Below are 72,089 nucleotides of genomic sequence, written 5' to 3'. Positions count from 1 at the left end.
CCGTTCAGCTTTGTTGCCCAGAGCTGGGCCTCTGTGCCCGTCCCACACAGATCCTATGATCAAACTCTTAACTTATAGTTAAGAATCGTGGCACTTTGGCCTGGCCCATTTCGATGCCAGGGTAGCTCACCGCTTGCCCTGGGTCCATTCAGTCCCTCGTCGGGATCCTGCTTTGGGGTGTTAGGAATTAAGGGCAACTGAGGCTTAAGTCGAGAAAGCAGATGCCTGGGAGTGAATAACATTCAAGGCCAATTAAATCCTAAGTTACAAAGCATAATGTTAACGGTCTTCCTGTATCTATACAAAAAGGATATTACTTTAAGATAAACTGTCCATAAGGCATAAGGAGAGGAGAAAGCCAATATTTCACTCAAACATATAAAATCATAGATTTCTGGGAAACTGACCTTACAAATTAACAGAGTCTGATTAAGGGGAAAGCTGATTAACTGGGTGGGGAGGAGAGCATAGGGAAGACTGTTTACATGTTTACATGTAAACACAATGGAAGTGGAAGTGCCTCTGGAGCACTGTGATGGGTGTAACCAGATAAACCTAAGCTCTTTGTACTCCAACACAGCTGGAGTTAAATATTTTATTGCTGAGTTTACCTGGTGACAGATGTGGTTCACTGGCATATCTTCCCAAAGTACAAGGAAGTGAGAGTAGGTATCACACCCCAATTCTGAAAAGCATGGAGCTTTCAGACACAGGGACCCATGTACTTAGGTTTCAGCAAGGTTAATTTCATTCTGAGGCCAATTAGTCCTGAGGCAATGGATTTCAGCCAGGTACATTGCGGTGATTTTGGGGTGTGCAAGGAAGTTGCTGCTGGGGCTTTGTTCAGATGGGCACTAACCTCCCCTCTTCCAAAAGTGCCCCAGGGTGTGTCACCTATCTACAGTGTCCAAGGAGTTTTTTAATTTATTTATTATTGAATCTCTATGAAATACATAGTTACAGTATTATTCTTGATCGATTTTCAGTTATACTCGGTTTTAATATCAGTCCTTTCATCAGCATACATGGTTCCCACCATGAATGTCCCCAGCTTCCCAAGAAGTTTTTGCATCTAAACGATTTCTTTTGAGATTTATTAATGAGACTTTGGAACAAGAACGACAAGAAAAGCTTACGTCATTCTGGTGGAGGTGTTTTGTGGGGGTTTTAATTTGGAGAAAGGCAGACAGAGCGGGGGAGGGAGAGAAAGTGAAAGAGAGGGGAAGGGAGGGAGGGAGAGAGAGAATCTAAAGAGACTTTCAAGAGCGCACACGGGCTTCTTCAGAGTGAATAATGAGCCCCAGCACACATCTCAGTGTTAGATATTAAAGTCTGAAATGACATATCTCAAGAGGGGGGATGCGAAAACATATTTGCTCTGACACTGCATGTGCTTGGCCGCAACACAAAGGCAGAGGCAGTACATGCTCACACTTCCTTTGTTCAAGTTGGCTTTTATATGATTTCTCCTAAGCTTTCCCACGTGGGGCTTTTAGCTAGGTAAGAGTCCATTGCTAGGACGGTTGCCAATGGGCTAAAGCCGGGAGCAGATGATGATCTTTGAAATTCCTTTCCGAGTATTTGTTCTCAGACAGGGGCCCAGTCTTCTCTGATTCTGTGCTCTCACCAGGTAAAGGTCTTATCATGCCTTCATACCTGTGTTTACAAGGTGTGCTTTCACGGCCTGGGGATGGTTTTTTTGCTTCCCAAGAATTCATTGCCATGAGGGCCCTTCACTATCTTGGACCTTCCTTGATTCCATTCTTAGAAAAGCTGGACACCTAGTTCTCTGCAGCTTCTCCATGTATTGGAATGTGTTAGGAATATAAGTTTTGCCCACCCACCTGTCATTTAATTTTTTTTTTTTTTTTTTTTTTTGCTTTTTGGGTCACACCTGGCAATGCACAGGGGTTGGTCTTGGCTCTGCACTCAGGAATTACTTCTGGCAGGGCTCGGGGAATTATATGGGATTCTGGGAATTGAACCTGAGTTAGTCGAGTGCAAGGCAAATTCCCTATCTCCTGTGCTATTGCTCCAGTCACCACCCACCTGTCATTTTTAAGTAAGAGAGGATTCTTAATGTTCTTCCCAATTCTCGACAAGTTCTTTTGTACTTATTTTAGGCATTAATCTTAGATAAAATGTGTTAAAAGAGTTTGCTTAGTAGATTTACACAAGACGGGGAGGAAGTCCAAGAAAATGAAGGAAAACTGTCATATTCACAGAAAGAATTCACCAAAGTGAGACTGGGTTGGAGGATCAAATACTGAGTTGGAATATTTAAGGAATCTCAAATAGGGGTGTTGAAGAGAAAGAAATCATGAATGCCACTTCATTTCTATCTCAAGTGGTTGATTTCCAAGTAGACTCATTTTCTCTCTCTCTGTCTCTCTCTCTGTCTATCTCTACTACTACTACTACTACTACTACTACTACTACTACTACTACTACTACTACTTCTACTACTACTTTATAGGATTCATTTCTTATTTTCTTGTCTTGTTTCAGCTCAAACAAGTGCCAATAGAATGCCCTGACAAGACTCCCTCCCGGACTGTTCCCTGGTCAGGTATGTAAATTGAGCAGAATAAGCTTGAAACATAACTGAGACTCAACGTCCCCAAATGGGAGCTCCCATAAAATAACAAGAGATTTACACAAAATCTCAAGAGTTGAGAGTTTCTAAGGACAAAATAATAGACCTGTATGGATATATGTAAATTCAAGACCATCTTTAGTATTTCTTTAATTTAATTATTATGACATCATTATTCACTCCTCATGTTATTATCCACTGACATTGATTCTGAAATCTGCTGAGTTCTGAAAAGTGTAGTGTTAGTTGAGTGAGCTGAAGTGATTTCCTTGCCAGTAAATCCCCAGGAAGTGAAATGATTCCTCAAAAAGTAAGACTACAGTACAGAGAGAAGCATCATTTACCAGCCTACATCCCCTGGACATCTTAGGATGAAATTTTAAAGTTATCAGTACTATGAACATGTTAACCTTATCTTCAACAAGAACATAATTCACACAACCAAAAAAAGCAACACACAGAACAAGAAAGCATGGAATTTTCTAAATGTGTCTTTTCAGTGCTTCTGACTATTCCAAAAAAATCAGTTGCTTAACCTTGTCTTGGGTCCTATGAACCAGAGAAGATCCTGCTTACTAACTCTCAAATCAGGAGACCCATGCTTATGGAACAGTCACCGTTTTTTTTAATTATTTTTTTTAAATCTAGGGGTGTCTCAGGAACTGAACCTCTTCCTTTCCCATCACCGCCTGTCTCATTTCCTCTCCTGAGTTTGATTGACTCAGGAAGGCCCTCCTCTCTGGCTCTAGAAATAAAAACCTCTCAGACCTCTCTATTCCTCAAGAATACCAACTCAAAGGGCTTGTAGTTTCTTCTGTCTCTCGCCAACAACCTTCAAAATAACTGTTATGTAAAAAGGGATTATTGGCTATTCATTTACATGACTACTGAAATAGAGAGCATAAAATGAGATGACCTTAGACTCTGGGCTCAATGGGACCCAGGAGCAGAGATCCTCTGCCTGCTTCCTCCGGTGACCCAGGTGTCACATTCATAAGCCACTCCCTGGAGGCACCAGATAATCTCCTCATCGGTCACCCTCCAGATCTCACAGCTGCTTCTCCCGGAAGGGAGCATAAAATGAGGCTCTCATAACCATGCCACCAGACTCTGAACCAGGCTGCTTTCACTTGGGGTTCCCCAGAGTAGAGGTCTGGGGGTGAGAGCCCTCCCTACCCCAAGAGACCCAGCCTCAGCAGCCAACCTCCACACCCAACTGTTCCCATGCTCCAGGCTATTTTTTGGATGCTCGGGCCAAGCCTCATACATGACTCAAGTTCCATATAACACAGTAAAGGCAAAATGTGGATTAAAAGTACTTAACTAAAAAATCTTCCAACCTAGAGTTTGCTACCCTGCAGAGCAATCATTTAGACTCAAGAGAGAGATAAGAACTTTTTTAGACAAACAAGAGCTGACAGCATTTGGGACACCTAAAGAAATTCGACCAGAACTACTGAAAATTCACTAGTAGGACATCATTCATCTGAGAGAGATGAGAAAGCATCAATAGCAACATGCCATTTTCAAAACTGGAGAACTGTTCCTCAGAACATGCGACAATAGAAGTACTGGTGGTGTCGATGTCCTTGTCAACACGAACTTGGCCACGAGCATTGATTCATTTGAATGCCTAACAAACCGAATCGGATGCTTACTCTTGAATAGATGTGGTTCATTGCCAGAAGTTTCTATATTCATTGTCTACGAATCAACATCCAACTATGATGAAGAAGAAATTGAGAAGTTCTACATAAAGCTTGAGAAGTTCTGTAAAGAAGACTACTCTTTCTACAATATCATTGTTGCTGATTTTAATACCAAGATAGCCTACAACTTGTAGGCTATCGAATGTATCCTGCCCACATGGCAGAGTCTGGCAAACTCCCCATGGCGTACCAAATATGCCAAATACCAGTAACAATGATGGGTCTCATTCTCCTAAAGAGCCTTGAATATAATCTCAGGGATAGGATGAAAGAGACGTTACTGGGGCCTGCTCGAGGCAATCGACAAATAACAGGATGATGAAATGAAAAAATGAAATGAAATACCAAGATAGGACCATGAAGGTTGCCCAAAGAATCCAAATCTGGACCAATGGCCTAGAATGGAACAAACAGGATGAGAGACTGCCTGAGTTCATCATGTCCACCAAGACCAACCATGGTAACTCACAGTTCCAGAAGGCTGAATCTAAACATTGGATGTGGGAGTCTCCTGGAGGATGGTACCACAAAAAAATTGACCACATCTTATTCAATCGACGGTTTTGCCTGACTGAAGTCGCTGTTGTCCCAAAATTCCAAATGGGATCAGACCACCATCTCCTCCATACAAAATTCTGCTTCACAGAGAGGGGAGAAAGGACTGCAAAGTTTAATAACAGAACCCCCAGAACAATCACCAACTGGGAGGTCTTTGGCACTATTTCAACAACATAGGAAGATGCCATCGCTGACAAAATTGACGAGGAATACAATCGACTGTTTCAGCACCTCCAGGACTGCATGAGGAATGCAGAGAGTGGGAAAGCCACAAACAGACTCCTGTCTGCAGAAACTCTTGAGCTAATTTGCCAACGTGGTTTGGCACAAGTCTCAGGCAATCACAAGCTGATGTTTGAGCTTGCAAATCTGTGGAGAGAAGCGATAAAGGAAGACCTCAAAGAAAGGAGAGTAACATTATTGACTGATGCCGCAGATCCCGGGTAAAGTATTTGCAATGCCCGCATGTTCTTCAACAACTATAAGACAAAGATGACTGCCCTCCAACGCCCTGATAACTCTATCACATCTTCCAGAAGGGCAATGGAGAAGATTATCCACAAGTTCTACTCAGATCTTTTAGATAGTCACATTCACCTGTCCACATATCAAATTATGCAGAATGGATATGTAGTTCCCAAAATTCTCCCTTCTGAAAAACTACATGCCACTCCGTTGCTAAAGACGCTTACCGCACCCGGTCCAGACAAGGTCTTTCTTCAGACCCAAACATCTGAAGAATCTGCCGCCAGTACTCGTCAATACACTGGCTTGGCTCTTCACACACTTGAACTGTCTGCACGCAAAATTCTGTCCCAATGGAAAACTAGCAGGACCATTCTATTGTACAAGAAGAGAGACATTCACAACATCGGCAACTATCGCCTGATTTGCCTGTTGTACGTTGTCTACACGTTGTTCACTCAAGTCATTCTGAATAGAATGGGCAGAACACTAGATGAAGGACAATGATGCGAGCAAGCCAGTTCTGAAAAGGATTCAGCAGGATCGACCATATCCACATGGTGAGCAACCTCATTGAGGTTTCACAAGAGTTCAAGATGCCACTCTGTCTAATGTTCGTTGATTTAAGGCTTTTGAGTCTGTTGAGACTGAAGTGGTCATCAACGCCCTAGCCACACAGCACATTCAAACTCAGTATATCAGGATCCTCCATGAGCTGCATTACATATTCACCACCTGGATCTCACCATTCTACAAGGAAGTGATCATCAGTGTAAAGAGAGATGTTCGGCAGGGTGATACCATTTCACCGAAACTCTTCAGTGTCAACTTTGAGTCATCTTGTGATGACTGGAATGGGAAGAAATGGGAGTGAAGATAGATTGTCAACAGCTACATCAGCTCTGCTTCACTGATGATATTGTTTTAATACCACCAGAAATTAGCCAAGCAGCATAAATGCTGACTGACTTCAAATGTGAGTATGGAAATGTCGGACTGCAGCTGAATCTTACCAAGACAACGTTCATGAAAAACTAGTTCCTGATGTTCCATTTGCTCTTAATGGAACAAACATCTCTGAATGCAGCAGTTATGTGTACCTGGATCAAGAACTCAACAGGAGGAACGATTTGGCACCAGAACTGCACAGGAGGAAGAGAGCTGCGTGAACGCCTTCAAGAGTGTTGAAGAAGTTGTTAAGAAGACTAAGAACCTCTGGCACTGTGCACATCTTTTCGACTCCACCATTCTTCCTGCACTAACATATGCCTCAGAGACCTGGGCCCTAGGAAAACAGGACAAGAACGCTATTCGGATCACTCAAAGTTATCAAAAGAGCTATACTTGGAGTATCACGCTTCACTTAAGTGAGAAAAGGAATCCGGAGTTTCTACCCCTGCTCACGATTGAAGAACAGGTATGCTGCCTCATTTGCCAAGGTGTCAGATGGGCTAGACACGTAATGCGATTTAGAGATGACCATTGGACTAGAGCTGCTATCAACTGGCTTCCACAGGATGTCAAAAGAACGCATGGCTGCCCACCTACGAGATGGACAGACTTCTTTGTCAAAACCTGATCAAACAGTTTGAAGTTCTTCATGTTCCTGGAGCGAGCAGACCCTATTGAGCTACACTAGCATGTGACAGGGACAAATGGAGAGATTACTGTGCCCACTCAAGCAAATCGATGATGAACGGGATCAAAAGTGACAAGTTACAAGTGACAAACCAATGGTAGAGGACATAAAAGTGTGAGAGACACACTTACACCAAATAGTATTCAATTACTGGGGCCTGCTTGAGGCAATCGACGAACAACAGGATGCCTCCTTCATCCTAGCCCCGAGATTTTTTTAAAAAGTGCCATATTCAAGGCCCTTTCAGGGTTAGGAGAATGAGACCCATCTTTGTTACTGGTATTTGGCATATTGGGTACACCACGGGGAGTTTGCCAGATTCTGCTGTGTGGGGAGGTTACATTCAGTAGCCTGCCTGTTTGTCCAAAGTAAGATTGAGATAAGAAGATGTTGCACAGCCGCGAATGCGGCCGCGTGCTACTGGGAGCTGGATTTTATAGTCTCTGGGTCTTGGCCGTTGATGGGATTATATGGCACCAGGGGGCCAGTTGGTGGGTATGACCCCTGCCTACTGGAAGGTGGAGGATCTGGGTGGAAGATGCTCAGCCCCGATCCAAGCAGGGTTGGAGATCTCAGCCCTGGGACCCGCATGCCTCTGTTCCTCTGCCGGTACCTTCATGTGTGTGGAGAATGGTCTCAGCATGGTGGTGGCTGGTTCTGGAGGTCTTTGACTGCCAGAGCCCTGGTCTGGGCGGGGAGGGAAACTCAACCCGCTCCCCTCCAAGGGGCCCCGGCGAGGACAGCCAGGCGTGGGGGCAGGAGACTCTGCACTGTTCTCTTCCGGGAGCTGTGTTTTATAGTCTCTGGGTCTTGGCCGTTGATGGGATTACCTGGCACTGGGGCCAGTTGGTGGGTGTGACCCCTGCCTACTGGAATATGGAGGATCTGGGTGGAGGATGCTCAGTTGTAATAGTGAATGTAAAAAATTATTGTGAACAACTTTATAAAAATAAAAGTAAATTTTAAAAAAGTAGATCAAAGACCTTGGATCTGATCAAAAAGTATAAATTACACTGAGGAAAATATGCATAGAATTCTCCAAGATTTGAATCTATGAGGCATCTTCAATGATATGATTCCACAAAGGCAACAGAATCAAAAGTAAAAAAATGGGACTACACCACATTAGTCTTTTACATAAAAAAGGGTCAAAACTAAAAGATTGCTAACTCAATGGAAAAATATTCTTATTTAACACATTAGACAAATGATTGATATCCAGGATATATAAAGTACTCAAAAATATGAATGACAACTAAAAACACAAAAACTATGAAAGATTAGTAAGAGTAAATGAACATATTTTTCACAGAGGAAGACATGGATATGGCATACAAAAATGTTTAGCATAACAACATTAGGGAAATTCAAATAAGGACAACAATGAGATATCATCTCATATCGGTTAGAACAGCACATATCAAAATAATGGAAACAATCCATGTTGGCAGCGATGTGGTGAAAAAGAAACTCTTAAATGCATATTTTAAAAAATATGGTGGGAATATTGTCTAATTCATCCCCTGGGGTAAACAGTATGGAGATTTCTTATTGAATTTAGAATTAAACTGCCATATGATCCAGCAATTTCACTTTTGGGCATCTATCCCAAGGACAAAAAGCATTCATTCAAAAGGAATATATGCACGACACTATTAATTGCAGAACTTTGTACCATAGCTAAAATATGGAATCTAGTTGTTCAATGACAGATGAATGGATTATGAAGATATGGTATATATACATAATGGAACACTACTGCTGCAAAGAAAGACAAACAAAATCATGAATTAGCTTCAACGGTTGGACGATATAATGTTGGAAGCGCGGTCCTCCCATTGTTCATCGATTTTCTCGAGCAGGCCCAGTAACGTCTCCATTGTGAGACTTTGTTGTTACTGTGTTTGGCATATCGAATACATCATGGGTAGCTTGCCTGGCTCTCCGTGCGAGATACTCTCAGTAGCTTGCCGGGCTCTCCGAGAGGGGTGGAGGAATCGAACTTGGGTCAGCCATGTTGGCTGCTTGTAAGGCAAACGCCCTACCACTGTGCTGTCACTCCAACCCTTGTTACTAGATAAAATGTTAAATGAAATAAATCAGTTTTTGGACAAACTGGCAGGTTACCGAATGTAGCCTGCCCACAGGGCAGAGTCTGGCAAACTCCCCTTGGCGTACCCAATATGCCATATACCAGTAACAATGATGGGTCTCATTCTCCTAAAGAGCCTTGAATATAATCTCAGGGCTAGGATGAAGGAGACGTTACTGGGGCCTGCTCGAGGCAATCAACGAATAACAGGATGATTTGTGATTTGTGATTTTTGTGAAATAAATCAGAAGAGGATGATCACAGGCTGATCTCCCTTATCTGTGGTGTACAGAATAACTAGAAGCAGAAATGTCATGATGGGGAAATTACCTAGGTCACCCTTGGCCCCAGAGTATATAGTGAAGAAGAGCATAAAAAGGAAATAAACAGAGGGTGGAAGGAAAGGAAAAAATGGGAACAGGGATCTGCGGACTCAGTTATGCTGGTAAAGCACAGGTTAAACAGTAATGAAAAGCTATGATCATTCAGGGTCCTAGAACGAAGAGACGCCATTGGGCTACACTAGCACGCGACAGGGACGAATGGAAATGTTACTGGTGCCCACTCGAGCAAATCGATGATTAACGGGAAGTCCAGTGATCAAATAAAAACTTGTGATATTAACCAAACTACAGGCACTAAACTGAAATGTGTCTGTGAAAGGGGCAAGTGCAGGGGCAGGGAGGAAACCTAGTACACTGGTAGAGGGAAGATGACGTTAGTGACAGTGCTATTTCTAAAACTATGTATCTAAAATTTTATTAAAGCACTACAAGAATTACAAATCTAAACATAATTGAGTCTTGGACATATGGTGTTCCAGCACTGAACCACCATGAGTGTCAAGTTCCCTCCACTACTGTTCCCAGGTTCTCTCCCTCCCACAACCTTTTGGTCATGCCCCCCAGCCTCCCCCCACCTGCCCCACACACACACTCCATGCATCTTGACTGGCACCTTTGAAAGTTTGGGTCTCATGATTTGATGACTCTGTAGTTTGGATATTTAGATATACCATTCCCTGCACCACCAATATACCCCAAGTACCCTTGACCCCTGATCCCTATTGTTTCCCAAATGTCTCTTCTCTGCTCACCCACGCCAAAGTTGATTTATTTCTTTATCCTCTCTATACTCTAGAGTCAAGAGTGGTTTAGGTTTCCCTTTTTTAAACTATTGTGTACCCTCATCCAGTTATTCTAAATACCACATGTAAATGAGATCATCCAGTGTTTGTCCCTCTTCTGGCTTTCTTCATTTAACATGATCACCTCCCAGTTCCACCCATGATGGTGTTAGGATATTATATGCCTAATACTCAACTATCAGTAATTTTGTAAATCATAGCTCCTTAGTGAAATCAATGTTGTTTAATGTGGTAAAAATATTATAAAATAAAAATGTGAAAAAGTTACTCCCCCCCCCCAAAATTAGTTATTGGACCAAGATAAGGAGAGTCGTGAAATATTCTAGGCAGATATCTTCCTAGGGGATCTGCCAAGATTGTGAAAGCTCTCTCTGCCCAACACGCCATCTGGGATCATGGGTATGCACATGTAACCTGAGGAAGTAAAAGGAGGGCCACCACATGACCCAGACAGCTCAGAACCTGTTGCCTCATACCTCAAGTGTTTCAGCAACAATGTATGACATTCATATTTTTGGCATTAGGGAGTGTCTCATTGGACTATTGAGATTTTTCAGTTCTTAGTTTATTTATAAATTGATGATCAACATATCCTCTGTTTTCCAAGATTAGAAATAGTATTACTGGAAAATAATAATATTATTGGAAAGTATTAAGATTGGAGATGAAACCCAGATCTCACTTTTACCCCTACTTTTATTTTTTCAGTTCACAAACTAAAGCCAGCTGACATCAAGGTAGTTGCAGCTGTGGGTGACACTCTCATGGTGAGTTACTTCAGTTATAGAGGATATGGGGCAGGTATGCTAATGATTATTTATGAGAATTGGAGAGAGAATTACCCAACCTCAACTGAAATGTTGTCATATCAGGTCCTATTCATCTACCCATCTCATGATCACACCAGAGTGCATTGCTTACCCTTCCAGTTTTTCACACCTCATTATCATCTTCCCTTTATCATCACCTCTTGTGGGTACTAGGATAAAAGGGGGCACAGGTACTGGGGGCATCTTTAGTGCAAGTGGCCTAGATAATCTGTGGTAGAATTGCTCTAATATTCCAGCCATAGTCAGGATCTTCTAAAGATCAGGACCCTGTTCATTCTTAAGAGAGGTGGCAAGGCAAAGTTTCATGCTAGGGTGGAAGATGTGTAGAATCACTAAGAGAGAATTACGTACTCAGTGGGTTGTACTGTTTGTCATTTAAGGGATGGAGGTACTAATATTAGACTGTCAATGAAGATATTCTATTTCAATAACAGAAAGTTTTCATAAATATGTTCTAAACACAATCACGACGATCACGACCACCCTGTTGTTCGTCGATTGCCTCGAGCAGGTGCCAGTAACGTCTTCTTCGTCCTAGCCCTGAGATTTTTTTTTTTAAAGTGCCATATTCAAGGCTTTTTCTAAACACAATAATATCTTTAAATGCCTGAAAATGGATGGGTCATTTTTATTAAATTGCAGCCATTAAATATAGCTGTATTGATATTCTGTGGGACAGTAGCATTATGGCCATCATTTTAACGTTTCCCAAATCTCTGAAAACACATGTCCCCTCTATTATCTAATAGTATTAACATAATATTTGATATTTTCAACCTATTGTGCAGTATTTTTTCTTTCTTTTCTTTTTTGAGTTTTGGGCCACTGCTGGATGTGCTCAGGGTTTATTCCTGGCTCTGTGCTCAGGGATCACTTCTGGCAACACCAGAGACTGAACTGTTGTCTGCAGCATAGAAGGAAAATTCCCTAGGCATTCACGGTACTAGAACTCTGGCCCCCAAGATAACTCAGTGTCAGTGTTAAAAATTAAGGAAATTAAGGCTGGCTGAGATGAACGGAGCTTTCAACCCCCCAAGCTGTATGTGGTGGACCTGCACAGAACCACTAGGTCCTGTATCTATGTCTGAGGTCCATCTGTGGGGTTGGCTGCCTGACCTATCTGCAAAGTCACTCCTGCTCATAGCCTCCCAGGAAGGAGAGCAGGCTTCTGAGCATGGCTCATCCCTTGGCTTCCTGCTTGATGAGATCCACCACCAACTTAGAAGCCCTGGTTGCCTTGAGGATGCTCTCATGATGCTACTGATTCAACAGTGCACACAGCTGTGAACACTTCCTCAGCGTGAGCTTAGGAGTACAATGTTCCAGGCATATAGTTGTAGATTTGTTACCAGAAGACAAAAATATTACCCTTGTGGCCCTTAGGCCTGGAATTCATTTTCAGAATGACCTTGGGAGTATCTTGCTCGTAAATGTCTTTCTGTAGACCAGTCATTGACTTTGAAAGAGTCTGAATGACTGCTTGAAAGAAGCAGACTCTGCCTTCATTCAGTGCTCATTTGTGACTCTGTTGTTACTTGTCAATTAGAAGGGGTGCCCTAAGTGTGGATGAGCTTTTGGGTGGATCAGGATCCTGTCCAAAGATCTTCTTCATCTCTGCAAAAACAGGGTGTATAAAATGGCCTTAATGGACCCTTGATCTTTCAGCACGTCCAGATTTTCCTAGTCAGCACTAGAAAACGTATCTTCTGCCTGGCAGGGCCACTCAGAACCTTCTCTTCCTTCTTAGGCAGCTTCTGGGACCCGACCCAGACCTCAGAACTTCAACAGTGCCTCGAATGAGTATCAAGGCTTCTCATGGAGGTGAGTTTGTGTGTGGCAAGGCCCTGATGTCCCCTAGTGCATGAGCAGTAAAGACCCTCCCTCAATCCCCACCCACACACCTGATCCCTGAAGAAAATAATTTCTGAAGCAGAGTGAGAAGCCACCTAGTTATTTCATAGGTAATAAATGTTTCCTTGAAGGGAGATCTATATCAGCTATTCCTAATATCCTAACTGGGATATCCTGTATCCTTTTCCTGTGTTTTCTAGTGAGAGTTTTCAATCACCTTGTAACACCTTCTCTATTTTCATAACACCAAGGCTACCGCAAGACACATAAATAAGCTGCACTCAAATTTCTCTGGATCCTAGAACATAACCAATCTTGATGTTCAGGTTCTTTACCTCTGTGTTCAGAACAGCTACCTTGTACCCAGCAATGAATACACAGATGTGTAAGTCCACATCCTGGTGTCTGGTATCTGGTATCTCTGCCACCACATCAACCGGAACTGATGTGGCCATCCCTGACATCCTCCCTAGGTCACTGCTCAGAGTTTGACTCCACATCTTTGTAGAACCACTCAAAATCTTCCAACATGGGGCTGGAGTGATAGCACAGCATGTAGGGTGTTTGCCTTGCACACCTCTGACCCAGGTTCGATTCCCAGCATCTCATATGGTCCCCTGAGCAGCTCTAGGAGTAATACCTGAGTGAAGAACCAGGGGTAACTCCTGTGCATCGCTGGGTGTGACCCCCCAAAATAAATCTTCCAATATGCTTGGTAGAGATGAGGAATCGTGGATTTACTTAGCTCCAAAATACTGCTTGTTTTCTTACCTAGAAATCAACCAACTTTGAGTTATTAAAATCTTAGCAGTCATCTAGATGATAGACTCCTTGCTATAAGACATTTATTTTATATCTTATTTTTCTTTTTAAGCCACACCTAATGATGCTCAGAGATTACTTATGTCTCTATGATAATGGTTACTCCTGGTAGTGCTCTGGGGGTCATATGCTGGTCCTGAAATCAAATGAAGTTTAGTCACTTGCAAGCAAGTGCCTTAACTCCTGTACTATCTCTCCAGTTAAAAGACATAGTTTTTCTTTCTTTTTTTTCTTTCATTTTTTTAAAGTTTTATTTATTGAATCACCATGAGAACAGTCACAAAGCCTTTCAGTTTAAGATTTGGTTGGTCATACAATGATCAAATACCCATCCCTTCACCAGTGCACATTTTCCACCCCCAAAAACCCCAGTATGCCCCCCCCTCCAATCACCCCCCACACACACACACACTTGTGTGGCAGATTTCCACTTTACTCTCTCTCTACGTTGATCACATTCAATATTATGACAAAAGATTCAACATTATTTTTGGAATTTTCCCCAACATTCAGACCTGCCCAAAAGATATCATTAGATAATTTGTTTTCTATTGCTGATTATGAAGAGCATATGACGTTGTGTGGCCGCAATAGTGGCCGTGCGATTTTGGATTTCTGATATTTTAGTAATAAGCCTAGAGGGATTACTGCCAAAAGTCCCTGGGTTCTGAGATAGGTTTGTATGCCTCTGGTACCATGGTCCTTCAGGAGCTGGAGGAGGCGATTGTTGGTGGCAACAGGGCCTTGTCAGGGTGGGGAGCAGCACCGGTTCCACCTCCCATCCCATGAGGTCCCACGTGCCTCATCAATGCAGTCTCATAACTGGCTGTCCATTAGGTTCCAAAAGATGGAGGCCACCATGCCGCCGCCACACAGGGGGACAGGCGGAGGGACAAACACCCTTCTCCTCCCAGGCGGCATAGCACCGTAGTTTAATGCATAGTCCAGATGCATTTCAGTTGGACATTATATTTTGCTCAAATCTTCCCACCACCAATAAAGCCCGCCTTCCAGGGACAGACACTAGATCATTTACTTTCCATTGCTCACTTTACATATCAGTAAAGGTCGTGCGGCTGCTTAGTCCTGATGCCTGCATACCGGAGCCATGCTTGTAGAAGCTATGGTAGCCAGGATTCCATCTGGAGATGCCGGAGAGACAGCACCTATCCCATCTTGAACCTCCTGGTGATATAGGCTCAGTATGAGGCCCGGAGAATTCTCCGGGAGTTGTGGAGCCCGCCTGCCAGGTTTCTTACTGTGTGCCGCAAGCTCTTTTCATTCATTTTTGGATCACACGTGGTGATGCTTAGGGGTTACTCCTGGCTCTGTACTCAGGACTTACTCTTGACAGTGCTTGGGGAACCATATGGGATGATAGGAATTGAACCCATGTCAACTATGTGCAAGGCAAATGCTCTACCTGCTGTACTATTGTTCTGGAGTTTCCCAAGTGACGCAGAGAGAAAATAAGGAGAGCAACCTTTATTACTGCATATTATCTTAACAAAATCAATAATGCATAGCCTGGTGGGATCCACTGGGGTTTTGTAAGCTAGGCAGGTACTGTGTTCTGTCTCAAAGACAGGACTCAGAAGAAGAGGGAAGGATATACACTGTGAACTTATTTGTGGTATATAAAAAAGAGTATGAGACTAACACCCAAAAACAGTAGAGACAAGGGCCGGGAGGATTGGTCTATGGTTGGAAGTCAGCCTCATGTGGTTGGGGAGAAGGCAGTTGGGATAGAGAATGGACCACTAATCAATGATGGTTTTAGGGATCGCTTAAGATAAGAGATGTATGCTGAGAGTAGACAAAGTACCAAACATTAGGACCTCTCATTATTTGTATTGCAAACCATAATGCCCCAAAGTAGGATAGAGATAGGGGTTGGGGTAGGGATGATGGGAGGGATATCGGGGATATTGGTGGTGGGAAATGTACATTGGTGGAGGGATGGGTATTTAAACACTATGTGACTGAAACTCAAGCATAAAAGTCTAACTGTATCTCTAGGTGATTGAAAAAAAAATACAGGACTCAACGTGACCCATTTAGTTCCTCTGCCTAAGTCAAAGAGCTCCAAGGATGAGGAAAACCAAAAGACTCTGGCTTGATTTTTTTCAAGTGTTCATTGGTATTTAGAATTTGGAGTTTTGTGATAGGGGACAGGAACTTGCTATCTGCTAGATCACTTTCAGTTTTCACATAGAAATAAGGGCAGAGCAAGATGTTTCACGGAAAAAAATGATCTGTCTTTCAAGGAGTTTTGGCATTGCTGATAATTCAGCCTGACCTTATTCCTTCTTTGCTCTCAGGGTTGGAGATGAGATTCTGGAAAACATCATCACCTTGCCCAGTGAGTATCTGTCTCTCCCTGTGTGTGTCAGCAACTCTCCCTGGAGGTGGCAATAGGCTCCACAGGAAACTAGGGGGCTCCAGGAATGAACCAGGAACCTCAAGGTCATTACTTCTCCCATTGCCTTAGGCATTTACACACTCTGCTTCTTGTTCCTGAAAAAGTCTTGAAATGTGTTGCTATTTTTTTAATTGTATTTGTCCAAGATGGAAGCAAGCTAGAGAGTAAACAAGAACTCATCAATCTTGGTGCAAGTATGAGACTAATATCCAAGGTCAGGTAAAACGGGGGCCAGGAGGACTGATCAATGTTTGGAAGCTTGCCACAAATGTATGGGAGGCAAAAGGCATCTGGGATATAGAAGGGACCAGTATGACAATAGCAATTAGAAATGATCCCTCTGGATAGGGCAATTAGAGGTCTCCCAAAAAGTCTCTATCACCCTCTGAGAGCCTGGCAAGCTATCCATGGCGTATTCTTTTTGCCAAAAACAGTAAATACAGTGGGTGACATTCCCCGGACCCTGCAAGAACCAAAAATACAGCAGCATTAAGAATAATGAGGAAGGAGAGGCTGATAAAATCTCAAGACCAAACTAGGCTGCCAAAACGAAGGACAAAAATGACTGTCTGTACTTTCAATACATGTACGCTGGCATTGGATGCATCCATCGAGGACCTGATCATACAAGTGTGAAAGACATCATTGGTCTGACTGAGACAAGAAAGCATCAATCACATCATGCCATTTTCGACACTGGAGAACTATTCCTTGGAACATGTGACAAAAGAGGCGTCTGTGGTGTTGGTGTCCTTGTCAACACAAACTTGGCCATTGATGCATTTGAATGCCTAACAACCCAAATCAGACGATTACACTTGAATAGATGTGGCTCACTGCCGCATCCATTTTGCAATTTTCATTTTTAGTAGTGTATATGCTTTTAGGTATCAGTGTAATGTTGGTTAAATAGAAGCTGTTAATAAGAGGACCTATTTTCTTGATATTTGAAGAGATAGAAGAGTATGACCACTCAGTGTCTTCTTTGAAGTTTTAATAGAACTCACAAATGAATCTATACGAACCTGACTTTTGGTCCTAGGGAGTTTTTTAACTACTATTTCAATTTCTTTACTTTGCATTGGTCTATGCAGGTTTTCCTTTTCCTCTGATTCAATTTTGGAAGTTCATATGATTCTACTGTTTCATTTCTGTGGCAGAGAGATTCTAGAGCAAGGAGGGCACTTAACTTGCATGTGACCAAACAGGCTTAGATCTTTAGCATAGCATACGACCCGTGGAACACTTATTGGTGTGATAAATACCTAGATGTAGAGCCAGAAGTAAGCTGTGAGCAGCCACATGTAGCTAAAAACAAGAAAAAAAAGTGTCCATTAATTTTAGGTTTTTGATCTTGGCAGTATAGAGTTGTTCAAAATTGCCTCTTAAAATTTTTGCATTTCTTAGGTGTTTGTTGCAATTTCTTCCCTGTCAACTGATACCCTACTTTTATATGAATATTTTTTTCTTAGTGAATTTAACTAATGGTTTATTTATCTGTTTATTCTTTCAAAAACCCTACACCGGGGCTGGAGTGATAACATTTGTCTTGCACGCAGCCGGCCTGGGTTTGATTCTCAGCATCCCATATGGTCCCCCGTGCACCGCCAGGAGTAATTCCTGAATGCATGAGCCAGAAGTAACCCCTATACATTGCCAGGTGTGAACCAAAAAGAAAAAAAAGAAAAGTCTTACACCTGTTTCAGTTGATTTTTTTAAATCTCTTTATATTCTTCTCTTGTTTCCTGCACCATTGCTTTTGACTCTAATTTTTATTATATCCTGCCTACTACTCCCTTTGGGACTCATATGTTGTTTAAGGTTTCTCCAGCTGGCAGGTTTGATCAGTTATCTGAGCCCTTTATTTTTTTCTATTGTGTCCTTGAATAACAATGAACTTTCCCCTTAGTCCTGCTTTTGCTATGTCCCATGGGTTATGGTAGTCAGTGTTCGTGCTCCACAGACTGGGAGAAAATATTTCCTATTACCCATATGTCAATGTAACATATTTAAAGTTATGGTAACACTTTACAAGAAACACTGCCAAGCCCATAAAAAATTAGGGAGAAGAAATAATCAGAAACTTGGAAAAGAATACACATATATGCCAAAATATTTTAAGAATTTTTTATTTAGTTTTACTTCCTATTTGATAGCACAGCGGTAGGGCATTGGCCTTGTGCGCAGCCAGCCCGGCAGGGCCAGGTTCAATTCCTCCGCCCCTCTCAGAGAGCCTGGCAAGCTACCGAGAGTATCTCTCCGGCACAGCAAAGCCTGGAAAGCTACCCATGACGTATTCAATATGCCAAAACACAGTAACAACAAGTCTCACAATGGAGACGTTACTGGGCCCGCTCGAGCAAATTGATGAACAATGGGAGGGTAGTGCTACAGTGCCTCTTTGATACATTTGTTATTAAACAGCATGTTGTTTACTTGCCAGGTGTCTAATCTTTTTGCCACTTTCTTTTCATAATTGATTCACTTTTGTGGTTTTCTTGTCTTAGTAGATGCTTGGTGTGATTTCCATTTTTGTGACATCTGAGTTATTTTCAACCATGTGCTCAATCCTATAGAAAGTCCCATGCTCACTTAAGAATAACGTATTCCCCATTTTCGAGGGCTAAACGGGTCCTGATTTGTCTACTAGAATCAGTTCTTTCAACACCTCATTTAATGCACTTGCTTCTTTACTACTGTTTTGCCTGGTTGATGAGAGTGGTCTATTGAGTCTGTGGCCATACCATCCTGAACACACTCAATCTCATCTGTTCTCTACCTGATTGGAATTTGGACCGGAGACAATGGTCTGTTGGAGTATCCATTGTTACTGTGCCACAGTTGATGTATTTCCTCGGGTCTCTCAACAGTCCCTTTTTAAAATGCCCATTCAATTGGTGCATATATGTCAAAAATGGATAAGTCCTCATTCAGTGGCTTTCCTGGGAGTAGACATGAAATCTCTGGAATCATTTATCAGAGTCTCCTGGCCCTGCACCTGGCTGTCCTCTCCAGGGCCCCTTGGAGGAGGGTGGGTTGAGTTTCCCTCCCCGCCCCGACCAGGGCTCTGGCAGCCGAAGGCCTCCAGAACCAGCCACAACCATGCTAAGACCACTCTCCACACGCATGAAGGTACCAGCAAAGGAACAAAGGCATGCGGGTCCCGGGGCTGATATCTCCAAGCCTGCTTGGATCGGGGCTGAGCATCCTCCACCCAGATCCTCCACCTTCCAGTAGGCAGGGGTCACACCCGACAACTGAACCCCTGGCGCCGTGTAATCCCATCAACGTCCAAGATCCAGAGACTATCAAACCCAGCTCCCGGAAGAGTGCGGCAGCATTTGCAGCCGCATGACATCTTATCTCATTCTTACTTTGGACAAACCGGCAGGCTACCCAATGTAACCTGCCCACACGGTAGAGTCTGGCAAACTCCCCGTGGCGCACCCTATATTCCAAATACCAGTAACAATGATGGGTCTCATTTTCCTAAGCCTGAAAGAGTCTTGAATATGGCACTTTTAAAAATGTCAGGGCTAGGACGAAGGAGACCTTACTGGGGCCTGCTCGATGTAATCGACGAACAACAGGATGGTCATCGTGATCGTGGTGCTAAAAATGGATATGTCCTCATGTTCTATTGTTCTTTTAATGAGTATTCAGTGCTATTCACTGTATTTTAGTATCTATTGTAGTTTGAATGCTATTTGGTTTGATGCCAGTGAGACTGTCCCAGCATTGTTCTATCACTATCCTCTATGTATAGATTCTCCAAACATTGACTGGGAGTCAGTGGATAAGACAGGAGTTAAAGTGTGTTCCCTCTAAACTTTTGGGTTTGTTTCCTAATTATCCTGATACACTGTGTAATTTCATGTCATAATTTTAAGTAATTTTTAAATTTTTAGAGAAATTACTGACATGAAGGAATTTATTGGCATGTCAATATGTAGTGTTTGCTTGGTTGCACTGTGTAACATTTCCTTTTCAAGTAAGTATCCTCACTAGAGCTGGATAAGATTCCAAATATGTCCTTAATTGTTGTTTGAGAAAATATTTTTAGCCATTTTCCCACTTTGAGTGAGAATCTTTCTGGTTCGAGGATTCTTGGTTGGAAGCTATTTTCATTCAATAATTTCTACATATTTTCCTTTTTTCTTAACTGCAGATTTTCACTAGAGAAATCTTTTGTAAATCTGGTGTTTGTCCCTTGTATGCATTGTTTTGCTTCTGACTGTGACCATAAGAAGTCTGTTTCTGGTTTGTGCCATTTGAATGACAAAGTACATTGGTGTAGTTCTGTTTGGTTTCTGTGGTAGGAACTCTTTGGGTTTCTGTGCTCCAATTCTGTTTTTCGTGTTTGTTCTCAATTATCCTGTTATCTCTTCAACCAATCTTTTCCTTTCCCTTATTCCTCTCTTTCTGGAACTCCTAAAACTTCCAAGAAATGTGTGCAGAGACTGGTGTGAAAATGATTTGGGTATTTGGTTGTTTGCAAAGGATACATACATACATATGACACTTGATACATAAGTGTTTGGACTGAGTTTAAATTAGACATTATCTTACAAGAGTGACTATGGCACATATCAAAATACAGGGAAATCTCACTTGGCGGGGATGTGTTGGAAAGGGAACCTCATCCATTGGTGGTGGAATTGTTGTCTGATTAAACACCAATGGAAAATAATATTGAAGGTTCTCACTAAACCAGAATTGAGCTTCCTTATGACCTAGTAATACCACATTTTGGTGTCTAAGCCTAGGACAGAAAAATATTCATTCCAAATAAGGTGTGCACAACAGTATTCATTGCGGTGCTCAATAGCAACGGTTTAGATTAGATATCCAATGACAGTGAGGATGATGAAGATGTTGTACGTATGCACTGTAGCACTGTCCTCCCGTTGTTCATCGATTTGCTCAAGCAGGAACCCGTAACATCTTCATTGTGAGATTTGTTGTTACTATTTTTGGCATATCAAATACGCCATGGGGAACTTGCCAGGCTCTGCCGTGCAGGTGGGATACTCTCCGTAGCTTGCCGGGCTCTCTGAGAGGGATGGAGGAATCGAACCTGGGTTGGACATGTGCAAAGCAAACGCCCCACCCTTTGTGCTATCTCTCCATTCCGTTGTATGTATACACAATAGAATACTACACAGCAGTAAGAAATAATGAGATCATGCCAACATAAATGAAACTGGAAGCTAACTTACTAAAGTCAAAAGAAGGATAAAATAAATAAATAAATAAAAATTTAAAACAATTTAAAAATAAAACAGTCATTGTCCTCTCGTTGTTAATTAATTTCCTTGAGCAGGCCCAATAACGTCTCCATTTTGAGACTTCTTGTTACTGTGTTTGGCATATCGAATACGTCATGGGTAGCTTGCCAGGCTTTGCCATGTGGGCGAGATACTCTCAGTAGCTTGCCAGGCTCTTCGAGAGGAGTGGAGGAATCAAACCCAGTTCAGCCAGGCTGGCTGCACGCAAGGCAAACGCCCTACCACTGTGCTATCACTCATGGATATGAAAATAAAATAAAAATAAATTTAAAAATAAATAAAAATTAATTAAAATAAGAGGTAAAGTATAATTTAAAATGAATTAATCAAAAATAAAGGTAAAGGTAAGGTAAAGGCCCTCCCGTTGATCGTCGATTTGCTCGAGCAGGCCCAGTAACGTCTCCATTGGAGACTTTGTTGTTACTGTGTCTGGCATATCCAATACTCTTGGTAGCTTGCCAGGCTCTCCGAGAGGGGCTGAGGAATCGAACTCGGGTCGGCCATGTTGGCCGCTTGTAAGGCGAACGCCCTACCCGCTGTGCTATCACTCCAAAAAAGTTTTCAATAGAATTATAAAAAATAAAATTAAAAACTAAAAACATTAAGGATAAGCAAAAAATGATGTCACTTATACGTGGCATTGCCAGTTACTGTATGAGCCATTTCAATGCTTTAAAGGCGGGATGCCCAGATAATAGAAGGCTTCAGAGTATAGGGAGAAGACGGAAAGAAATAGCGTGGAACAGATTGTAGAAACGACAGGGAAGAAACAATGGGGAAAGGGATAAAGAGGATTTAGGAACACTGGTAATGTTAATAAAAGATAGATCTAAATATCAAAACCACAGAGTCAACACTGAAATCATGAGACCCAAAACTTTAATAGCCAAACTTAGAATAACCATCTTACTGATGGCAGGCTGTTGGGTGGTTACTGGAAGTAACCACATTTGTGGAGTTGACATTGGTGATGAGACTGGTACTGTCTAAAACTCAACTATAAATAACTTTGTAACCCATGATTCTTTAATAAACTAAAAATAAAATGCAATTAAAAATTTCAGCCTAGTAAATAACTCATTTTGAGAGGCATTAAATGAGAAATTTTCATAATAAAAGTCTATACAAATTGATGAGATAATAAACTTTGTTTTAAGCAAAGCTAAAAATGTATATAAATGAACAGGGGCAAAAAAGGCGAGTTGTCTCATCATAACAAAGTAAATTATCCTCTAACAACTTCATGATATTTTGTTAGACTGTATGTTTTAAGTGGGTGGGTGAATGATTGATATTGCAGCTAAGCTACTTTTATTTGAGTCAAAAAAATGTATGAAAGATAGACCTCAATTCATATTTTCTTACCAGTAAATTAGGCACCTGTGTGTGCTGTTTATTGAGTTTAGCCACATCCATGGAGTTTTTTTTTTTTTTTTGGTTCTAAGATTTATACAGGTAAGAGTCACTGGATACAGCTCATCTTGAATCCTATTTCCCAATGGTAATCATCAGTCATTACTTTGTAATCCAGGTAAATTCTTTGGGGTCATACATGTCCCTTTCTTTTATTTCCAGATATTCTTCGACAATTCAACTCTAAACTGACAGGCCACTTTCTTGACCATGGAAGCAAATACAGTGCTGGAGCCAGTCTTAAGGAGGCTGTGTCAGGAGTCATTTCAATGTGAGCTAGGGACCCCTGAGAGAGTCCCACAGATCTTCTGTGAACTTAGTGGAGGGACTTTGTGATCAGTTTTGGGGAGGCTGGTTCCAGAGGCGGTAGAAGAGTCAAAGACAGATTGAGATGCTCTTTTGGCACTATCCCTTGAACAGGTTCCTAACTCATTCCATCTGCCTCAGCAATGAGTTACATTGTATCATCTCCACGTTTTGAATTGATGACTGTCTCACTTCTGACTCTTATAATTATGTCTGACAGTGGACTCACTTTGAGTGGACTCGTTGCATCATTGCATCTGTCACGATTCACTTCCTTAGACACTATATTAAGATCGACTTTTCAGAATTTTCAAGTTATAAGCTTGAATTGAAAAGTGCTTTCTTGGGATCCGTGTGTGTGTGCATGTGTGTGTGTGTGTGTGTGTGTGTGTGTGTGTGTGTTGGGGTCAGAACCCTGATTCTGAGTTCTGGCCACTTATAATACCTTAATCTTCACTCACTAGGAGATGCACTGGTTATGAACATGATTCCACAAGTGAATAATAATGAGGACCAGGTGCTTGAAGAATATTTGCATTCTAGTGACTTGTATAGATAAAGGCAGACATAGAATGACTCCTCATTTGTGGAAGTAACAGAATGGGAGAATACCACCCGAGGATAATAGAGATAAGGGCCAGGAGGATTGCTCCACAGCTTGGCAGCCAGCCTCACATGCTGGGGGGAAGGGCAGCTGGGATAGAGAAGGGACCACTAAGCGAATCATGCTGGGAGGGCTCACTCAGGATAGGAGAGATGTGCTGAAAGTAGACTATAGACCAAACGTGATGGTCACCTACTACCTATATTGCAAACCAAAACATCCAAAAGGAGAGAGATAGAGTAAAAGGAAATGTGCCTGACACAGAGGGAGGCAGGTGGGGGAGGATTGGGGTGGAGGTGGCGGGAGGAATGCTGGGAACATCAATGGTGGAGAATGGGCACTTATGCAGGGATGGGTACTCGATTATTTTATGACTGAAATATAATCGCAAAAGTTTATAAGTTTGTATCTGTATGTTATGGTAATTCATTAAAAATATGTAATTTTTTTTAAAAAAGCTTTAAGATCTGAAAAAAATTGAACAAAGGCAGGACACATCATGGTAGTGGTGCTACAGACATGACAGCAGGGTTTCACCAACACTTGTCAGAAACAGAATGTGAGTTAGGGGACCACCTCTTCATACTTCAGGAACATTAAATGGCAGGATTGGCTTCCCTGGGTCTTCCAGCTCCACATCTCTTATGATTCCAGTGCCTGGAGAGCTCTCCCTGGACACAACAAAGGAATACCATGCCAAATCTAAGGAAAATATTAGTGGAAAGTCTTTCCAGAACAATGTAATTCTCTATCCCTAGAATTCCTGGGGATTCATGGATTCCCTTATGAACTATTTCTGCCTAAGTCAATGGTAATCAGAGTGATTTTCTTACTAATTTATTAAAGGATCTTGGTGATTATGGTAGAAATAATTCAAAAGATTATTGTGCTCAAAATCATGGATCCCATTAAATGACAGAGCCAAGGTCTGAGAGTGTGAGGTATTTCAATATCAGAAAAGGGTCTGCCTTTTCTGTGCTCTCTTTGGAAAGTAATAAAAAGTGAAGATGTGCAATATGAAGTACTTGGTTAACACACAGAATGGTCATTGAAGGATTCAGCTCAGGCTGTTTGACCCTAATGAAGGCTTTCATTCATTCCATGGGGGCTCCTCTGATGATCTCAATTGTTATTTCCCTGATACTATCATATGAGGATATTATCTCCATGTGTGCAGTCTTGAAACCAAGAACGCAAATTCACATGTTGCAAGAGGTAACTAAGTGTTCAAAGCAGGTGTGTCTGACTCACCAGAAGAGCTTGAGGCAAGGAGCTGAATTGTTTGTGTCCATGGGAATAAGTGCATCCCTAGACATGTATGAAATGAAACACACCCACCTTTATGCTGGCCTTGCATGAAACACACCCACCGTTATGTTGTCCCTGAATGATTTGGCTTGGAAGATAGAAACAAATTAGCCAATAAGAAAGCAATCCCACTGGCAGTCCCACCCTTGTAATTGGCAATCCTCTGCCTACTCATTGGACACTGAATGGGGAATGGCTCATAACAGGGCTCGTAACAGGGCATTCTAACTTCCCAGGATGTCTCTCTGGACTATGCTAGGCTTACTTTTGGATCTTGTCTCTCTGTGTCATACTTTCCTCCTTGTCAATTTCCTACATTCACCTCTTCACAAAACTTCTTTTGGTGTGTGCCCACAGGGACATGTCCAAACAGGTCACAGAGGTGATAAAAAAGATGAAACATGACAAGGTAAGTCTCTGGGGTATGGATGACACCTGATGATATCACTCGTGGCTGTGAATCTTGGGAGTGAGCAAGAGAAATCTGCGGTGGGGATAAGCTATTGTCAGTCGTTAGGGCCATGTGGAAATTCAGAAAATGTACATCAAAAACAACAGCAAATGATGTGGAATCTAGAACATGGAACCTTTGACCTTAAGGTCTCCAAAGCAAAGAATAGATAATGTTAATTATCTATTAATAATTAATAGATGATTATTATCTATTAATAATTAATAGATGATTATTATCTCTGGTTTGTGAAGACCCAATAAGTTCAGTGTTCAGCACTTTGCACTTGCTACTGAACATGATCCTAGGACTTGTCATTCATGTGATTCCCATTCATTTCAGAGAATAAATTATAAGAATGATTGGAAGTTACTAACCATGTTTATTGGAGGCAACGACCTTTGTTATTCTTGCACTGAAAAGGTATGTCATTACATTCTCCATACAAAATTCCCACAGGAAGAATTTCTACCCCAGGGTTGGGACATGAACTCTACACCTGTGGTCTGGCTTTGATCCAGTCAAATATTGACCTTGTATCTGGCAGGATTTTCTCCCCATATATTGAAATCTTGAACAAGTCCAGGAAGGTTTATCTTCAAATTTATCTTGATTCAATTTTCTACCAAGATAGCCTAGAATATACTTCTTGAAGCCAAGAGAAATTCCAAATAGTCTATAAAACTGGACCTATTTTTGTAGAGCAGTAAAGGCAGTTCCCTTTTCCAATTTTGAAATACTTCACCTTATCAAACCTGGTTTCTCACTTCTATGAGACCCTTAAGTTCTTCAACAGGTTTTTAGAAAAATGCAGATTCAGGTGATGCTGGGCATGGGGGTAGAGTGACATTGCTGCCCTATGCTTCAGGTGTTGTTGATCTAGTAAAAGAAACCAGTAAGCCATAGTAAGCTGGGTCCTACTCAGGAATCATTTGTATAAAGCTAATCACTTTAAAATTATTTCCAGAGAGTGTTAGTATCGCTAATTAGTGTTAGGAGGTGCTGAAAATTGTATTGTGTTTCTTTGTGTACAGCCCTAATCTGTGACCTGTAGCTCTTATCTCCAATCTGGAGGGATATAAGAGGCATGTCTGGGTCTCTTCTGCATTCAGTGAAGCAGTCTTTATTTTTTGATAGGGGTGGATTTTTGTGTGTGTGAAGTTCTATGAGTGCCTTACATATCTTTGATATTAATCCCTTATCTGATGGGTATTGGATAAGTAATTTCTCACATACCATAGTCTTTTCATCTTGGCGACTGTTTATTTTTGAGGTAGCATATCTTCTTAGTTTAAGGTGGTCCCATTTGTTTACCTTTGCTTCCACTTGATTGGTCAATGGTGTTTGCCTAATATGGGTCCCGAATGATAGCTATTGAACATTTTCTTTAAGATATTTATCTTTTAGTGATTTTTATTCCCCAACTCTTACAAAACGGGTGTGATTTATCATTTTTCACTTAAACGTATTTATAGTATTTGCCAGTAAGCTTATTTTTTTTATTTCTAGTATATTTTTCTTGAGCATGTATTACATGTACAGCTGTCCAGCAGTTGATGAAATCAGCATCCAGTTCTCAAAGAACTCACTATGAATGCCAGTTAAAGGACAGCAAGCCAAATCTAATGCCTACTGAAAGAAACCCTAAAATAGTTCTAAATAAGGGGCTGAGAAGAGGGATCTAAAGCCTGACTGGCCCAGAGGAACCAGGGATTAATTATACTGAGTAGGAAACTTCCTAGTAGTAGATGTAGGAAAAGAAATTATAGTGAAGTTTAAGAAGTGGAGAGTGGAGATTCTTGCTAAGTTCTTGTGGACCCTGCCCCATAGATAGCTCACAGTCCACAGTCCTGGCAACAATCACTAGGATATGAAGAAAAAGTGACAAAACTGGGCATCACAGTTGTTGGGACTTGTGAAGAGGAGAGATAGGCCCAATGTCCCTGGATTCCTCACGTTTGATATATAATAGAACAGAGATATTGGTTATATTTCAGTGTGAGAATGGATTTCACTTTGTTTTCTAAATGACTTGATACTTCTAAGTCCCAATTCAGGGAAAATAACAGAAAAAATGCTCTTCTGATTTGATTGGGACTCTCCCAGTTTTGCCTGTAGTCTTTTTCAGGATTGGAGTGTATGTATTCCCAGGAGGATCGAAGAAGAGTTTTTTTTTTGTCTCATACCCCCTTTTTGAGAGTCCCAGATATGTCAGAGGACTTTGCTATGGGCTTACATGTAGTAGATAAGTAGTGTGTCTAGACCTTTCAAATCCCTGGTGCAGAAGAAAGTGTTATGTTTCCCTGAGGTTCACAGATACTCAGTCCGGGGTGGCTACAGAGGTGATATTTCCAGTTGTGGCTGAAATATGAGAAAGGAGAGAACTAAATGTTGGGACTCTTACACATCTACAGACATTACAAAATGGATTATATTGGAGGTATTCCTTTTCTTGTAGCTCATCTTTAGTCCTGAAAACTTCCAAAACAACATTCAGCATGCACTGGACATCCTTCATAAACAGGTATGAAGACAGGATAATATGATCTCTGGGCAGACTTTCTAAAAATGTTTTGGAGTTAGTTATGGCTTTCTGCTAGGACCTATATGCCATGTCCTTTTATAAGGAGAGAGGAAATACAAGGATGGTCCCATTCATGTAGCACAGGAGAGAAAGGTGGGAGGAATAAAACCACTGCAAGAGGCCAGAAATGAGAACATTGAGCAAGGGTTAGCAGAAGGAACTGTTCTGATGCATAACAGACTGGGTCCACCCAGCCTTAAACCTCGTGTACAATTATATTCTCTTTTCTCAGGTTCCAAGAATGATTGTGAATGTGGTATCACCACTGGAGATCATCAGCCTCAGGGCGATATATAAGGAGGCAGGAAACAATTGCCCTCAAGATCAACTAATGTGAGATGGAAGCTTCTTATCCACCTCCCCTCCCGACACACCACAAAGTTTCCTCAGCAGATACTATATTGGTTACAAATTCCAAAGACAGAAGTGTAGGCTGCAATGATCATCACACCTATAACCTAACATGGTTAAGAAGGAAATTCTAAAGCTTTCTTTACCCTGGTATGGGGTTCAGCTGTCCGTGGAGTTTAATTAGAACTCAAATATGGCTCTAGTACACCATTCTGAACCTTTCTTCTGGGAATTATCCATCAACATTTTCCCTTAGAGTCCTGCAACGCATTGCAGCCATAATATAGGGCATAGCATATACTAATTAAAAGGCTGATGAATAATTCATAAAGGATACATATGGTCTGTTAAATTAAAGTGCATCTGGGATGTTTTGCTAAATATTTGTGCCAAACAAAACATAACGTTGGGATGAAGACCACACATGTACCTTGAGTATGGCATGAGGGTATTGAGAAGGTGCATGGCTGCTGAGAGACAAACTTTTGGCATACTGTTTTCAGTGCACCAATTCCACTCCTGTTGTCCACTCAGCTAGGATACCTACCATGACTTCCGAGACCTCCAATTAAGTGTATTCTGAATCTCAAGTAAAGTTCCTGCATCGTGCATGCAGTCAGTGCTGGTTGGCTGAGGGCAGATCTTTGGTTTGGCCCACAGGAAGTTGTGTCCTTGTGTCATGAAGTTTGATGAAGGTTCCCAAGAACTTGCTCAAGTTGTTATGTATAATAAGAAGTATCAGGTAAGCGATAAAAAGTTCCTGCTGCTACATTGAATTGACAGTTATTGTCTTTTACCATTCTTATCTGACACACAAATACTAATCAGGCTTGATGCTGCCTTTGAATTCATGAACTTCCTGTAATAGAATCACTCTCTAGCAGACTCTCTTGGGGATATGCATAATTGTTTTTTTCAGTTTTTATTAGTGAAACACCAAGAGGTACAGTTGTAGACTTACAAATTTTTTGTGCTTAGGTTTCAATTATACAATGATCAAGTACCCATTCCTCCACAGTGCCCATTTTCCACCACCATAGATCCCAGTATCCCTCCCAACCACCCCCATCCGCCCCATGCCACCCTGCCTCTGTGGCAGGGCATTCTCTTTTGTTCTCTCTCTCCTTTTGGGTGTTGTGGTTTGCAAAAGAGGCGTTGAGTGGCAATCATGTTCGGGCTATAGTCTACTTTCAGCAATATGCATAATTCTTAAGGGTATCAGGATTCAGGTAAGTTAAGTTCCATTTAACAATCCCGACTTCATTTTCCAACCTGATCAGACTCCCCAACTACACCTGTCTCTGTGGTCAATGTGTGTCCTGCATGTCAGTGGCAGGAGAAGGAGAGAAACATATGAAAATCCTTGCTGATAAAAAAAAATTCCTGGCTGATGATCTGTAACAAACATCCCCATTTCGATTCCCAAGACTTATAGTTTAACCAGCGTATTTGGGAGAATTAGATAGAATTATATACAAACCATCAGAAATCATATAATCATTGGATATTAGGGGGCCCAACCATCACTCTTAAAGTCCAACATGAGAGCTAGCCAGTGGAGACATCATCATGGAAACCAGAATCACTGTGGCTTCTTCCTTTTTTTTTTTAATGAATCACAGTGAGATACACTTACATATTTACAAACTTTTATGATTACATTTCAGTCCTACAATGATTGAGTGCCCACCCATCAATCACCAGTGCACATTCTCCACCACCAATGTTCCCAGTATCCCTCCCGCCATCCCCACCCTACCACCCATCTCACCCACCTCTGTGGCAGGCGCATTCCCTTTCTCTCTCTCTCTCTCTCTCTCTCTCTCTCTCTCTCTCTCTCTCTCTCTCTCTCTCTCTCTCTCTCTCCTTTTTGGTGTTATGATTTTCAATACAGGAGCAAGTGGTCATCGTGTTTGATCTATAGTCTATATGTCAGCAAATGCAGCTCAAAACAACGGGATACCATCTCATTGTGGATTCTTGGTTGAAGCTGCTACCTTATCAAGCTGAATGCCTCCCTGGTTCTTCCTCTTTCCATCACTTCCATACAAAAGCCCGAGGTGGGCATTTTGGAGGACAGTGTTCCTGAACCAGAGCATTTACGGGAACTTTTGAAAGCCTGTATGTCTTTTCCACTTTCCTGGGTGAGAAGCTTATTGCTATTCAGACAATGGTGTTCCTCAGAAAAGAGGAGGAAGGTTCAGTTCGCATTCTTGTAGTGCTCACAGCAGGGTTTCCTCTCACTCTCTTATTCCAGAAAATGTAAAGATGACATCATGATTTCAGAGATTATTCTACTAAGCACATTGTACCATGCGTGTTTTGTAAGGTCAAATATTTTTTTAAAGTGCTGTTCTGTGATTCCTTGAAATTAACACCCAGTGGCATTGGGAGAATTCTTTAAGGATACTCCAGTCTTGCTGAACGTCCTCCATTATAGATGAATAAGAAGTGTCTACAGAAGGTAACGGATTTGCTGAAAGTCCGACAGTTACTCATTTGGGAGTGAGCTTTCCTTGGAACATACCCTGCTCTTTCTCTTCTGCTGTACTCAGGCCTCCACAGCTGAAAAGGCTTCCCTAGATATCAGAGTTGGAGCTTCCCAGCAGTTTTCTGTCTGATTGACTTCAGTTCCTCTCACAGTAATGTTCTCTGGGATTTAAGCTTGGCATTCCTTCCAGCCCAGAGTGGTTGCCCAAAATTGTGGCACCCTGGAACATGTGAGATGAAGCTGATACCTGGGGGCCAGAATTGGAGAACTGATTCTGCTGTTGCTGCTGAGCCTAAGTGGCAGTTGTAAGAGTCACAGTTTTGTTACTCTCGCTAGATAGTTCTATGGCTCACCAAGGTGTGGATTAGGAGGAACAGAAGTGTACCCACGCATACCAAACCCAAGCGATAGAACTCAAGCCAGTGTTCTCTGTCATTCTTAACTCATCTTTAATTTTATGAGCAGGTATGGGGACAGAAGTAAATGTAAGCGTTATTCATGGAAATACCATAGAATTGCACCTCTCTCTCTCTGGTACTATCACATAGTGCTAATCAGATATCTTTAAAAAGGAAATCAAAGCACTATGGTTGCATATTCCGTTCTCTTCCTACACCCATTCCTGACTCATGGCAACTGTCTGGAGTGGGGCTGGGTTTAAGATTTAGGCTAATAATAAAAGCTAACCCGATCCTAAGTATCTGAGATTCTATTGTACATGAACTTATCTTCCAGGTAATATGTGAATGGATGTTGATAAAAAAAAAAATTTATACTTGCAGGAGCAGAAGCAGAAGCAGAATCCCTTGAACCCTCATGCTATATATATATTTTTTAATTTTACTTTTTACTAGTGAAACCCCATGAGGTACAGTTGTAGACATACAAATTTTTGTGCTTGGGTTTCAGTTATACAATGATTGAGTACCCATCCCTCCACCAGTGCCCATTCTCCACCAGCAATTATCCCAGTATCCCTCCCATCCCCCCATGTCCCCCATTCCACCCCGCCTCTCTGACAGAGCATTCCCTGTCCTTCTCTCTCTCCTTTTGGGTACTGTGGTTTGCAAAAGAGGCATTGAATGGAAATCATGTTAGGTCTATAGTCTACTTACAGTATGCATCTCTCATCCTTGGAGGATCCTCCCAACGCCCTGTATTTGGTGCTCCCTTCTCTACCTGAGCTGCCTTTTCCCCTAGCATGTGCGGCCGGACCCCAAGTCATGGAGTGAACCTCCTGGTCCTTATCTCGGCTGTTCTTGGGTGTTCGTCTCCTATTTTGTTACTTTAGAGTCCCCAGATGAATGCAATCTTTCTGTTTCTGTCCCTCTCTTTCTGACTCATTTCACTTAGCATACTTTCCATGTAGTACCACTTGTATGTTAATTTCAGACTTCATCTTTTATAACAGCTACATAGTTTTCTGATAGCACAACGGGTAGGATGTTTACACGCAGCCAACATGGCCAACCCAAGTTCAATTCCTCCACCCCTCTTGAGAGCCTGGCAAACTACCGAGAGTATCTCGCCTGCATGACAAAGCCTGGCAAGCTACCTGTGATGTATTCCATATGCCAAACACAGTAACAAGTCTCACAATGTTACTGGGCCCACTCGAGCAAATCGGTGAACAACGGGAGGACCGTGACCATGACATAGTATTCCACTCTGTATATGTACCAAAGTTTCTTTAATCAGTCATCAGTTCTCGAGCACTCGGGTTTTTTTCCAGTTTTGGCTATTATGAACAATGCAGCAATGAACATACAAGTGCAGGTGTCATTCCGACTGTACTTTTTTGCCTCTCCGGGATATATTTCCAGGATGGTATTGCTGGGTCAAACGGGAGGTCAATTTCTAATTTTTTGAGAATTATCCATACTGTTTTCCAAAAGGGCTGAACCAGTCTGCATTCCCACCAGCGGTAAAGGAGGGCCCCTATCTAGCCACACCGTGCCAACACCAATTGCTTTCATTGTTTTGGATGTGGGCCAGTCTCTGTGGTGTGAGGTGATATCTCCTTGTTGTTTTGACCTGCATCTCCCTGATGATTAATGACATAGAGTATTTTCTCATGTGCCTTGTTGCCATTTGGATCCTCATGCTATATTCTACTATTTCCTCTCCTCCCTCAGAAACTGGTTAAGGTGATGGTGGAGAGCGGGCGCTATGACACTAGGGATGACTTCACTGTGGTCCTACAGCCATTCTTTGAGAGGTTTGAAATACCCAGGACTGAGGTAAGGAAACAAAGATTTCATTCATTTGTGTCTGTTGTGTTCTCTGGAGCCTTTTACACAACACCATTGGTCTGTGTTATCAGGAAGGATTGCCTGACCTAACTTACTTTGACCTTGACTGCTTCCACTTCAGTCAGAAGACACTCAGTCATGCAGCCAGTGCCCTCTGGAACAACATGGTAAGATGACAGCATGGGACACGGTTTACTCCCCTGGTCAAAAGAACAGAGATTTCTTCCGGGGCCCATTGCTTAGCTGAGATTTCTTGTCTATCCTAATCAGAAACCCCATATCTTTTGTCTGCTCATCTTCAGTCCTCACCTGCACCCCTATCTTTCCCTTATGATACCACTCTCTCAATCCCTATCTTCCTGTTTCTTGCTTTAGCTGGAACCTGTAGGCCAGAAGTCACAGCAGCATAATTTCACAGGTGATATTGTTTTCACATGCCCAACCGAGGTAGGTTTAAGTCATTCTTGTTAGGATTCTATAAAAGTATGTCTCTCTGGAAAGCCTCTTCTAACAGTTCCCCCTTTCTCTTCACCTACCTTCCCATTGCATACTCTGGTTAACCAGCACCAAATCCTATTAAGCTACAGTCTGAGGGATGGGAGCCCCAGTGGGGCTGAAACAGGCTGCAAAGCCCTAGCATATTCTGGGACACCTTCATGCCACAGTGAGTGCAGCAGAAATCTAAGCAGCACAAGACTTTCTGAGAAATGTGAAATACCAGTGACTCCCAGCTTGCATTTTAAATGATAGTGGTAGTGGAGGATGTTCAGGGCAGGATTTTTAAGAATTTACTAACTCTCTGAAGAAAGTGCTGCCATGAGAGAATCAATTATCTGCCAGGATGACAGTATACATCTGGGGTGCTGCCCGGAAACTCTAGCTGAGACAGTGAGTAAATCAGAAGAATATGTTCCCATCTGACACCCCATGCTTACTCCAACCATGTTTACTCCTAGGTTGTCAGAAAGTGGAGGCCAGGGATGCAGCTCAGCAGAAAGCTCATGTTTTGCCTGTTCAGTGCCTTGGGGTGTATTCCTGAGAACCAAGTTGTCAAAAAGACACTCTGTGTGTTGTGGTGGCAACTGACATTGTTCCCGCAGAAGTCCTGGGTCCCCTTTAGCTGGGATGCTTGATGCAAGGCCTAGAAGTGCTTGGCTTTTGTTCCCTTTGAAGAAAGGAGACCGGTGGCTGACAAACAGTGACATGGCTTTGGGAACAGAAGGAGTAGTGTATATGGACACTGCTGGGAGAGTATTAGCAGACAAAGAACTGAGAGAGAAGACCCCACCCTAGATTTTAGAGCATAATGCAGAGAACACTTCCAAGTTGTCACTACTAGGGGTCTATCAGGGTTAATTTTCATGGCTTCTGTATCTGAGGGGTTTGGGGCATCCTTGCAGGAATAGGCAATCATCTGTTTGAGGGATAAGTACCTCGAAAGTTGATCAGTGCCATGTCCAGGTCAGCACTTCTCAAGATGGGTTACAGAGGGTGACACAAGGAATCATGAAAATAGTTATACAAGCTCCCTTATCCTCCTTTCAGGAGCAACCTTTCCTGATGACCAGCAAGAACACTTTGCAGGTACCTGCTTCCTGCTGCATTTGGGGTCACAGTGTGTCAGCTGCCCACTGGGGCAGGGAGCCGGTGAATCATGGTTAAAGATTCCCACTAAGTTTCACATTGAGGGTTTCCCTATTCTGTTATAAAGACCACCCATATACTAATCTAAGAGGATAGGAGGAAGTATGCAGCAGCCTCAGAAATAATCCCTGGAAGACCAGTCAGTCAATGTCCTGTCTCAGCAGAGCCATGTTCAAGATCGCTCCTCCTTACAATGTTGGGACAGAATCAGGCAGGTGTGAAGGGCCCCATTTTAGTTATGTGCTAGTTCTAGCTTTGGAATATAGAAGATCTGAACTAAGTAGTATGTCCCAGTTTGGCTGGTGTATCACATTATGAAGGAACCATCTTCATGTTTCCTTCTAGTCCCGCTCTCAGTGTGGTTCCCAGTAATTTATGTCGGTGCGAGCATCTGGTGAGTCTGGCCCTTTCAACTCTGAGACATATTGTTTCCTTCTCCACTTTCAGAGTATTGGGGACACTTTTTCCTGTGTATACAGGTCCCGTGCTGCTGAGAGACCCTCCACAGGTAAGCCACCATGACTCACCAAGATTTGGGACTCTCCCCACTTCAAGCCTCTGACCAAATTTTCAGTGCTCTAAGAAGTGGCGTATGACTGCTTTCCATGCAGATGGGCATATTAAAGAGTCACTTGTTGTCCCCACCTCCATGTAGTGATCTCCTTCCTGCCTCACAAGACTCAGATCCGGTGCTATAATTTATTTAATATATTAAAGCACTGCGATTTACAAAGTTTTCATAGATTAGACATGCAATGCTCCATCACTGATCCCACCACTATTGTCAAGCTCCCTCCACCAGCCTTCCCAGGTTCCATGTTTTACCTTTCGCATCCTCCCAACCCACCACCAAACCTTCTAGCATTCTATCTTAACCGACACCTTTTACGCTTGGTTCTTAAAGTTTGAGCTCCTGATTTCAGTGTTGTTGGTTCCGTGTTGTGAATATTTAGCTCTATCACTCCTTAACACCACTGATGTAGATTGACCCTTGCGTCTTCCCTCCCCGCCTTCGCTCATTGTTTTTTCTCTTCCTCCCTATATTTGGTAGCAAGGGTAATTTAGGCACCCCCACTTTCAACCATTGCATTTCCTCATCCAGTTACTCAAAATACCACATATGAGTGATATCATTCTGTGTTTTATCCTGTTTCTATTGAAATATTTATTTTAATGAAGAAATAAGCAAAAACCCTTCATAAAAATCTAAATTTGATTAGATAAGAGGTGCGGTATTAAAATGAATAGGTATAAAAAATCCATTTATGTATATAATTTTTCATGTGTCTTTTGGCCATGTGTATTTCTTCTTGAGGAAATCTTTCATTTCTTCTTTCCACTTTTTGATGGGATTGGGTGATTGTTTTCTTGTAAGGTTCTAACCGTACTTTATATACCTTGGATAAAAACCCCTTATTGGATAGGTATTGGGTAACTACTTTTTCCCTTTCCGTGGGCTGTATTTGTTTCTTGGTCACCATTTCTTTTGAGGCATAAAGGCGTCTCAGTTTAATGTAGTCCCATTTGTTCATCTTTGCTTCCACTTGCTTGGTCAGTGATGTTTCATCTTTGAAGATGACTTTAGCTTCCATGTCAGGGGAAAGTTCTGCCCACATTTTTCTCCATTAATCTTATAGAATCAGGTCTGTTTTTGAGCTCTTTAATCCATTTTGAGGTCTTCCTTTATCGCCTCAAAAGAAAGAAAGACCTCAAAGAGAGAAGAGCGGCAGTGTTGGCTGTTACGGCAGAAGCCGGGAAAAGTATTCACAATGCCCACCTGTCCTTTGCCAACTATAGTTGTTCAAGATGACTGTCCTCTGACATCCTGATGGATCTATTAAATCTTCTAAAATGGCAATAGAAAAGATTATCCACAACTTCTACTTGAATCTCTTCAATAGCCATGTCCACTTACCCACATGCCAAATTCAGCAAGATGGCTATGTCATTCCCAGAATTTTCCCTTCTGAAATTTGACATGCCATTTGTCCATAAAGTAGCATACAGCACCCAGTGCAGACAAGGTAAGACCCGAACACCTGAAGAATCGGCCGCCAGTACTCGTCAATACACTAGCTCAGCTCTTCAAAAGCTACCTGTCTGAATGCAAGGTTCTGTTCCAATGGAAAACCAGCAGGACCATCTTGTTGTACAAGAAGGAAGACACCTACAACATCTGCAACTATTGCCTGATCTATCTGTTGTCCATCGTCTATAAGTTATTCACTCGAGTCGTCTTGAATAGGATTGCAGAACACTAGACGAAGGACAACCATGTGAGCAAGCCGGGTTCTGAAAAGGATTCAGCACAATTGACCATATCCACATGGTGACCAAGCTCATTGAAGTTTCACGAGAGTTCAAGATTCCGCTCTGTCTAACTTTCATAGATTTTAAAGAAGGCCTTTGATTGTGTTGAGACTGAAGTGGTCATCAAAGCCCTAGCCAAAAAGGGCATTGTACAAACGCAGTACATCAAGGATCTTCCATGAGTTGTATTACAGATTCATCACCAGGATCTCACCATTCTACAAGGAAGTGATCATCAAAGTGATCATCAAGAGCGGGGTTTGACAGGGACTTTGGGAGACCATTTCACTGAAACTCTTCAGTGCCACCCCCGAGAATGCCCTGCAAAAACTGGAATGGGAAGGAATGGGAGTGAAGATAGATGGTTAGCAATTACACTACCTCTTCTTCTCTGATGACATCATTCTAATAACACCAAATCTAAGCCAAGCAGCACAAATGCTGGCCAACTTCGACCGTGATTGTGGAAAGGTTGGACTGCAGCTGAATCTCATGAAGACAATGTTCATGAGAGACAGTTATTTTCTGACATTTCATTTGCCCTCAATGGAACAAACATCTCCGAATGCAGCAGTTATGTGTACCTAGGTTGAGAACGCAACATGACAAATGACCTGGCACCTAAACTGTGCAGTATAAAGAGAGTGTAGTGGAACCTTCAAGAGCGTCGAAGAAGTGGTTAAGAGGACGAGGAACCTCTGGCTCTGGGCACATCTGTGTGACTTCACCGTTCTTCCTGTACTAACATATGCCTCAAAAGCAGGTCCTACGAAAACAGGATGAGAATGCTACTCGGGTCTCCCAAAGAGAGATCTATGCTTGAATATCAAAGGATCTATGCTTGAATATCACGTTTTACTCATGTGAGAGAGGGAATTTGGAGTTCCGACCTCCATGGACAATCAGGAATAAGGAAGAAGAGATGCTGTCTTGTTTAACAAAGTGTCAAAAATCAGATGGGCTGGACATGCAAAGTGATTTGGAGATGACCACTGAACTAGAGCCATTACTGATTGAATTCCACGGGATGTCAGAAGAATGCCTAGCTGTCCACCTACAAGGTGGTCAGACTTCTTTGTCAAAACCCTGAATGAATGGTTTGAGGCTCTTCATATTCCTGGAATAAGCAGACACCACTGCACTACACTAGCACATGACAGGGATGAATGAAGACACTATTGGCGCCTGTTCGTGGAAAATCGATGAACAATGGGATGACAAGTGATACAAGTGATACAATCCATTTTGATCTGACTTGTGCCTGTCATTAGAGAAAGGTTCAAGGCCTTTTTTGCCTGTAGTATAGCTGCCCAGTTTTCCCAGCACCTCTTGTTAAAGAGGCTTTTCTTGTGCCACTTTATCTTTCTTGCTCCTTTATCAAGGATTATGACCAAATGTATGAGAGTCTGTGTAATGATATTTAACCCTATTTCATTGATCTTTGTGTCTGTATTTATTCCAATACGATGCTATTTTAAGCACTAGTGCTCTGTAGTACAGTTTGAAGTTGGGAAGTTGATGACTCCCTTCTCCTTGTTACCAAGCATCGTTTTAGATATTCATGGGGGTTTATTGCTACATATTAATTTCAAGAGTGTTTGATCAATTTCTTTGAATAATGTTACGCATATTGATGAGTACTGACAGCAGGTTCTTCAGGTGTTCGGGTCTGACCTTGTCTGGGCCAGGTGCTGTTCGTTTCTTTACCGATGAAATGGCATGTCGGATTTCAGAAGGTAGAACTTTGGGAATGACATATCCATGCTGCAGAATTTGGTATGTGGGCAGGTGATCGTGGCAATCAAAGAGATCCGAGTGAAAGTCATGGATAATCTTCTCCATTGCCCTTCTGGAAGATGTGATAGATCCATCAGGACGTTGGAGGGCAGTCATCTTGGTCTTGTAGTTGGTGAAGAACAGGCGGGTGTTTCGAATGCTTTTCCCAGCTTCTGCCTCATCTTCTGCTTCTGCTGCTCTTCTCTCTTTGAGGTCTTCCTTGATTGCTTCTCTGCACTGCTTTGCGAGCTCAGACATTCGCTTGCAGTTAGCTGAGGCTTGTGCCAAGCCACGTTGGCGAATGAGCTTGAGAGTTTTCGAAGACAGGGGTCTTTTTGTGGCTCTCTATCTATCAGCATTCCTCGCACAATCATGGAGGTGCTGAACCAGTCGATCATATTCCTCATCAATGTTGTCAACAACAGCATCTTCCCATGTTTCTGCAATAGTGCCAAAGAGCTCCCAGTTGGTGGTCATTCTGGGAGTTGTCTTCTTAAACTTTGCAGCCCTTTCTCCCTGCTCTGTGATGTAGAATTTTGCACGAAGGAGACAGTGGTCCGATCCCATTTGAAATTTTGGGACAACAGCGACATCGGTCAGGCAAGATTGAATATGATGTGGTCAATTTCAATGTGGAACTGTCAACTGGGAGACTCTATGTCCAACGTTTAGATTCAGCCTTCTGGAATTGTGAGTTACCATGGATAGCCTTGGTCGACATGATGAACTCAGACAGTCTCTGACCCTGTTTGTTCCGTTCTAGGCCATGGGTCCCGATGTGCAGTTCTTCAGCTGATCTTCTCGGTCCTATCTTGGCATTAAAATCACCAACAATGATCTGTAAAAGATGTGGTCTTCTTTATATAACTTCTCCAGCACCATGGAGAACTTCTCAATTTTTCCTTAATCATAATTGGATGATGGCTTGGCTCTTCACATGCTACCTGTCTGAATGCAAGGTTCCATCCCAACAGAAAACCAGCAGGACTGTACTAATGTACAAGAAGGGAGACATCTACGACATTAACAACTATCACCCAACCTGCCTGTTGTCTGTCATCTACAAGGTGGTCACTTAAGTTATCCTAAATAGGATTGGCAGAACACCAGATGAAGGATGATCATGCGAGCAAGCTGGTTTTCAAAAAGATTTAGCACCATCGACTATATCCACATGATAACCAAGCTCATTGAGGTTTCTCGGGAGTTCAAGATGCCGCTCTGTCTAACGTTCATCAATTTAAAGAATGCCTTTGATTCTGTTGAGATGGAAGTGGTCATCAAGGCCCTAGCCAAACAGAGCATTCAAAGTCAATATCAGGATCCTTCATGAGCTGTATTGAGGATTCATAACCAGCATCTCACCATTCTACAGGGTGGTGATCATTGACGTCAAGAGAGGGGTTTGGCAGAGTGATACCATTTCACCGATACTCTTCAGTGCCACCCTCGAGAAAATCATGCGACAACTGGAAGGCGAAGGAATGGGAGAGAAGATAGATGGTTGGCAACTACACCACCTCTGCTTTGATGATGACATCGTCTTTTATAACACCAAACATCAGCCAAGTGGCCAAAATGCTGACCGACTTCAACTGTGACTGTGGAAAGTTTTGACTACAGCTGAATCTCATGAAGACAATGTTTATGAGAAATGGTCTTGTTCCTGACCATTCACTCTCAACAGGACGAATATCTCCAAATGCAACAGTTATGTGTACCTAGGTGAAGTCAACACGATGAATGACCTGGCACCTGAGTTGCAAAGGAGAAAGAGAGCAGCTTGGAACGCCTTTAAGAACATCAAAGAAATAGCTAAGAGGACGAAGAACCTCCAGCTTCAGGCACACCTCTTGGATTCCACGGTTCTTCCTGCATTAACATACACCTCAGAGACCTGGACCCTACGAAAATAAGGTGAGAACACTATTTGGGTCTTCCAAAGAAGAATCGAAAGAGCTATTTTTGGAGTATCACGCTTCACTCAAATGAGAGAAAGAATCCAGAGTTCCGACCTTCATCGTTGGTCAAGAATCAGGGACGCTGTCTCATTTGCCAAGTCGTCGAAAATAGATGGGCTGGACATATAATGAGATTTGGAGACGACTGCTGGACTAGAGCCGTTACCGACTGGATTCCACGAGACGTCTAAAGGCCTCGTGGCCACCCACCTATGAGATGGTCTGACTTCTTTGTCAAGACCCTGAACGATCGGTTTGAGACTCTTCGTTTTTCTGGAATGAGCAGATGCCATTGGGCTACATTGGCATGCAACAAGGATGAATGGAGAGGTTGCTGGCTCCCGCTCGAGCAAATCAATGAGTTACGGGATGTCAAGTGATCAAGTGAATGTTATGGGTATTCTTATTGGGACTGCATTAAATCTATATAATGCTTTGGGGAGTATTGCCATTATGACTACGTTAATCCTTCCAATCCATGGGTTAGGTATTTGTCCATTTCCTTCCATCCTCTTTTATTCTTGAAGTAGTGTTTTGTCGTTTTCTTTTACGTGTCCTTCAACTCGTTAGTTAAGCTGATTCCAAGGTACTTGATTTTCCGAAGCATGGTTGTGAACTGGATGCTTTTATAGTATTTCTTTCTTCTTTTTCCTTATTTGTAGACAGAAAATCTATGGACTTTAGGGTATTGATTTTGTAACCTGTCACTCTACTATACAAATATATTGTTTCTAAGAGCTTTTTGGTAGAATCTTATGGAATTTAAGTTTAGTGTCATGTCATGTGAAAAAAGAAGAGCTTGGATTCTTCTTTTCTATCTTGATGTGCTTGATATCTTTTACTTTCCTAACTTCCATGGCAAGTACTTTCAGTACTATATTGAATTTAAATGGTTAGGGTCAGCAACCTTGTCTTGTGCCTGATCTTAGAGGGAAGGCTTTTAGTTTTTTCCCATCGAGGATAATACTTGTTGTGGGTTTGTAGTAGGTGGTTTTGTCTATATCAAATAAAGTTCTTTCAACTTCCATTTTGTTAATAGTAATTATCATTAAGAGGTGTTGAATCTTGTCAAATGCTTTCTCTGTGTCTATTAATAAGATCATATGGTTTTTCTTTTTTTTTCTTTATTAATGTGTTCTACTAAATTGATTGACTTGCACATGTTAAGCCATCCTTGCAACCCTGGGATAAATTATACTATGTGCGGTCTTTTTTAAAAAATTGATTTTTATTAAAAGCGCCATGATTTAAAGTTATTAACTATAAAAGTTGCTTTTTCCTTATTTGTAGACAGAAAATCTATGGACTTAGGGTATTGATTTTGTAACCTGTCACTTTACTATACAAATATATTGTTTCTAAGAGCTTTTTGGTAGAATATTATGGAATTTAAGTTTAGTGTCATGTCATGTGGAAAAAGAAGAGCTTGGATTCTTCCTTTCTATCTGGATGTGCTTGATATCTTTTACTTTCCTAACTTCCATGGCAAGTACTTTCAGTGCTATACTGAATTTAAATGGTTAGCATCAGCAACCTTCTCTTGTGCCTGATCTTAGAGGGAAGTCTTTTAGTTATTTCCCATAGAGGAAAATACTTGTTGTGGGTTTGTATTAATAGTAATTATGATTAAGAGTTGTTGAATCTTGTCAAATGCTTTCTCTGTGTCTATTGATAAGATCATATGGTTTTTATTTTTTTCTTTTATGAATGTGTTCTACTAAATTGATTGACTTGCACATGTTAAGCCATCCTTACAACCCTGGGATAAATAATACTAGGTGATGATGTGTGGTGTTTTTAAAAAAAAAAAAATACTGGGACCAGCCCGCCTGCTCCTCTCTGGAAAGAAAGATGGCGGCCGCACGGGAGCCTTGTGGAAAGCAGGTTTGAGCCGGGGCTGGCGGGAGCGGCGGGGACCTCATGGGAAGGGGGGCTTTGTGGGCCGTCCCCCACGCCCCACCGAGGTCCCCAGCTGCCCCCCACGAGCGGCTCCCCGGCACGGCCACGGCCCCGGAGGCACAAGGACTTAGCACAGAGAACCAGCCGCTTGGAGCAGAAAAGCAAATGGACTTGTGTTAAACCGCGCGCCACCAAGCCTGCCCGGAGGGGAAAGGGCGTTGACCAGCCCGCCCGCTCCTCTCTGGAAAGAAAGATGGCGGCCGCACGGGAGCCTTGTGGAAAGCGGGTTTGAGCCGGGGCTGGCGGGAGCGGCAGGGACCTCATGGGAAGGGGGGCTTTGTGGGCCGTCCCCCACGCCCCACCGAGGTCGCCAGCTGCCCCCCACGAGCGGCTCTCCGGCACGGCCACGACTCCAGGGCACACAAACCAATCTCTTAACTAGCTAACTTTTAATAGAAATTCTTCCAGGGTCAATAAGTAAAATAGCAGAAATTCAAAACCACGCGGCCGCTATTGCGGCCGCGCGACATCATTTTATTCTTAAACCAAATTGTAGAAAGCAAATCATTTCACAACGCTGTTTCAGCATGTCTGATTGTGGAGGGTGTGTCATAAACTCTAAACAATAATTGTGCATCTTCTATCGAAATAATCTATCTAGTCAAAGTAGATAGAGTATTAACTAGAACTCATCTGCCTCACAAGAATTGGGAGGGATGGGAGGTGGGGGTCTATTGGGGTTCGGGGTTAAAAATGAGTATTGGTAAAGGGAAATATGTTTGGTATCTACATGACTGAGACCTAAACCCGAAAGCTCTGTAACTTTTCCCACAGTGATCCAATAAATAAATAAATCATTAAAAAAAAAAAGGTTAATGGGGTGCAGAGAATGTGTGAAGGGGATCATTGTGATAGAAAGATGACACTAACAGCCCAGAGGAGGGTGCAGTGAGACTAGCATACAGGGGCATGCAGCTGTACTGGGGGTTTTATAGTATTGTAAGAGAGATGTAAATAAATAAGATATATTAACAAAATTAGATCCATAATGAAGAGATATCACAATCAAACAAATGTGATCTAAAATTAACACTGATGTTGAGAGCTACAGTAAAAGAAAACAATTATTGCTATAACTTATTTTATGTGTTCAAACCAAACATGATTGCCACTCAAAGCCTCTCTTGCAAAACACAGTACCCAAAAGAAGAGAGAGAGAACAAGGGGGAATACCCTGCCACAGAGGCAGGATGGGACGGGGGGCGGGGAGATGAGGGTGGGGTGGGATGCTGGGACCCATGGGGATGGATGGCAGGCACTGGTGGAGGGATGGGCACTTGATCATTGTATAACTGAAACCCAAGCACAAAATTTGTAAGCCTATAACTGTACCTCATGGTTTTTCACTAATAAAAAAAGAAAAAAAATTAAAAAAAAATACTGATTTTTATTAAAAGCACCATGATTTAGTTATTAACTATAAAAGTTGCTTCCAGTATTTAGTGTTCCAATACCACCAGTATGAACTTCCCTCTGTATGAATTTTTTGATGAGTTATTGAATTCTATTTGCTAGCATTCTTTTGAGGATTTCTGCATATGTGCTCATAAAGGATATTGGCCAGTAATTGTATTTATTTATGATGTCTCTGAATATTCTGTGTATCAGGGTGATATTTACTTCACAGAAACTGTTTGGGAGCATTTCTGTGTTTTTTTTTTAAATTTTCTGGGAAAGCTTAAAGGTTTGAAAGAACTCACAAATAAATCCATCCCAGTCTGGCCTTTTTTTTAAAAATTTTTATTAGTGAGACACCATGAGGTACAGTTGTAGACTTACAAATATTTGTGCTTGTTTCTTTTGGGAAGACTTTTGATTACCACGTAAATTTCCTTGATAGTGATAGGTTGTTTCAGCCTTGGGAGGTTGTAGGAATCCAGGAATTTGCTAATTTCTTCAAGGTTCTCTTGTTTTGTGGCATTAAAATTCTCAAAGTAGTCTCTAACCATCCTTTGAATTTCTGTGGTTTCTGCTGTGATGTTCCCTTTTTATTTCTAATTTTGTTTTTAAGGGTTCTCTATCTCCCTCTCTTGCTCAATCATTGTTTTCTTTTTTTTTCTGCTGTTATTTCACTACTTTTTAAAAAATTTTTATTAGTGAAACACCATGAGGTATAGTTCATCCCTCTCTTTCTGACTCATTTCGCTTAGCATAATACTTTCGAGTCTTACTTGTCGTGTATTGATCTTGTTTATTTTCTAAAAGAACAGGCTCTCAGTTTCCTTGATCCTTCAGATTTGGGTGGGGGAATTCCAGCTCATTAATTTCTGCTCTAAGTTTTATTACTTCCTTACTCCTGCCTGGTTTGGACAACTTCTGATAATTTTCCAAAATGTTAAGCTGGAATTTAGGTTATTTGTGTAGACATTTCTTTCTTTCCCACTGAATTCTTACAGAGCTATAAACTTTCTCTCTTAACAGTGATTTTGTTATATCCCACAAGTTCTGGTAGCTAATTTCCTCATTCTCATTTTACTCCAGGAAACTTTTTTTTCTATTTTCAACTTTTTAAAATTGAATCACTGTGACATAGAATCTTACAAAGCTGTTGATTATTAGGTTTCAGTCATACAGTGTTCCAACACCCATCCCTCCACCAGTGTACATTTCCCAGCACCAGTGTTCCCAGTATCCCTCCCCACCCTTTTCTAAATATACTATTGGAAAAAAATAAAGATGAGATAAAAATGAAGATGACAACATCTTCCCATTCACCCTCACCCCACCTACCTCTATAGTGTAGACACTTTACTTCTCTGTCTGTCTCTATCTATCTCTGTCTCTTGTCAGTCTCTCCCCTTCAAAAAAAAATGATTTCCAGGAATCCAGGAATCTTTTGATTTCCTCTCTAAGCCACTTGTTGTTCAGAAGGAGCTGTTGAATTTCCAGGTGTTTTATTTGATTCTTTCTTTCTGTGTCTATAAACTTCTATTTTCAATGCATCATAGATTTGAAAAGATAGTTGGTAAAATTTCAATTTCTCTCCTCTTGATTTTATAAAGGTATACTTTATGGCCCAGCATGTGACATATCTTGAAAATGTTCCAAATGCATTGGGGAAGAAAACGTGTGTGTGTGTGTGTGTGTGTGTGTGTGTGTGTTCATCCCTGAAAAGCTGAGTACAGATTATTCTTATATATTTAATACAATCTCATTATATATATATATATATGTATATATATATACTAACTCATCTCTTCCATTTGTTATCTCAGATAAGTATTTCCTTGTTGAACCTTTGTTTAGCTGATCTATCAAGAGATGACAAAGTGGTGTTGAAATCTTCAAGTAATACTTTTAGGGCCAACTCTAATCATCCTTACAGATATTCCTAGTCTACCGAATGCAAGTATTTGGTCGATGGCATGTTGAAATGATCTGCATGCTGACAAACACGCACCAGCCTGCGTCTCTGGGCATCACTTGTTGGTTCACTCTTGGCCTGTTGGTCTCACTGCCACTTCCCCCCCATTGAGAGGAAGTGGTAAATCATCTTGATCTTATAGTTTGCGAAGGACAGGCAGGTTTTGCGAATACTTTTTCCAGCCAACTTTGACTGTGAGTGTGGTAAGGTTGGACTGCTGCTGAATCTCACGAAGACAATTTTCATGAGAAATGAACTAGTTCCTTTTGTTCTATTTGCTCTCAATGGAACGAACATGTCCGAATGCAGCAGTTCTGTGTACCTGGGTGAAGAACTCAACATGATGAATGTCTTGGTGCCAGAACTGTGCAGGAGGAAGAGTGCAGCATAGAATACCTTCAAGAGTGTCGAAGAAGTTGTTAAGAGGGCAAAGAACCTCCAGCACTGGGCACATCTTTGCGACTCCACCATTCTTCCTACTCCTCAGAGACCTGGGGCCTACAAAAACAAGATGAGAATGCTATTCGGGTTTCCCAAAGAGGAATCAGAAGAGCTATGGTTGGAGTATCACACTTCACTCAAGTGTGAGAGAAGGAATCCGGAGTTCAGACCTCTGTCGATGATCAAGGATCAGGGACGCTGTCTCATTTGTCCTGGTGTCGAAAATCAGATGGGCTGGACACATCAGGCAATTTGGAGATGACTGCTGGACTAGAATCATTACCAATTGGATTCCATGGAATGTCAAAAGAATGCCTAGCCGTTCATCTACGAGTTGGTTGGACTTCTTTGTCAAGACCCTGAACAAATGGTTCGATGCTTTTTGTGTCCCTGGAGCTTGCAGACACCATTGGGCTACACTAGTATGGGAGAGGGATGAATGGAAACATTATTGGTGTCCGCTTGGGAAAATCGATGAGCAATGGGATGATAAGTGAGACAAGTGATACAAGTGATCTCTGTGGCATTGTGGCCTGATAGGATACTTTGGATGATTTTTATATTTTAGAATTAAGGCTGGAGAGATAGCACAACTGTAGGGTATTTGCCTTTCAAGCGGCCAACATGGTTGTTGTTGTTGTTGTTGTGTTGTTGTTGTTTGATTCCTCCACCACTCTCGGAGAGCCTGGCAAGCTACCGAGAGTATCTCACCTGCACAGCAGTCTGGCAAGCTCCCCGTGACATGTTCGATATGCCAAGCACAGTAACAAGTCTCATGATGGAGACGTTACTGGTCCCTCTCAAGCAAAATCGATGTACAATGGGAGGACTGTGATGGCATAGAGAATTTATGTATATTTGTCATGCCCTAATCTATTTTTGTCATGTCCTAATCTATTCTGGATAATGTCCCATAAGCCCTAGAAAAAACTGTGTATTCAGCAATTTGAGGACTATAGCCTTGTATATATGTACCGTACCAGCTCTTCTAGTTCTTTAGGTTCTATTAGGTCTTTAGAGACGTTATGACTAGTTGATCTGTCCAGTGGTGGCAGTGAAGTGTTGAAACTCCTCCCTAGTATTATGCTTTCAGCCATACATTTCTTTAGGTCTGTGAGCAAAAGCCTCATAAAGTTTGATTATTCTACATTTGTTGACCATGTGTTAAAGTTAGTACTTCATTATTTATTGTTCCCCAAATCAATACGTAGTATCTACAATTATTATCTTTAGATTGAATACTACTTTGTCTGGCATGAGTATGGATATTCAAGCTTTTATCTGTTTACCATTGACTTGTATGATTGTTTTACATCCTTTCACTCTGAGCTTGTGTCTATATTGTGATTTTAGGTATGTTTCCTCTAAGCAGCAAATGAATGGATTGTGTTTCCTGATAAATCTGTTACTCTGTGTCTTTTGATGGCAGAGTTCAGTTAACTGACATTCAGGGAAATTACTGATATAAAGGACAATGATGCCATTTTACAGTGTGTGGTTCTTGCTTTCCATGGGACGTCAAAAGATCACATGGCTGCCCACCTAAGCGATGGTCAGAGTTCTTCGTCAAGACCTGAACGATTGGTTTGAGGCTCTTTGTGCTCCTAGAATGAGCAGACACCATTGGCCTATGCTAGCATGCAACAGTGATGAATGGAGGCGTTACTGGCGCCCACTCGAGCAAATCGATGAGTAACGGGATATCAAGTGATCAAAGTTCTTGCTTATACAACTTGCACTTTGGTTTGTATAAATTGTCTTTCAGTATTTCATTCAGAATTGGCTTAACAAATGCTGTCAGTTCTTGTTTGTCTGAGAATATTTATACCCACCTCCCTCATAAAAATATAAATATTGCAGAGTAATGCACTCTAGGTTGTAAGCTACTTTCAGTGAATAATTTTATTATGCCATTATGCAATTTTCTCTATGCACAGTTTCATATGATATTTGTTGTCATTGTTACATTCTTTCTCTAACATTTCAGGTTTCTCTTCTCCTTAGAAGCTTTAAGAATTCAGTCGCTCTCTCTTTGGATTTTGCCATTTTGTTTACTGTATGTCTTGGCGTTGTTCTGTTTAGGTTTAGTTTACTTTTTGGGGCTCTCGAATCTGTACATGATCTGAACATTTCCTTGATCCAGAGAGTGAGGAAACATTCAGCTATAATCTCTCCCACCACTTATTCTTCCCTTTTCCTTTTTCCTCTCCTGGTATTTCTATACTTCAGAGATTATTCCTTTAGCGCTTATCCACTTACATTACCTTACATTCTATTACCTTATTCTAATTACCTTACATTCTAAAATTACTTTACCACTCTATTTCCATTCTTTTCATTTGAAACTTCCTTATTAATAATGGCTTGTGTTTTGTCAGCAAGATGTTCTTACGGTTTTTCACCTGTGCAATTCTACTACTATGGCTTGTGAGTGTTTACTTCCATTTCTTCGATTCATAATGTATGGAATATATTATTCTCAGAAACAGCTCTTTTTTGAGTATGTCAAATTTCCCATTTAGTGATTGCTTAATTTAACTGGCCAGTGCTTGCTTAATGTTAGTTTCTTATAGTCAATATACTGAGTGTTGATTTAAGGCACTCAGCAACAAGGTTTGAAGGTTTTAATGGACTTAAGTATTAGCCTGTCTATCTGACACAGGATGGTGTTCCTTAGTCTTTCCATGCTTTGAGTACTTTTTGTGAGATTATGATGGAAGATTAAATTCCCAATTACTTAGGAACTAATCTGCTCAGTTTTTTTTATACCAGAGGGTTACTGATAATACCTCTATTGTTCTTATTATTTCCTTTAGAATTAAGTGCTATTAAAATATGATAAATGATTTTTTTCTTTTTATTATTATGTAAATCTGATTATTTTGTAAATAAATAATTTTGTTATTTATTTACATGGGTAGGGGTTTTGACCTAGTCTCTGTTTAGTTGACCAAGATAGAAGTGACTGTATATAAGATCAGTGAAGTATGGTCATTACATCCACCTGGCTAAAATACAGTGAGTATGTTCAGAAACAATCTTGTGGGGCCGGAGCGATAATATAGGGGGTAGGTCATTTGCCTTGTATGCAGCTGAACCGAGTTCAATCTCCGGCATCCCATATGGTCCCACAAGCACCGCCAGGAGTAATTACTGAGCACAGAGCCAGGAGTAACCCCTGAGCATGGCTTGATGTGACGCTAAAAGCAGAAAAACCATGACAACAACAATGAAAACAAAATAAAATCATTAAAAAAAAGAATGGATGCTAAAGTGTTCACATGAATTCAGGTTTGTAGAACTAGAACTTACATCAGATGGTGTTGATCCCTGACCTAGGGCATAGGGGTGGTGGGAAGGAGGATTTCACTATTCCTGGCTCAAGACTTTTCATCCAGAGTCTGGCTGTTGCTAAATGGAGAGTATGTTCTGGTTCTCTTAGAGAAAAATACACTAGACTCTGGCTACAGTTTCCCTCCCTCAAACTCAAGTGTAATATTATGTCATTCCAGTGCATCAGCTGAGACCTGCAGATATCGACATTATTGCTTCCCTTGGAGATACTGATATTGTAAGCACCTGGGGCCCAGGATTGAGGTGGGGAAGGCTAGAGGTTTTATATAAGGACACCCAAACCTTTCTACTGTAGGGCTCACTCCTAAACAGCAGGCTGACCCATCTCTCCACTCCGAGGGAATGGCTATTATAATACTGGGAAGCCATTTACTCAGTTGCTCGTGCAAAGCATATTGTATCAGGAGTCCACTGACCTGATTCTGAGAATGGAGATTTTGAAAATCTAAAAAAAACTTTTTTTGAATCAAAGTATACTCACCCACCTACTTGAGTGCCTGTTCCCTTTGGACTGATGCCTTAGAGCGGCTGAAGCTCACAGACTCGTTTTCTCATGACCTATGCAGGGAGTGAATCAAAGAATCCTCTATTAACATTCATGATTCCACTTGCTCCTAACTCCCAAGAATGACTGGCTTGCCACCTAATCGCTACATTCTGACACTTCTTTGTCTCTGAGAGACCTAACTGTATGTCCCAGAGAGAAAGAACGGAAAGATGATACTACGTCTGTCCTTATACCCAAAATTTGGGATTCTTCAAGATTCGAAAGCAGTGGTTTAATTTTTTGACATCTGTGGACTGGAATGAAGTGCATTATTCCCCAGGACACAGGAGGATAAAAGTGTCTAAATAAAGTAACAGTGTTACATTTAGTGTGCAGGGAGTCATAACCTATTCAGTGTCTTTTACTTGCTTACTGAACTGTGGATTTTTGTACTTTTTCAGGCTGGCACAGGACTTCGTGGTACAATAAATGATAGATCATCACTCACTACTGAATATCGGGGACATTCATTTTGGTAATGCTAACTTTTGCCTTCCATATACACTGTTCACATCTCCATTTTCATCTCATCTTTGTTTTTTTCCAATAGGGTATTTAGGTCAAGAAGGGGATGGGGAGGAATGCTGGGGACAATGATGGTGGAAAATGTATACTGATTGAGGGATGGGTGTTCAATCATTTTATGACTGAAACTCAAACATGAAATTTTTGTAACTACATCTCACAGTTATTTAATTTAAAAAAAAGAATTTCCATCTAATCACAGTCTCATAAGTCAGTTTAGAAAACTTTCATCTTAATTTTGGTATAACAAGTTCATAGTAAATAAGTAAAGCATCTCGACTTTTTAAATTATTGGGTCACATAACACTGACACCTTTTGAATATACAGCATACCTCATTTATAAACTGACTAGACTAGATCTGTACCTGATCATTTCTTCTTCTGATTTCAACTTGATTTTAACATACCAGTGTTCTACATAGACAGACAGATAAACATTTTTACAACAAAGAAGTGTCCATGACACACACACACACACACACACACACACACACACACACACAGTCCATTGATCAATTAGTTCAACTATTATGTTACATAATCAGCTCTCCTAGCTATCACTTGATCACTTGACTTCCCATTAATCATCGATTTGCTTAAGCGGGCACCAGTAATGTCTCCATTTATCCCTGTCATGTGCTACTGTAGCCCAATGGCTTCTGTCCATTCTAGGAACACAAAGAGCCTCAAACCGATCTTTCAGGGTCTTGAAGAAAAAGTCTTACCATCTTGTAGGTGGGAGGCCACGCAGTCTTTTGACATCCCGTGGAATCCAGTAGGTAATGGCTCTAGTCCAGCAGTTGTCTCCAATCTCATTACGTGTCCAGCCCATCTGATTTTCGACGCCTTGGCAAATGAGACAGCTTCCCTGATTCTTGACTGTCAACGGAGGTCAGAACTATGGATTCTTTCTTGCATTTTAGTGAAATGTGATACTTCAAGCATAGCTCTTTCAATTCCTCTTTGGGAGACCCTAATAGTGTTCTGCTCCTGTTTTCATAGGGCCCAGGTCTCTGAGGCGTATGTTAATGCAGGAAGAACAGTTGAATCAAAGAGATGTGCCCAGAGCCTGAGGGTCTTCATCCTCTTAGCTATTTCCTCGATGCTCTTGAAGGCGTTCCAAGCTACTCTCTTCCTCCTGTGCAACTCAGGTGCCAGGTTATTCGTCATGTTGACTTCTCGATCTATGTACACTTAACTGTTGCATTCGGAGAGTTACATTTCACTGAGAGAGGATTGAACGTCAGGAATGAGACTGTTTCTCATAAACATTGTCTTCGTGAGAATCAGCTGTAGTCTGACCTTTCCACACTCATGGTCAAAGTCGGCCAGCATTTGTGCCGCTAAACTAATGTTTGGTGATATTAGAATGATGTCATCAGCAAAGCGGAGGTGGTGTAGTTGCCAACCATCTATCTTCACTCCCATTCCTTCCCATTCCAGTTGTCACATGATGTTGTCGAGGGTGGCACTGAAGAGTTTCAGTGAAATGGTATCACTCTGTCGAACACCTCTCTTGACATGGATGATCACTTCTTTTTACAACTATGAGATCCTGGTAGTGAATCCATAATACAGCTCATGGAGCATCCAAATGTATTGAATTTGAATGCCCTGATTGACTAGGGCTTCAATGACCACTTCTGTCTCAACAGAATCAAAAGCCATCTTTAAATCAATGAACGTTAGAGAGAGTGGCGTCTTGAATTCCCGAGAAACCTCAATGAGCGTGGTTATCGTGTGGATATGGTCAATCATGCTGAATCCTTTTTGGAAACTGGCTTGCTCTCATGATTGTCCTTCATCTAGTGTTCTGCCAATCCTATTGAGGATGACTCAAGTGAACAGCTGTAGAGACAGAAAATTGGCAGATCAGGCGATGATTGTCTGTACTTTCAATGCTCATATGCTGACATCAGATGCATCCATCAAGGACCTGATGGTACAAGCACGAAAGATCAAGTACGACATCATTGATCTGACCGAGACAAGAAGGCATCAATCATATCACACCGTTTTTGACACTGGAGAAGAACTGTTCCTCAGAACATGCGATAAAAGAGGCATTGGAGGCATCAGTATCCTTGTCAACACAAACTTGGCCATGAGCATTGATTCATTCGAATGCCTAACAACCCGTATCAGACCATTACACTTGAATAAATGTGGCTCACTGCCGACAGTTTCTATCTTTGTTGTCTATACACCAACATCCAATTATGATAAAGGAGAAATTGAGATGTTCTACATGGAGCTGGAGAAATTGTGTAAGGAAGACAACACCTTCTACAAGATCATTGTCGGTGATTTTAATGCCAAGATAGGACTGAAAAGATCAGCCAAAGAACTCCACATCGGGGTACATGGCCTAGAATGGAACGAACAGGGTAAGAGACTGAGTTCATCATGTCGACCAAGACTATCCATGGTAACTCACAGTCCCAGAAGGCCGAATCTAAAGGTTGGACATGGGAGTCTCACGGTGGATGGTTCCACATTGAAATTAACCACATCATGTTCAATCAACTGTTTTGCCTGACCAATGTCGCTGTTATCCCAAAATTCCAAACGGGATCAGACCACAGCCTCCTTCATGCAAAATTCGACTTCACAGAGCGGGGAGAAAGGGCTCTAAAGTTTAAGAAGAGAACTCCCAGAACGACCACCAACTCTTTGGCACTATTGCTGCAACATGGGAAGATGCCATCATTGACAACATTGATGAGGAATATGATCAACTGGTTCAACACCTCCATGATTTGGTGAGGAAATCCAAGAGAGAGATTAGCCACAAATAAATAAATAAATAAATAAAAAGCCTGTCTTCGAAAACTCTTGAGCTTATTAGTCAAGGTAGCTTGGCGCATGCCTCAGGCAACCACAAGCAAACGTCGGAGCTCACAGAGCAGTGCAGAGATGCGATAAAAGAAGACCTCAAAGAGAGAAGAGCAGAAGTGCTGGCAGATGCGGCAGAAGCTGGGAAAAGCATTCGAAACACCAGCCTGTCCTTCGCCAACTATAAGACCAAGATGACTGCCCTCCAACGTCCTGGTGGATGTATCACATCTTCCAGAAAGGCAATGGAGAAGATTATCCATGACTTTTACTCGGATCTCTTTGATCACCACGTTCACCTGCCCACATACCAAATTCCACAGATGGATATGTCGTTCTCAATATTCTCCCTTTCGAAATCCAACACGCCGCTTCGTTGGTAAAGAAACGAACAGCACCCGACCCGGACAAGGTCAGACCTGTACACCTGAAGAACCTGCCATCAGTACTCATCAATACACTTGCTTGGCTCTTCACATGCTACCTGTCTGAATGCAAGGTTCCGTCCCAATGGAAAACCAGCAGGACTGTACTACTGTACAAGAAGGGAGATATCCACGACATTGGCAACTATCTCCTGATCTGCCTCCTAGCTATGTGGGAGAGAATTAACATTTTCTTAGCAGACCTAGAGAGAGTCTGACTTAGTAACTGCTGCCTGGAGGTTTAAATCAGTTACTATCATTTCCAATCTCTAGCAATCACTGCCAGTGAAACTGACTTGTCTGTAAAAATTCCAAAGGATAAATTGCTTCTTTGTCTTTTTTTTGTCTGTCTGTCTGTCTCTCTCTCTATTTCATTTTGGGCATTATGGTTTGCAATTCAGGTTGTGAATGGTTACCACATATTTCCCTTTACCCCTTTAGAGCACTTCTTGTCGAGAGCAATCATTTCCAACTACCATTACCATCCTTAGTGGCCCATTCTCTGTCTGAAGTGTCTCCTGCCCACCAAACCCAACAACCTATGGCAAGCTTCCAACCATGCACTAGTCTTTCTATCATCATTTCTAATGCCCTTGGTTATGAGTCACATATTATGTTTTTTTTAAATACTCCACAGATGAATGCAATCAGTCTGTCCCTCACCTTCTGACTCATTTCTCTTAGCAAGATACTGTCAATGCTGATCATTTTAAAGAAAACTTCACTCCTTTTATTTCCTAGTTATTGCATAGTATTCCATTGTGTTGATGTATCATAGATTCTTTACCCAGTGGTCTGTGCTCAGGCACTCAAGTTGTTTTCATACTCTGGCAATTGTGAATAGTGCTACAATGAACAGAGAAGTACAGATGGCTTTTCTGCATTGTGCTTTTGGGCCCCTAGGGTATATTCCCGGAAGAGTATTACTGGTTCGTATGGAAGCTCAATTTTTAGTTTTTGAGGAATATCCATAATTTTTTTTAAAAAATGCAGACTACTCCGCATTCCTGCCAAGAAGGAGAGTCCCTTTCTCCCCACATCTGCACCAGAGCTCATTGTTCTTGCTTTTTTTTTTTTTTGGTGTGTGCCAATCTCCGTGGTGTGAGATGCTATCATTGTTCTTTTAATTTGCATCTCCCTGATGATTAGTAATGTAGAGCATTTTTTCATGTGACCATTGGCCATTTGAATTTCTTCTTTGAGGAAGTTTCTGTTCATTCCTTCTCCCCATTTTTTGATGGGGTTGGATTCTTTTTCTTGTAAAGTTCTCTCTGTTCCTCATATAGCTTTAATATTAATGTCTTATAATGAATATTGAATGAATAAATTTTCCCATTCCTTGGACTATTGTATCTTGGTCACCATTTCCTTTGAGGCACAGAAGCTGAGTTTAATATTGTCCCATTTATTTATGTTTGCTTCCAATTCCATGCTTAGTGGTGTTTCATCTCTGAAGATGCCTTTAGTTTCAATGTCATGGAGAGTTCTGCCTATGTTTTCTCTTTGTATTTTACTTATTTGGGTCTAATACAGTGGTATTTAATCTATTTTGGTCTGACTTTTGTTCATGGTGTTAAAAAAAAGAAAGAAAAACAGAACACAGTGACTTAGGTGGAGAATAGACTTAAAATAGACTTCTGACTTCCAAGTATAATGTTTTCTTAGTCTACACAAAGAAGACTCCAAATTGGAACCAGAGTGAGAAGACAGTGGCAAGGGTTCTTGCGTTTCACATAGCCAACCCAGGTTTGATCTCCAATATCTCGTACAGTCCTATGAGCATCGCTTGGAGTAATTCCTGAGTTCAGAAGCAGAAATAAGCCTTGAGCACTACTGGATGTGGAAGATGAAAAGAAGAAAAAAACGAAAGAAAAAACAGAAGGAAGGGAGGGAGGGAGGGAGGGAGGGAGGGAGGGAGGAGAAGAGAAGGAAGGGAGGAAAGGAGGGAGAGAAGGAAGGGAGGGAAGGAGGGAGAGAAGGAAGGGAGGGAAGGAGGGAGAGAAGGAAGGGAGGGAAGGAGGAACGGGGAGGGGAGGAGGGGAAGGAAAGAAGGGAGGGAGGGAAGGAGGGAGAGAGGGAGAGGGGAGGCGGAGGGAGGGAAGAAGGGAGGGAGGGAGGGAGGGAGGGAGGGAGGGAGGGGAGAATTTATAGAAAGGAAGGAAGAAAGAAGACCTAGAAGCAGCAAAAGATTCAATTACTTTTCTTGGAAAAGAATCAGAGGATCAATCAAATGCAGAATCACCAACCCAGATGAGTTGAATCATCTGATGAAAAGGAGAAAACTAGATTGCTCTACAAAGACAACACTTAGCTCCTTTCTCTCCACCACTCAGAACTGCCGGATGAGCCTTTGGCAGAAGTTCTAACCTACATTCTGTGACCTAGATAACGTAAATCCAAGAATTTCTTGACTGAGGAATGTTTATGTTCTTTGATGTTTCATCTTTTGCAAAATTCTACTGGTGTTGTGAACATTAACTCTAAATTCTCAAAATCTGTTTGCATGAAATATGAGGTTTAAAGGAAAGAAACAGAGGAAAAAATAGTAAATCTGAACTTCAGCCCCAATTAAAGCTGAAATGCTCTCTCTACTTCCCACATCACACTCAATTAAAATACCTGTAAAAGGGCCAAAGAGTTAATATAGGAGGTAAGGCACTTGCTTTAAAGACATCAGACCACAGTTCATATTTCAAGTCCCACATATGGTTTCCGGATCTCTGTCTGGGTGCCTTCTAATAACAGAGCCAGTAAGGGTCCTGAAAACTATTAGACTTAATAAACAATTGCAAAACCACATTAAAAATGGTTGAAAAGGGGCTGGAGTGATAGTACTGCAGGTAAGATATTTGTCTTGCATGTGGCCGACCCTGGTTCGAGTCCTAGCATCCCATGTGGTCCCCTGAGCACTACCAGGAATAATTCATCAGGGAAAACCCAGGAGTAACGCCTGTGTATTGCCTGTTTTGACACAAAAAAGCAAAAAAAAAAAACAAAAGACTTGAAAGAAAGGAAGTCTCAAGGGTGTCTAGAGGTGATATTTAAGGAAAGAAGCAGAGCATAAATTTAAGATATTTAAAAGCATAAATCCAGATTCACCATCACGATGATCACCCTGTTGTTCGTCGATTGCCTCAAGCAGGCCCCAGTAACGTCTATTCTTCCTAGCCCTGAGATTTTTAAAATGCCATATTCAAGGCTCTTTCAGGGTTAGGAGAATGAGACCAATCATTGTTACTGGTATTTGGCATATTGGGTACGCCACGGGGAGTTTGCCAGACTCTGCCGTGTGGGCAGGTTACATTTGGTAACCAGCCAGGAAATACAGATTACACTCAATAAAATGAAATTAGGCTTGGATGACAGTAATAGGCATCCCTTCACCTTCCCATTTAATTTAATGAATACTATGTAGACAAGAAAATAGTCAATCCTAAAGGTCTCCTTATCACTTAATCACTTAACTTCCCGTTAGTCGTCGATTTGCTCGAGCGGGCGCCAGTAACGTCTCCATTTGTCCCTGTCGCGTGCTAGTGTAGCCCAATGGCATCTGTTCGCTCCGGGAACATGAAGGGCCTCAAACGGATCATTCATGATCTTGATGAAGAAGTCTGACCATCTGGTAGGTGGGCGGCCACGCGGTCTTTTGACATCCCGTGGAATCCAATCAGTAACAGCTCTAGTCCAACGGTCGTCTTTAAATCTCATTACGTGACCAGCCCATCTGATTTTCGACACCTTGGCAAATGAGACAGCGTCCCTGATCCTTGATCGTCGACGGATATCAGAACTCCGGATTCGTTCTCTCATTTGAGTGAAACGTGATATTCCAAGCATAGCTCTTTCTATTCTTCTTTGGGAGACCTGTAGCGTTCTCATCTTGTTTGCGTAGGGCCCAGGTCTCTGAGGCATATGTTAATGCAGGAAGAACAGTGGAATCAAAGAGATGTGCCCGGAGCCGGAGGTTCTTCGTCCTCTTAGCTATTTCTTCGACGTTCTTGAAGGCGTTCCAAGCCGCTCTCTTCCTCCTGCGCAGCTCGGGTGCCAGGTCATTTCTCATGTTGACCTCTCGACCTAGGTACACATAGCTGTTGCATTCGGAGATGGTCATTCCATTGAGAGCGAATGGGGCGTCAGGAACAAGGCTGTTTCTCATAAACATTGTCTTCGTAAGATTCAGCTGTAGTCCTACCTTTCCACACTCACGGTCAAAGTCGGCCAGCATTTGTGCCGCTTGGCTGATGTTTGGTGTTATTAAAACTATGTCATCAGCAAAGCGGAGGTGGTGTAATTGCCGACCATCTATCTTCACTCCCATTCCTTCCCATTCCAGTCGTCGCATGATGTTCTCGAGGGTGGCACTGAAGAGTTTCGGTGAAATGGTATCACCCTGCCGCACCCCTCTCTTGACATCAACGATCACTTCTTTGTAGAATGGTGAGATCCTGGTAGTGAATCCGCAATAGAGCTCACGGAGGATCCTGATGTATTGGTCTCCTATATAAGTTGATTTTAGTAAACTTTTGTAGGTTCCTTTTGAATGTTAATTTACCCTTTGTTCCTTTGTTTCCTACTCAGTAAGATGATAATATTGACACTATGAGGTTGTTCAGAGAGATCTGGGCATGGATTATATACTCAGATAAATGTTCTCATTCCTGATTTTGTGGAGAAAAGCAGATCCCTTTGCCTACAAAATCTTTGTTGTTTTCTTTTTTCTTTTTTGGAGAAGAACCAACATTTCAGAGAAAAAGGATTTTCTCTAGAAATTCGGAAGTAATATCGTTTAGTGAGAGTGTACCTGGTTCTTAAATATGAGCCCCTCAGTTTAATATCTGACAAATACCTGCAAAATTTGTAAATAAAACTTCTCAGAATACTCTAAACACTAAGAGATAGGTCTGACATATTCTGGTGAGGGCATATGATCAATCTGGGGTGCCCGCTGGTAAGCCATAGGCACTGACTCTGTTTCTTGTTGACTTGCTCATTCCCTACAGTGTTGGAGGTGTAGAAAACATAAACTCTGTGCGCACGATACCTAGTAAGTGAACAGGACTGGGTTCCCTCTCTCCCAGGGGCTGGGTCATCCCACTTGGGGAAATCAAGACAAAGAATATATATTGGACTTCTGTCCTGAGCTCTCTCTGTCTCTTTCCCAGATATAATTCGTGCATTCTACTACAAATATATCCAAGGCTTTTCCACTGGTTCTGGTAATGAACAAACCCTTGACGCTAACTGTAATCAGGCTATTAATGAAGGACTGAGTAGGTATGAATTTGGGAGAGAGGGGCACAAGCTGAGATTTGGGAGGATGGTAATTTTTAAGATGCCACATGACCTCAATGCACAAAGTCTGTTGACTTTCCCCACGATTGCAAGTTGTTATAACTCTGAAGAGCAGGCAAACTGCTGCAACCACTGAGCCTCAGTATATCTACCAGCTGAAATTTTGCTGTAATGTTCTTGAAATTCCAGTTGGGGCAGGTTAGGAAGGAAAGTCAGTGCACTTGTTACAACAGGACTGATTTTTCTCCTCAGAACCTTCAAACAACAAATCATTGCTATGATACCAAAAATGCATCTATTGGTAAGTCAAAGTTATTTCAATTAAGATGGTACATTAACTTCACAATGACCTTGAAAATACTTTCTGATTCTTAATTCTTGTCATTTCTAAATGAACCATTCATATTCCATCAACTCTTGAGATTCCATTTCCATTATTTCAGTTGTCAAATAAGTCTTAAAAGGTTAAATAGACTTCTTGGTGCAGTGGTGGATTTGCTCAATGTTTATGGGAAATCATCCTTTATCTCCCTGGATAGCAAATAGATTATTCGATGTATTGGAAGCTCATTACAGTGATGATTGGATACCAGGATTTGTGTGAATTCTGCAAGCATAAGGTAATGAGATAGATAAAGGCCGGCGTCCTCACAGATCCTAGTTTTGATCTTGGGGTTTGGGGGATCTCTTTACTTTAGTGCCTAGAACCAACTTAATCTTGACCATATAATCAAGTGTGTGGGGTCATGCACGATTCATACTAGCTCCATGAATACGCAAATTTCCCTACAGCACCCAGGTTGCTGACTTCACTATCAGGTCTCAAGTTGTGTGTATGAGGTAGCAGGTGTCAGATGAATGGTGATTCTATTCTGGCCTCTTACTCTGAGAATGGAGAAACAGAAGGCGCTAAATTTTGGCAGCTTGGAGGAGGTCACTCCACTGTCTGGAAATAAAGTTCTGGCAGGATATCTCAGTCTCCTTGGCACCGCATCTAGGCTCAATTATTCTTTCTAATTCTGATGTGATGAATTGGTTACTATAGGATTCTCGAGGGAGAAACTTCTTAGAATTAGGAGGTCTGGGAGGCCTATAGCTGCTCCCAATCTTCTCCCACTAAGAACTTTCCCTCTCTCTGTTCTATATTCCTACATAGGGCGGATATTCTGCAGAAGATTTTGAGAAAAATATTCGTGATGGCCTGGATTACCTGCAAGCAAATGTAGGTGTGGGCCCTTGAAAGCTGCACACAGCTCATCATTGGTGTTGAGGAGGAATGGTGGGGGTGTCCCTTTCCTGAAAGAGAAAGTCAGAGAACTGAGATCATTCCCTTGAAGAGGCTTTAGTCAACTTAAGAGGAGACTCATTCCTTCTGGAATCAGCCCAGTGGCAACTAGTATTGAAGACTTTGCACCGTGGTTACTAGTCATCCACCCTCCTGGTACCATTTTGTTGGTTACAGTTATGTGGCCCTTCAGACTGGACACTACACTGAACAGGTTGTGTCTGAAGCTATCCTTTTGACCCTTCCACCATGAACATTTTTTCCCCAAGCAACCACTTAGTCAAGGGACCACTCTTGACTCTCAAGTACCTCTTGGCACTGCAAAGTCCTAGGTGTTCCTAGAAAAGCTGATTTCATGTTGTGCTAGAGGGAAATGGTACTTTTTTATCTGAGGCATGTAAAGGGATCACCCAATGCTGAATTTTCAAAGGGAGCTGAATTTTCACATTTCCACCCGGATTGCCATAGTCTGCCTCCTAGGATGTTCCAGGGCCAAGAGTATTTCAAGGCCTCCTGAACCCCTACGCAGAGCCTCTGAAGAGCTCTCACAAAAAATCCACTTCAGCAAACCCAGCCTGAATACTTCCAAGGACTCCAGCACTATTTCTCCACGTTGGAGTCTGAGGAGGAAGGCAACACTGTGTATGTCTCAATTGCAGTCTTGTTTCTAGGTGCCCAGATCCCTGGTCAACTTGTTGTACTTTATGGATCCCGTGATCAGACGGCAAGCATTTCTCACTCATCCAAAAAGATGCGGTTCTATTTACCGGTAGGCAAGGTCTACTTCCATGGTGGAGTTGGTGCTCACCACATCTGTCACCCTTACTAGAATGCTGCCTTCACCATGGCCCTGTCCTATGCTTTAACCCTGCTCTCACCTCTGCTCTTGCTCCTACTCTCTCTCCTGTCTACTCTGATATTATCCCTGCTATCATCCTGCTCTGACCCCTGCAGCCTGACCCACAGTGTGTTTCATGGCTTATGTTCTCTATGGGAACAAGTCCACAATTGGGTTGTGCAAGGAACACTGCTTGCAGGGAGGTGATTACTATGGTTCCCCTTTCCCCTAGCTAAAGGGACCAGTGGGTACCTCAATCATAGTAGCACAGCAAGAATCTATCATGCCCACTGGCCTTATGAATTGTGAACTGGGAAGGAACATGGGGAATGCTATGGGGAGGGTCTTCTTCCTTGTGTTTGATACAGGGTGTGTTTTCTCCTCTTCTTCCTTCTGTGCCCATTGATTGATTTCGGAGAACAAACCCAGGTGTTCTTTCCAGTACTTTCCAAATTCCTCTTCTACATTTAAGAAATTCTATGGCTGTCACTTGAGATATTCAATTACAGATTTGTTCATGATTGGGTTTCAGTTGCACAATGTTTCAGCCTTCAGTGTACTTTTCCCATTAGCAATGTCCCCTGTTTCCTCCTGACAATTCCCCTTGCCTGGTCTGCGTCTATAGCAGGCACTTTTATTCTTGCTTGCTCTGTGTGTGTTTGTGTGTGTGTGACTCTCTGTCTCAGTTTCTGTCTCTGTCTCTCTCTCTCCTTTTTGGTGTTATAGTTTGCAGTATAGATGTTGAAAGGTTATCGTGTTTGTTATTCACCTATTTTCAGTACACAGCTTTTATCCAGAGTGATCATTTCCAATTATCATTGTTATAGTGACCCCTTCTCTGTAGTAACTTCCCTCTACACCCACTGCTTGAGGCAAGCTTTCACCTGTGGACCTGTATGCCTCATTTTTGTTTCTTCTGTCTTTACAGTCAAGGCTATCTCCTGGGGAGCAAAACTGCCACTCCTGAGTTCGATTCAGAACCCCCAGTGGCATGCCTGCCTTTCTTTAGTTTTCAGGGACCACACCAGCGCTGAGCAGAGCCAAGCTGGAATGGCTAGTGTCCCTCCCCTCTTTGAAAATGAGATTTACTTCCAACCTGGGGAGCAGAAAAGGGGATCCTGAGTTTGATCCAGAGCCCTTGACTTTGATCCAGAGCCTGGTCTCCCACACCCCGCCCACTTTTTAAAATTTTAAACCAAGAGTGTATGTGAGGGTGATGCCATCATCAAGGAACCAGGACTTGCTTTATTTTCCTTTTCAAAACAGAACATGACTTTTTGTTCCATTAATCTACTAGCTCAATGGAAGTTTACTTTAGACCCAGGTTCTGCAATCACTCGAACTCCGTGAATAGAAAAGATATTTATTCTTAGACCTCTAGGTCTGAATTCCTGTTCATTATACCTGACCCTGTCTATGGATCCCACATTCTCCACTCAGAACACATGTGTCAAAATTCATGACACTTTTGATACTGAACTAAGGCAAAAGGGGAAGGGATCAGAAACATCATTCACTACCTACCCCACCCAAATGTAGCAGAATCAGACCCTGAACAGAGCTTTTCTCTGTTTCCTCCTGGACCCCTCTGTGTAGTCAAAAATGTCCATGCGTTTACATTCCGAAAATTGGCTCCCCTGAGTTGTTCAAGGTGGAGGAACTGGCCACAGCCTACAAGGTAAGAGAAAGAAGAGCATCATTCTGGGTGCTCAACATTTCTCCCTTGCTTAACAAACCAGCTCAGGGTTTTCGTGAGGAGATATTCTAGAAATGCAGGTACTCAGGGCTTTCAGAGTGACTCAACAATCCAGGTGGGCCCTTTCTTTTTTTCTCCAAGGTTCCTCAGCCTCCTCAGCTGGAGGCATCTCAGAGGAATCCAGGTGTGCAGCCTTTATGCTTCATCTTGTACTTGTCCGGGGGTGGGGGGTGTAATATGAAACATCCCAGTGGGTTCCTTTTGTTCTCTGCACCCTGAATTCCAGCGATCCCCCACACCTCCTGCCCAGGCAGGCTACAGGTTCCCAGCCTAGAGACTCATGGGACCTTGTCCAGGTTTGAGGTCCCATGGGACTTGATGCCTGGCCCTTCAGAGCTGGTAGCTACTTCCAACAATAGTGTTGCCCAGAACGTCTGCAGAACTTTAGAAAGGCACCTGTTAGGGAGATGGGAATTCACCATCTGCAGAAGCAGGCTGAGTCACTCTGGCTGTTCAGGGGGAAGAGGCTACTCTCCTTCCCCCACTGGTGCCCAGGACCGTGTGGGACCTATGCTAGACTTGTTTATCTCTGTGTTCCAGAACAAGTTGACTAATCTGGTTTGGTCGGGACGCTATGACAAGCGAGATGACTTCACTGTGGTGCTGCAACCTTTTTTATACAGAACCATTAATCCTGCCACTAAAGTATGTGTGTGGTGTCTTCATGGGATCCAAGGACCTGCCTTCCAGGGGTGTCCTCAGAGATGAATAGTCAAGACAGAAATTCCTGTTTGCACGTACTAATTTGGGAAAATCCAGATGCTAGTCTGTGGCATTGCTTCTGGAGGCTCCCAGAGGAGGCATGGGCATAGTTTGCATCTCTACTGACTATATTCTCAATTTTACTGAGCATTGACTACAACATAAGCCATGTTGTTTTCATATCACCTTGTACTTTGAGGGTATTTTGATAATCCACATAAGAGATTGACTATTATGTAAATTTACACCCTGCCTAAAATCACAAAAGAAGTAAGAGACAGAAAAGGGCAAGATTGGAGTGTGCCTGGGAAACTTATTATTATGATGATGATGATTATTTTTTCTCCCCTCCACTCCACCCCCTGGAACCTACAGAAGGCCATTGGGTATCCAGATTGTACACAAACCATGCCTTGTCAGCTGACCCTTTCACCTCTAGGCTCTTAAAAAAAGAACTTTTGGATATGTTACTTGAGCCAGGACCCCAAGGGCTTTTCTTCAGAGAGAGAGAACTAAAGAAGCTTGGAACACATTTGAGTGATCCAAGTGAGCAGGACTGTTTCCGGGTAGCAGACTGCTTGTGGCATTCTTTTGCCCAGGCCAGGTCTCTCTCTTTCAACCAAGAACCTCCAGAACATCTAGCAAGGAGGTAACAGTTTGTTTTATCCTGCTAAGATACTCAGATATCCTCAGTGGTGAAGTTATCTTCACCACAGACATGGGACAGGTTCTACAGCATGAATATATGAGCCTGAATTACAGGAGACTCCTGGCATGTCCATACTCTCACCCATCCCATACCTCTTGTTACTGCATCTCAACTCTTAGAGTGTTCCCAGCATGGCCACTGATCAGGATTGTCTCACTGGTCTGAGCAGCAATCATCAGACTAATGCCACTCTTACAGGTTTTTTCCCGAGGCACTCAGAACATGACTCTGGAGGCCACACGAAATGTATATGGCAGTCAACTTTAGTAAATGAGAGCAGTTGGGTGAGAATAGATGTCAGGGTCTTGGAGTCATCTAGGGCTCTTAAGACTTTAAGGGATTTCTGTGAGAAATCCCACAAGTGAGAGAATCAAGCATTAAAGGAGCCAGTGTCTGGGATTGCACACAAGGGAAAAAGGATGTAGAGTGTGCAAACCCAGGAGTTGGTCAGTCATCTATACACCCCCCCCCTTCACCTTCTAAACAAACAGGAGTTTGAGGAAGTCTGTTTTTCTCTTGCAGAATGGTTCGACTGATCTTGACTTCTTCTCTCCAGACTGCCTACACCTCAATGAGTTAACCAATGAGAAGCTCACTTATGCTCTGTGGAACAATATGGTAAAATATCTGGTGTTATATATCTGGTGCTCTGGACATATAATCTAGTTCAGAGGAGAAGAGAAAAGAATATGCTCTTGTTCCCTTGATAGAACCTCAATATATACGTAGGGAGTACAGCCCATTGGTAGATGTCTCTAGAATTAAAATTACAGAGTCCATAGAATTACAGGAATTCCATTAGAATTGCAGAATTACAGCTGAATTGCCCTTATATTTGCTGGGACAGTCATTTGTGGCCAGCAGTTCAGCATACCACAGCTGCCCACCATGCGGTCAGCATTACCAAAATACCAACCAATACAGGGAGTTTAGACAAGTTTACCTCATGTATCTCTTAGTGGCCCTTCAGAGAAGGAGCATGAATTTCTGTCAAAGCTCAATTCTAGAGTAGTAAAGGACTTGCCTTTTATTTTTATCAGTTTGCAAGTGGCAAATGAGTGATAGTGCCGCTGAATTGATGTTCTAAGCTTTTCCACTGCAGGATTCTATCAGGAAGATCTTCAGGAAAAAAATCAAGCAGACAAACCAATTTTTAAAAATATCACTTTGTATCCCTAGTTTGAAGAAGTAGGAAAAAAAACGGAATTCTTCACCTTTTACATGAATGATACCATACAATGCCCAGGAGATGGAAAGGTAATGGGGGAACTTGCTTTGCTCATCTTCTTATACCCAAACTGGGACGTTCCTCCTGCTCCACCACAGTTTTTTCCTGGGTCTATTGACTGGAGTCATGGGATTTGGAGGTTGGAAGAAGGGAAATGGGAAAACGACGGGAGAGTATCATGAGGAGGGGCTGATTTTTTTTTTGAACAGGAGAGAAGGTATGGAGATAAAGACTTGGGATCGAGCTATAGGAGAAGGAGAAGGTGGTAGAAGCAGGTTTCAGCTCCGAGTTTGAGAGTCAAGAAACCCAGCAGGAGGTGGATGGTTGATTTTAACACTGGCACCCGGGGCAAATGGAAAAGGTCTACAGGAGGAGAGGACATGATAATCCCAGCAATTTCTGATGTTGTGGTTAGCTGAGGCATAGCACAGACCTGAGAGTTCACGTCCGGGAGAAGTTCACAGAGCAAAAGCCTAAGAGAGAGCTACCGTTGTGTGGAGAGTGGAAACTTGGAGAGACCTCAAAATCACCCAAAGAATCAGCTTCAAGTGGAAATATAATTAGTTTTGAAATGATTCCAGCCTGGAGTCGTGGGAATGGGTTTCAGTTCTGCTTTTTAGGCACCATCTATTAGATGTGTGCTCCTATCTACTGATCTCCTTCCCACACCTGTGGTCCAGATTCATTTTGAGGAGAAATAGTTCCATGAGAAGTGTAGAAACTCTAGGAATATGGGCTGCAGCGGGGAAGGCAGTGATATCAGGGACTCAGTTTTGGGATATGGTGTCACGTAAGGGAAGAGTCACATGAAAAGTAAGGGAACAGACAAATGTAGATTAACCACTTCCACAAAGAAGATGGAGTTTGCATGAACTGGGGAAGGGATTCAGTTCCTAGAAGCCTTGACTATATCAGGAATAATTAAACTGAATCTTTGTAGATTCTCAGCATAGGCTTGGGTCAGGTACTTTGGGTACTTAGCAGAGGCTCTACCATCACTACTACTACTGGAGTGCAGTGTTTCAACATTTAGCCTCTCACATATCATACATGACAATAGTCCTTCAAATTCCCCTCCAATCTGCCAACTTTCTTTATGGCCAATAGCCAAACTGCTGCATACTTTCCAGGATCTTACCTATCTGTTTTCTGTCCACAAATGTTTGCTAAGAACTAGTTTGAAAGGTCCAGAGGTTTCTTTCTGGGGTTAGGGCATGTATCTTTTTTGTTTGATACAAAAATTCTTTAATCAAAACAAGTTTACATGTTGATACTTAAGGCTTAAATCTAATAAATCTGTCCAAAGTTAAAGTGTAAGGACTAAACAAGTAACAAAGGGTTTAACAGCAAGAATTTCCTCAATTTAGTGGGCCATAGTTCCATTGTAAGACCTCTGAAAAGCAAAACTTGAATTATAGAGGTCAAGAATACAATGGAACTCACATGCACAACACTGCATTAATTAAAGGGCATGTATCTTTCATGCAAACAACTGAGGTTCAATTCTTGGCATCTTATGGTCCCCTGAGTATTGTGTTGTGCAGCCTTGGGAGCCCCTGGGCACTGCCTGAATGGCCGTCATTGTCTAGAGCACTCAGGGCCTGAGCAACACCACTTTCTCATATATGCTTTTTGAAATCTTTATTCAACTGGATATGAATCATTAGGAAGGTCCCTGGGCTCACTGAGCACCACTTAGGGAGGTGACTCCCCTGCCAAAGAAAAGAACGAGGGTTGAGCCAAATCACAGGTCAAAGAACCTTTGTCCCCATGAGGCATAAGATGATCTGTGTCATCCCGTGCATAAAACCTGACAAGTATCCCCACAGGGACTCCGTTTACTGAGCATCTAGTGCCTCTGAACAGAGAAGGCTGGGCTGGTGAGCCATAGAGAGTGATCCAGCTTCCTGAAGAAGAGAAATCTGGTCTTTGAGGAGTTTTTGCTAGGCAACCCCAAATCACCATACCATAGGCTCCAACAGGGCAGCCCACACAAACGGATCATTCTTGAAGCACGAGCACCTCATTGTGAGCTCTGTAGGCTGCGCATATCTTAGTTCTGGGTTAGTGTGCACATAAATGAGTCATAGAGATTACTTAAAACTTGAACACATATTTTTCATGCGAGAGTCATGGGTTCTATTCCTTCAAGAATTAATTTCCTGAGCTCTTCTTGGAGGAACATGAAATGACACAGCCAGGGATATCATTGGGCATCATTTGGGTATGTCCCAAAATCCAAATCAAAGAAAAAGAAAAGCAATGACAAAAACAAATAGGCAGAGGGGACATGGCCGTTGGCTAGACTAGTAGGTGACTTCAGCCATGCCAGTAATATTAGGTTTTTTGTTTCCAGCCCTTACTTTCCCCTTAGTCTCTAGTGCACTCAAAATAATCTTTCCTGGTTATCCAGAGAATTTAGCACCTATGTGGATAGGATGTAATAAATGAAATTGGACAAATGGTATTACATCCGACTTACGATTAATAACTCTGTACATTGTGCTGGGTTTCCCTTTCTTTCCTTCATTACATGTATGCCCTTTTCCTCCCTATCCCTTGATAGTTCAATCCTACTTAGGTTTTGAAGAAAACATGTGAAAAGTTCTTAGTCTTTCTTGACACCACCCAATGAATAATTGGTCAGTATAAATAACCACTTCCTTGAATTTCATTCCTTCTGGTCTTCAAATCCTCTAGAATATTCTGATCTAGGAACTTGACTTCTCATATCTTTGAATGGTATTCTTAACCTGAAGGGTTTATATCCTCCTCCTATTCTTAACTTTACAGTGTTAATGTATTCCAACCTTCCTGTCTTGAGCTTATGCCTCATCTTTCTTTCTATATACATATCCGCATGGCATTCATCCATATTCTACAGTTCCCCTTAAGTTTATATGCACAGGGCTCCTCAGTTTTCATTCTTCTTTTTCCAAACTTTAGCTACACACACGCAGGCACACATGTATGTGTCTATGTACAGATATATATATATATCCATATATATATGAATATGTGGATATTTAAGAGATGTTTCTTTTTGATGTCTAATATTATGTTGTTTCCAAAGAGGGTAGCATAAATGTATAACCAGCAGAAATTTATGCACACATGTAACTATGGATTTAATGAAGAAATAATATGTATACAAGTAGGGATAGAAACATGGAGATAAAATAATTTTATGTAAAATTTTATCTTTTTGTGCGAAAGCAACGCTTTGAAAATTTCCTATCACAATCTTCATTGCTTACAGTATTTCTTCTGTTGAATGAGAAAGGAGTAGAAGCTGTCATCATTGTTTGCTTTGGGCCCTTTAAACTGAATAATCTTGTCCTGGCCTGACCTTGTGTCAAACGTAACAACTGTTTACTGCATAAATTATTTTTGAGCAGGTAATTACAGAATAAGAATCACCAACCTTCTCAAGCTCTCTAGTTCATAGAACTTGTCTGTGGTATGAAGGTTCCATCAGTTTTGCAGCCACCCTAGCTAATGAAATGCTTCTCAGTTCCTTACATTGTGAGACCCTTCACTTTCCGTGGCCACCATCCAGCTAATTTATCACCACAATGTTTATTCCAGGCTTTTGAGAACCTGCCTTCCCCCCAGAGAACAGCAGAGAACTCAGTCACCTTAGGGCCATGGGCAGGGGAGCCTACGGGTGCTGTTGCTCCAATCTCTCACATCGGAACTGGATTCTACTCTCACGTCCTCCAAGGCATCCATTACTGACCTGACTCATCTACATACTCTTAGAGTTGCTTCTCATTGTGCAATCAATGGATATCCTCTCATTAATAAGCTGTGATATCAGCATGTGATTCATGAAACAACCGATAGAGCAAAATTGGCTCAAATGTTCCAGGTCCCTCAGTAGTGAAGCTCCAGATGGATTCTGACCAGGTTTATTTACTTGGTCACTATAAATCTTGCCTGCCAAAAAAAAGTCCAATAAAAATAGATAATGGGATGGCTGTGGGTGGGTGTAGCAGCAGATAAAAGGAAGCAATCAGTCAGGCTCTCTGTCACCCTCTGTTGTCTGACCCCTCACCTAAGCCCATAAAGACAGTAGGACAGCATGGATCTCACCCATGCGGATGGAGTCATGCCAGAGACTAAGGAAAGCCAAGGGGTGAGGGTTTGTTCTGGTGTATAGTCCTAGACTGCCCAAAGACAGATTACAGAGAAGCGAGAGGCAATCCCAGTAAAGGACACTGATCACAGAGTTTCACCTGATTTCAGAGTAGGAAAGTGTACAATGCATAGGAACGGCATAAGGGACAAGATCAGGATATCCCACACCAGAGTCAAGCAGACAGCAAGGGACAGTACTTAGGGAAAATAAGGGAGAGGGCAAGTGACATCATTTATTCTTTCTAGACTATATTTCTAGCAGCTTTATTTAATATTAAGTAATTATATTACTATATGACTGTCATCCCCCTGTCCATTGATTTGCTCAAGTGGGTTCCAGTAACATCTCCCTTCGTCCCAGCCCTGAGATTTTAGCAGCCTCTCCTTACTTGTCCTTCCCAACAGTGCCATATTGGAGGCTCTTTGAGGGGCAGGGTAATGAGACCAATTACTGTTGCTGTTTTTGGCATATTGGATCAGCCATGGGGAGCTTTCCAGGCTCTGCCGTGTGGGCAGGATACCCTTGGGAGCTGGCTGGGCTCTTCGAGAGGGACGGAGAATGTATATAAGAGAATACAAGCAAGTATGTTAAAACCAAACACATGTGTGCTGCTTTAGGTACATCAGTGGGCTAGACTATAAGCGGTCACTCAGCCGCAAATGCAGTCACGTGCTTCTGGGAGGTTTGGTTTATAGACTCTGGATGTTGACCATTGATGAGATTACTTGGCACTGGGAGCAGTTTGTGGGCGTGGCTGCCAAGCTACTGGAAAATGGGGGATCTGGGTGGAGGAGGCCCAATTCCAATCTGAGCAGGCTTGGAGATCTCAGCCCTGGATCCCGCACACCTGGGTTCCTCTGCTTGTTTCTTCATGCGTGAGGCTCGGTCTGAACATGTGGAGAGTGGCCTTGAGAATGACTGTGCCTGCTTTTTGGAGGTTTTCAGCTGCCAGGGTTCTGCTTGGGGCGGGGAGGGAAACTCAACCTGCCCCCCTCAAAAGGGCCCCAGTGAAGTAATATGAATAATTATATATTTGAGGTCAGTTACATTGTATTTAACTCTATTCCATCTTCCTCCATTTATTCTTTATCCCAACACCATACTATTTAATTATTACCATTTTGTAGTACAATTTGAAGACGGGGAAGGTGATACCTCCCATCTTAATGTCCGAAAGATTGCTTTAGCATTTCATGGGTGTTCATTGCTCTGAATGAATTTCGGCAGTCTTTTATCTATTTCTTTGAAAAACGTCATGGGTATCCTTATAGGGATATAAGGATGTCCCACTGAATTCCACATTGAATTTGATAGCACAGCGGTAGGGCGTTTGTCTTGCACACAGTCAACATGGCCGACCCGAGTTCGATTCCTCTGCCCCTCTCGGAGAGCCCGGCAAGCTACCGAGAGTATTCGATATGCCAGACACAGTAACAACAAAGTCTCCAATGGAGACGTTACTGGGCCCGCTCGAGCAAATCGACGATCAACGGGAGGGCCTTTACCTTTACCTTACCTTACTTTGTGGTATTATACAAGTCTGACAATGCTAATCCCCTCAGTCCATGAGCAGGGGGTGTGTGTCTACTTCTTCCTGTCCTCATATTTCTTGAATAACTGTTTTGTAGTTTTCTTTGAATAGGTCCTTCATCTCTTTAGTTAAACTGATTATAAGCTACTTGATTTTTGAAGTACAATTGTGAGGGGCATACCTTTATAAATATGTATTTCTTCTCATTATCTGTATATAGGAAAGATTTATATACATTATCTGTATATAGAGACTGATGGGTATTGATTTTTTTTAAACTTCCATA

The sequence above is a fragment of the Sorex fumeus genome, unplaced genomic scaffold, assembly GCF_029834395.1.
Source record: "Sorex fumeus unplaced genomic scaffold, SorFum_2.1 ptg000006l, whole genome shotgun sequence".
NCBI lineage: Eukaryota > Metazoa > Chordata > Mammalia > Eulipotyphla > Soricidae > Sorex > Sorex fumeus.
The sequence above is the reverse complement of the archived record's forward strand: the minus strand, read 5'-3'. Positions refer to the sequence as shown.